The 64,885-nt window shown below is 31.0% G+C and overlaps 1 protein-coding gene across 1 annotated transcript; it reads left to right on the forward strand.

Annotated features, from left to right (window-relative positions):
• The first annotated feature begins 4,858 nt into the window (after nt 1–4,858).
• LOC137929539 (uncharacterized) lies at nt 4,859–38,437 on the forward strand. Its single transcript, XM_068772538.1, has 10 exons — nt 4,859–5,198; nt 29,557–29,786; nt 31,591–34,507; nt 34,775–35,013; nt 35,125–35,201; nt 35,496–35,859; nt 35,931–36,061; nt 36,135–36,284; nt 36,841–36,998; nt 37,071–38,437. Exons 2-10 carry the CDS (start codon nt 29,711–29,713, stop codon nt 37,192–37,194), a joined length of 4,236 nt encoding a protein of 1,411 aa, XP_068628639.1. The 5' UTR covers nt 4,859–5,198; nt 29,557–29,710; the 3' UTR covers nt 37,195–38,437.
• Nucleotides 38,438–64,885: the final 26,448 nt, after the last annotated feature.

Here is a 64,885-nt window from a genome sequence, read left to right on the forward strand (position 1 = left end):
TTGTTAATGCTCTTTTTAACGACACCTTACTTAATCTTTGACTTATTTATACTATAAAATGACATAATAACATTTCAGTATCCTATTTTGGCTATCGCTTCTGCAACCGTCGACCTTTGGAAAGATTCTCGAGTGAGGACCACGAACTGGTAGACGCAGCAGGAGTTAGATCACCACGAGGTAAACTGATGATATGTTCAGGATCACGGAAACTCGATGATAAGATGATACATATTTCCCAGAAGCGTCTATCAGCTGACATGATAACCCTATTTTGCTATATATTATCTCTTCTATATAAACCGGAAAGACAATCGAAACCTGGAACAACAGGGGACTACCACCCTCTGCCATGACGACATCGATGTAAGGTAGAGGAGGATCTATATTACATAAAATATATTACATAAAAGGCATCATTTATTACTGCTATCATAAAAATAATCATAATATTTACTTAATATTCCTTTAACCTTTTTAATTAAACCCGAGGTTGCGCTTTGAGTTATTTTAGGACTTTATCCAAATAGCAGATATAAACTTGAAACTAGGTTTTATTTAAGTTTTACTGTTTTATTTAACTTCGGATAAGATTGTTAACCTTAGTAAAAAATTAAAAAACAAAGTTTTTTTATTTTATCTTTTAGACGTAATTTAATTAACATTTTGATCTTATATTCTTAAGTATAATAATCTCTATACATAATATTTTCGATTAAAATACGGCTGCGAATATCTCTATTATACTAATTAATAAACTCGTAATTGTATATTGTAATCAATAAAAGAAGTTATGTATGAGTATACATAAATATGATATGTATTAATACATACGTATCCTGCAAATTAATAATTTTTGGCAATAGTGTCAAATACATATTGTGCTTTAAATTTTACACACAAATCAACGTGACTTAAATTTCAATTATTTATAACTGTAATAGTAATTACTCAATAAGTTATTCTTAGTACAAACGTTTACCATAAATTTTAATAAAGAGTTTTTTTTACTAAAAATTTTATTTTAATTCCATGTAATGAACATTACCTTTGGTAAATAGTGCTCGAAATTTTATATATTATTATTGTTTATGTGTTATTATAATATAATGATAAAGTAGGTAAGGTAAGGTTTATTTTTGGCACAAAGATATACTTATTTTATTAAATTACTATAAATATACAAAATTCTTAAATTTGAAAAAATGTCAAAAATGTTACAATGCTTTAAATTTTTCTCAAAATTGTTATTTTTTTATACGTACATATTTTAACAGTACTTGAAAGTATTAAAAGGTGGACAAAATGCTTAAATACTTTCATTGATCTTTGGGTTGGATGAGCTAGAATAGCGAAACGCAAAATAAAAATCACTCAAAATCTACAGATATTAACTTTTATGTTATTTATTTGAGGTCTAAGGTAAGTTAGCGTTGTTACAATACTAGCTTATTACATAATTATAAAGAAAGCTGGATACAAATCTGTCTTAATTATTAACCAAGGAAAATGATTAGCTGCATAAATAATTATTTGTCTTAATTGTATACGTTGAATTGTCTCGATCTTTAGAAAGACGAAAAGGAATTTCTGTTGATAAATGCGGAAAAATATCTCACGTAACATCATGTACACTTAAATATAAAAATATACAAGGCGGCGGACAATAGTAGCATTTAGAAATATACTGTAAAAATTGGCCATTCAGCTGCGGTGGATACAGATGTATTGATTGCCAAACACAACCAGTGAAGGTTCGTGACCCGGAAACAATAAAAACTTTATGTGTTCGTACTGGAAGCCCTAACCCTCACATCCGTGCGATAGCGCTCCTTTTCTCGTTTTTTATCCGGCAAATTAAAGAAGATTATGCAAACAGCGCCAACCAGCGTGCCTACAATGTCACCTTCTTATCTAAATGGATAAAGAAAAAATATTAATTTAAACTACTCTGCCTTTGATTTAATTTTCGTTTAATTAAATTTAAGGTCAAAATTAACTTATTTTATGGCACTGTTACAGTTCCTCATATAATAAACACGTATGAGACACAATTTAGAATCCCTGAGGATATAGCAGTGACGTCTTCTAAAATGTACTTATTACTATTTTCGAGAACGTGTAGTACTAATAGGTTCAGTGAGAAACAAATATACCTAGGGACCAAACAACTAACGTAAATAAGTACAACCTGGTCAAAGAAATAGCTAGGAATAAATTCATAGTTAATTTCTATGTGTTGGAAGTTTAAACCGAAGGCATAACAGCAAAATCTTTATAAATAACGTGTTAAAGGATTTAGGCTTGTCAAGAGTGAACATCAGCTCATTCTGGAATGAGCTTCGCTTTAAAATAACAGTAAGATCATTTAAAGTTTGTTAAGTTAGGGAGTCTGGTTGGTGAAGGTGAACGCCTATGTATTACAAGAAGAGTTTTCTTAAACCTACTAAGCTGTTCGTCAGTCCCAAGATCCGTACTCTGCCCACCCCGCTACACCTTGATAAACCCGATACCAGCTCGGCGATTATTTTAAGTTACGTCTTATAAAATAAATTATTGCATTTTAATATTTATATTTATCTCCAGCTAGAAACACGCGACAATGACCCACTATTCAAAAACACATTAAATAGTTAATATTCATTATAATAATGTTATACTCGTGACTGGTACATAATTTAAAAGTTGGTACTATGGTAGTCACAAACAGAGATATCCTTTTCCTCCATTTATATGCGCAATAAATTCAAATGAAGTTTCTGACACACTGATCACGCACATGTCAGATACAATCAGGAATCTAGTTCTAAAGTCAAAATTATATAATAATATTAGTCTGTTGTGATTGACGTTTATATAATTGCATCCATGATGGACATTTTCATTTGTACAATACCTGTCACCCGCATAGCGAAATGTTCACCAAATTCTAGAATCGACGCATAAAATTTAGTAAACAATGTGTAGTGATGAATAGTTTACATACATAAATACTAAATAGTAAGTCTTCTACTATTGAGTATTTATGAACATATCATAATATTTTCTCTAAAAAAATTGTTTAACCAGGTTTAACCAGGGCCCTGCAAATTTACGTATTGCATTTATACGTTAATTTTAACCTTTTAAAATAGATTAGGCAAAATTAAAGTAATTGAAAAAATTAAAAATTTACACGCAAACATCGAGATCCGTTTTAAACTCGATAATCTTACGATCTATACCTTGGCTTTGCGTTATGCGCAGTTTCCGCTTCCACTAGCGCAAGAATATCAACGTAGCGGAAGTAAGTGGCCTTATTATATCAAGTGTGTAGGCCACATAACAATGTGCAATCAAAAAAACGTTGTTAACAATGTGTTATTGAAGAAAAAAAATGCGTCGGAAAAACGTTACCAAATAAAATAATGAGCTACGTCTTTTATTTTACCCCAAATTGACACGGACTCAATGTACCGATACCACAGCACAAATTTTAACGAGTGACTCGCAAAAAATCGGTTTATAAGCAACAATCACATTATCCAGTGTTCGTAACGTAACAATTTTCTGGTTGTAAAAGAAATATTACATCATTACCTATAATTTGCTCCGATTGCTGAGGAAGCAGCATATGTTGATGTAATTTTAAAATTTGTTGTTCTAAAAGTGTCAACATTATTAAAGAAAGGATTCTTGTTACAGCGGATCGAAGTGATTCACTAAAAAGGTATTTTAGACGAATAGAGAAATTGTTGTAATCGGAAACCTTAGTAACTTAAAATATTTACTGAAACCGCTAAACAAATAATGTTCCCGTGACATGATCACTATACTTTTAAATACACATAAAACACATTTAACAAAGTTACAATAGAAGTGTGCGGAAAATTAAAACGATAATAAAATGTAATAAAAAATTCAATTAGAAATGTAAAAAATATTGGTGAATAAAGGAAACGTCATTCCTAATTTAAAATTTGTTCTTGCTTAATTATTTAAATATATAGATCACAACACACCAAAAAGGTTACAATTTATCAACAAGGTCGTTGTAAATGAAACAAGATTATTAATGTTTTATTTTTTAAATCTAAAATCAATAAATAAATATTCTACCATGTAAAAATAGGAGTAATATTCCGACACCTTTAATGTTTTCTTGAAATCATTTATTCTTTGCGTTTACATATGTGAATTACCTTTTTACTTTAACTTGAAGAGCGATCATTGTTAACTTACAAAATTTAAAAGTTAGTTTTTTTTTAAGAATCAATTATATTATGATAATACAATTTCTATCACGTCGACTATATTCAACTTTAGTTTTCTTAGCACACAGTTGCTCAATGTCGTGATTACTCACGCAAAGGTATGTAGCAGCAGTCATTCGTCAATGACTTCCCTTACTTAATGTACTAGTAATAATATAAAAAATAAGAACTTAGAAACCCGTTGCAAGTGTGTGTTTAATAATATTTGCAATGTCTACCGAAAGCATTATATATTAGACCTATCTACTTAGAAGGAATTTAAGCTATATTTATTATCCTTAAAAGGATGCACTTGACAGGATAATTGTCGTGTTGTTAATTGTGCAAAACAATTGGGTGTTTACATTTGCGCTCGCTCGCATTTTTGTGCAACGATGAAATAGATAATTCACAATGACGACGCACGGTCTTAAGTTGAAACTATCAAGTCTCGAATTCGGGTTTTCCTGCGAAGCTGCGTATCTCCGTCTTTCTTACACACATATGACTGTTAAGTGGTTAGTCCGGCATCTTGCTCTAACTTGCGGAGGCTTGCGCGGAAAGAGAATGTGGGTAACGAACGACCTTTTGCCGTTACGGGCAAGCAGTGCGGCCCGTGCGTTCACCGGGAGAGGTTCGATTGTTCGCAGCGACACTACATCGTCTCGACCACCTGACAACCTGAAAAATTACGTAAATATTGCAACACTCACGCATTGATTATAAAACGTTTGTGTCCGTTTCTATGTTACGGCACTGTTCTCCATTCACGGATTTATGTTGCGGCTGTGCGAACTGAGCGAACACAGTGTGCCGTTTCGTGGTTTATTTGAATTGTGTTTCTCTTATTTAGTCCCGGTGAATATTTATACTATCTTCTAATTTTGTTCTGTGAAATATTTTTGAGCAAGCCGATCGTCTTTGTGTTGTGGTTTCGGGTTGATTGGATTGTCACTCAAGTTATAGGTAAGTTTCATATTTTTTGCTAGTAAACAATATATACGAGTTAAAACATAAATTAAGTAAGCTTTGAGTTTTAATACCATTTCATCTTATATAAAGAGATTATAACTAATTAGTAAACTGGATTGGAGATTTGCCAACGTGTATTGGCATTGATTAAGGTAAGTTAGGGCTCACAAGGCAGAAATATGCTCTCTTTTAAATTATTTCCGAAGTTTAACAACTTTTAATTAGCTCATATTTAATGCGCTACTTTTAATTGTGATTTTTTTTTTGTTAAATATTTTTTGCTTTAAAAATTAATTACACATAAGGCAATAATTAATTTTATATGCTCCTAATTTTACATAATAATTTCTGTTTTTGTGTAATATGAACTTTGGTACTATAAAAGTTATTATTACTCTTCATGATTATTTGTTTATTAAAGACACGCACAAAATCCCTCAGGATATAGCTATGAAAATAACGACTCCATTATTAGAACCGTGCAGCTGCCATCAATAATAATGTCTCCATTATATTATTTAAATATAAAACCATAGCGTATTTATTACTTTTTTAAATTATTTGTAATGGAGTAAAAGTTTGTCAATAGTATTATTGGAAATGAAGGTTAAATGTAATTTTAATTTAAATCCATTTTAAAAAAATAGCACGTCATTGTATCATTTACTTACGTATTTTTAATAATATTGCTCTCCTATTTGTCCATTTTTTTATTGATTTATTTTGTTCATTAATAATACACATGTGTACATCATGAGAAGAATAGCTAAAGAGCCTAATCACGTTATGTTACCTAAAATGGAATCATTTAACTTAAGGACTACGGGCGTTAGTATCGAGCCCTGATCTGAGAAAAGCCTAACAAACTAAACTATCTAACAAACTCAGAAGGGATGTTTTTTGTGGTCACTTTTACGATTTCCTTATCATATTAGTACAGAAATTCCTTTACAAGCTTTATTATCAGTTTATCATATGTACTGTGAACGGATTTTATTAAAAGTTTTTGTTTATTCAATTTTAAAATCTATTACATGATAACTTAGACTAAACGTGAAAGTATATTGTAAAACCGTGCATAGCTGCCCACGACTTTTGTATGTTTTACATTAGGCCCGCGGAAAACTTTTCTGCTCTGATCATTATGGGATCATATTTTCCGATTCATCATCTATTATTATTATTAGCTATCGCGCTCTCGTAGACCACCTTTAGCAATTAAAAAACATATATTTATAAATCCAAAAATCAGCATTCATTATTTGCTATACAACGAAATTCGGCAATCCTTTACTCTCCATCTAGAATACTTTCGTCTCATTGGCTGGTTCACAGTCGCTTACCTAGCCGTGAATAGGGCTATTTATCTAAAAGATCGAATCAGAGATAAACTTATGCGTAGAAGAAAGAAAGTTACCGACATAGCCCATCGGAATAGCAAGTTTGAGTAGCAGGAGGCTGGTTACATAGCATATCGGACAGACAGCCGCTGGGGTCCACGGTTCCAGAATGGAGACCCGGAACATCCACCCACAAGGTAGACAGACATCCTGCTCGTTCCAACCGGTGTTGAAGATTTATATTCAGCATAAATTGTACGGCTGAGGTTATGAATTATAATGACGTTACAATCAATACAAAAGATATAAACGGTAGTTCCAAAATATTAAAGTATTAAAAAAATATACTCTTTATGTCAATCCTCTTACTATACTACTAATCGGTTTTGAAACTAACACCACTGTGTCTATATTAAATCCTGCAATATAATAATTTTTTATTAAATCGAAAACCGCGAAAATATTTTAAAAATATGTATTTGCGTGTTAAATACAATAATAAAATAACCTTGTTCACTATGTATGCTAATTATGAATTAAAATAGTTTTGTGTACTATGTGTTAAGTCCGATGTTACACAGTTAATAATTGCGATACGATACGTGTTGCTTAGTGTTCTCCTGTGCGATGAGTCAGTCGGCAGTAACTGTACTCGAGGTCATTTTACAGTATCCGCCTTCGCCCGAAACTAACAGATTATCCATGCGAGTTTTCGAAGCTTACGCAACTTTAACATAGAGACTTATTCAAATAGCACAGCCTTGGCTTCGAAAATCAGTATAAATTAAGAATACTTGTGTACGTCTTACTCATGTAATTCGGAATATATTACTTATCCCCGAACACTTTCAAGCTTTCCTTAAATCTAAGCATTATACATAAATAATGATTCAAAGGATTAATAATAAATTTGATTTTAAGCTTCATGAGAAATTAGTTTCGAAAGGATTATCAAAGTTAGTTATACTTTAAACTAAAATGAAGGTGTTACCTAAACGTAAAACTTGTTTTCCATTTTGTCGTAATTATCTCTTGTTTTGTACAGTATTGAATAATACGTTGGGTAATGAAGAACACCGTGTACTTACGTCGAATACGTAACAGGACGTAGTCAACTAATCAATTAAACGTAAATTGCCGACGAGAATGGATTCACGATTTCACCACAAATACGATACGCCACAAAAGTCACGGATAATTCGAAGTACATCGGAACCAATTAGACGGTAAATAGGTCCACCACAATAGAATATTATAAAGAATCTAATGCATCATATTTCTTGTCACGTATTAGGTTACCGTTCCTTTGTTACGTGAGCCACTTTCAGCGAGTGAATAGGACCGAAGGATTCTGATGTGCGTGGAATATGATTAATTATTTTGTAGTCATAAGTATGAACTTTGGGTCGCGGATCGATTGCAGCTGCTTTACAAAATCTGTTTTAAGAATGTAACTTATAAAAGCAGCGAGTAAGTACAATTCTACGTTCCTAATACAGTCCAACACTTAATTGAGTTTTGATTTATAGTAAGTTTTAATTTTATTATCTCCCCTCTAAGGAGAAAAAAATTCTACACTCACTTTTTTTCTTCTCCGTAGCTTGCTCATGACTGAAGGTCGTGGCCAGGCAGGTAAGTTTCTGCTGCCATTTTTATCCAGACTGTTTTATTTAGTGAAAGTTTTAGGAAGCCATGCACGGCAGTGTTGCACGCTTATAAATTTGCACCAGTCCAGCGAGTAGGTGACCGTCCTCTGGTTCTTTTACCCTCCACATTGCTGATAATTATTAACTTCTCCAGTTTATTATACGAAAGTAATTGAATATTCTACGTAAGCAGATTTTGAATAGTAGGGTCTTTATTCTTTTCTGTTTAAGGAAAGACGAATTTGTGGGGCACTGTCCACGGGGTTATTAACATACGGCGCCAACACAACATTTTGAATACGACCATTTTTTTGCCTTATGTCAGACTCAAGTGTCCAGGTTTCGCGGGCGTATAGAAATATGGAGTAGACGAGGTCATGCGTGAATTAAAATTCGGTGCTTCTGTAGATCCTCTGTTTCTGCATACTTTCTCCAACCTTTTCATCGTAACTTAAGCCATTTGCACTCTCCGTATTACCTCAGCATCACAATCTTCACTAGATGTTAAATGTGACCCGATGTAAATAAATTGATTGGCTGATTCCAGGTCTTGCTGCTCGTATGTTCGCTTGTACATATAGTTTACACAAACTTTAAGTACATATATATAATATATAGATATATAGAGTATATAGTACTAATAATTACAAATTAAAAATATTTAACTCTCTCTTTTAAAATAAACGTTTTAGATTGCTAATATATGTGCTAAATAAAAATGTAGGTTCTTCTTTTAGTATTATAATGATTATATTTAGGGGACTTCCCTAGAGCCGCCGCTCCCATAAAAAGTTCAATAGAGAGCGCTATTGACACCGTCACATATGGATATAGCTTTTTATGTACTTGAATATTAACAATATCTTTATTTTGAAATATAGCTCTTACTGTTGGAATGTTCTTAGTATTAAATTATTTTAAGTACCTGCATAGTTTCGGAATTCATTTTAAGTTTTTCTCTTATAAAATCCTCACACAATGACATTGGCTGTATTCCAAGAAATCGTGCCAAGGTTCAAAAACACGGCACGAGTTTTTGTCCGGGATATAATGCTATCATTCTCTTTGAGATAAGGCAATAAATGCCACTTGAAAGCAAAGCTCATTTATTTACAAGAAACACTGCAGTGAACTCTTTTTAATTTTCTCCGTAACAAAATATTGCTCGCGTTACATGGTATATAACCAAATTTCAAAAATACTTTTATTCTTTATAGTCAGTTTTGTTATTTTAAATATTGTCTTAATTTAATATTTTCTTATAAGAGTTAATTACAAACAACGCTGATAGCAGCCAAAAGAAGATCTACAATTAAACTTTTTCAGTTATTACTTAGTATAGTTAAGTTGCGATCAAATCTTTTTAAATTTATAAACAATTAAAGCGGAAAGAGTTTTCTTGACTAAAGAAGAATCACGCTTTCACCGATACTACAAAGACAGTCCGTTGCGGCTGCGTTTCTTTCGCGAAAGAATGAAAGAAAGAAAAACGTTACTCTTAAAACGAAGTGAAAATTTAGAAATAATATTTTGCACTTAAACTAACTTAAGATTTAAAAGATATGTTACATGCCAGTGTCATTCTTTGTCGAAGACTTCAGTACTAGTTTTCAGAAACTATCTTAATTAAAAAAGTACTCTAGTCAAATATGTTGCATGAACGAATAATGCACGTTCGAAAGAGAATTTCGTGTTACACCATAACCATTAACACTTCGCACATCAAAATTGTTTTGAACCTAAATTTGATCTAGTTTTCAGGGTGCAATGTATATGGCAACTATTTAGGAATTAAGCATGTTAAACGGATGCAGTATTCATTTAATGGAATAATAATACTGTAGTTATATTGATCTGTTATTTTTTAATATTATTATGATTATGGATCTATTGATAAATTGGTCAGTTTGATGTAGTATAATAAATCGCTTAATAAAATATTATGTTAAAATTTACAATTTTCCCAATAATTTAAATTTATGGATGACAACAAAATCTTTCGAAATTTTATGATCCGACGAATTTCTGCGTGGGAAAGCAACACCTGCGCTGGCGGATTTCTAATGTAAACACCGATAGATGACAATGAAATGCTTTCTAACCTGTTTGCTTTCACCTTCGACAAATTCTTGGTAGCGTCTAAAATTAGCTGCGGTAGTTTATTTTTAATCCGTGAAGCATAAAAATAGCTTAACATTTTAAATCATCCATCTCCGCGGGTGCATTCTTTGTGTTATATAACATTTCCATTACCCATAAACCAATTCTTGCATGACCTAGTATTATAAACCCAAAAGCCACGTGATATTTAATTCCCACTGCGCTATCTAAATAAGTTCCATGTCTCAACGAAATTGTGACCGAAAGTTAATCACAACGTCCAATAATGAATCGTTCACGAATCAGATATATTTATATGTAACCCTAGATGAAATTAACATATCCTCGAAATTAGCTATCATGTAAAGTGAATACAAAGCATAACATCGCAAAGAGTAGGAATAGAACAACTATAAAAAATAAACATCACGTAAATTAATGCAGGATAATTATAAATTTACCGTAAAAACTTTAGCACAATATATGAAAATCATATTAATAAACTCTTAATGGTCAAAAAACTAATAAGATGAATCAAATTAACTTTTGAAATGTTACATGTGATCGGAGGCATAAGTTATTTTCTTTTTCTTTCACAATAATAAGTTTTTGTCTATGAAAGAGACACCTAATTTCTCGGACCACGCGAATATTTCACAAAATGGCCGTCCAAGGCTGACGCGAACTGGCGTCATCGAGGCGCGTGGAATGTGACCGCGCGGGAATAAAATTTGTAGATATACGCAAACAATTTGCGGGGTTTTATTCCAAATCTTTTCTCTGAGAAAGATAGCAAGATGAAAAATAAATATAAAATATATGTTTATTTTTAAAAGTATCAGAAGTAATAGAGCAAATAAAAGAACTGTATCTGTGATACAATAATTTGTCTTGTTATATTATTAGATATTTTCAATATTTATGCAACATACATGAAATATTTTTTATCTTCAGTTAATTTAAACATTAAAAATTTTATGAAATTATGTACTTACTAAAAACTTTTAAAAAAAAATTAGATAAAGTAGAATAACATTGTGTGATTAATTTTACCAGAGAGGTAAATAATTTCAACTTCTTTAGCAATTTTTAATATGGTTATAGATAATCAAAGCTTTATTATTCTAATTTAACAATAATTATCTATGAACCAAGGTTTTCTACGTAGCTTGAAGAATTGCTTGTCTGAAATGGCAACCGATGGCCGTTGGAGCAGAAAGGGTTCTGAGTGGCGGCTAAGAGCCGGAGGACGCGACGTGGATAGGCCTCCCACTTGGTGGACCGACGATTTAGTTAAAGTCGCTGGATGTAGGTAGCGTAAGACGTTGTCGACATCGTGACGACCTTTGAGAGAGACCTATGCCTTGCAGTGAGCGCCTCGCAACTGTAAAAATGAAATAAGAGTTAATTACAGTACCAAACATATAGTTTGATCTTTTTTTTATTAATTACACGCTTGCTGTTTACGTGCTGATCTTACGTGACCATGTAACTTATGATTGCAAAACGCATTAACCGTTTATGTATATTGGTTTATTGTCCTCATTTCAATAAAGGAATTAATAGCAAGTCATAAAAGCTTTACTTAACTACAATCACATAAGAATGTAATTTATAATGCACGATCGTAAAAGCAAATGGAATTTTACACTCATATTTTATATAAAGAGTAAGAGAATGTAGATTATACTAATATTTGCAAACTGGGTTATTTTGATTACGTAGTAACTATTTCTTTATGATACAATCAGTTTTTAAATTTATACTACTATTATACTATTGTACAAGTTCAGCAAAGCACAAGTTAAGACGAAGTGTAAAAATGCTAAAAGGTAGCGCCTGATCTAAACCTACAGTGCCCTAATAATGTACAGGCAGATTGATTCTGGGTGTCGAATCTTTAAATTAGTGAATATATAGCGTTATTGTCAGCAAAAAGCTATAAAGTTATTATACCTTTTTTGTATAATCCTTTATAAAGTGATCACTCTGAAACATGATACATGAATTATTTTTTTACATAGAAATACAACAAGTCAATAACTTCTGGCAGTACAAAGTGTACATAGCAAGATAGTAAACATTAATTAATTTTAATATGTTGTAATCCGAACTTCGAAAAAAAATCTCCTGTAATATCATTACATTTCTTATTGTTTAGGAAACTAATAATTTGGAGAGGTGAACCATACATTAATTGATAGCAAATAATATATGCGTTCATCGGTTTAAAGTTTTTTAATCTTTAACCAATTACTCTGTGTATGTACAAAAGATAACATCATGTTTTAAGCCGACAACAAATTTGAAACTGCTTTTATTGAGTTTGCGTCAGACATTAACATCGTTTAAAATATATCTCGAAAACGAACTGAATGATAAAAAGGAATTAATATAAAAAATCACAATAATAAGTTAAACCATTGTTCGCAACTACATTTTCTCACTGCATACATCTTCAGCAAAGTTTCAACACGATGTCATATCATCATTATGCAGTTCGCATAGCGCAGGTACATGTCGAATATGCAAATGATGACGTTGATGTCTCAACCGGCACCGGCAACCGCAAGAGCAGGGAATTTGTTAAAAGTTACCGTGTTGTTACAGCGGTCAATCGTTGATTCTGAAGAAGCAATGTGATGAATATAAATTTAATTGCTGAATAACTGTCTTGACGTTTAATATTTCATTATCTATAGAAAAATATTAAGTAATTTGGGAATCATAGTTACTGGAATGTTAGTATAGAAAAAAATGTATGATGACGACTAAAATTAATTTGATTGGATATTAATATTCTTCGAATTTCATTCCTACATTTAATAATAAAAAATGTCGATAGAATACAAAAATAGATAAAAAACGAAGCACGCTTAAGCTGGGTTTTAGTTTTTTAAATAATTAAATTGCTGTTCATTCTAAAAAGACGTTTTCATAACTCTTTTAGTATATATTACTCCTAATTAAAACCAAAATCGTTTTTTTTGCTGGGTATAAAGGTCGTTTATTTACTTATGCGCAGTTATTAATAATATATTTTCGTTCGATTCGCAGGATACAGTCTTATATATTAAATTTTGTACATTAATTACATAAGAATACCGCTGCTCTCAGCAGCGTGTACTACGTAACGTAATACTACGCTGCAATCGCCAACCCGGCTGCCAAACGAGGCGATTATGCTATAGGATATACCATGTACATTTGGGGAAAGCCTATACATTGCAGTGGGCGTCTGGGGGCTACAACGACAGCTACGTGGAATATATTCTTAGGGTTTAATATTTAAATCCAAAATCATACAAATATATTGACTTCAATTAAAGAACGTTTTTATATTTCGACTTTTTAACAAACAAAAATGATCCGTTTATTTGTGTTAAAGTTTGAGCGGAGTTTTATTACCTTAAACAATTTTAAAACAAATTTACTTACTACTGTATTATGAATATTGAAAAAGTGACCACAAAAAAAACCTGTCCGAGTTTGTGGTAGGCTTTTCTTAGACCATGCGTTCGGAACATTCGTAACTTTAAATTGAAAGATTCCTTATAGGAGAGTTTAATCTCATTCCAGTTTCTATCAAATTGGGCTCTTCTGATATTATTCTCATTAATGATATTATTATCCTATGTGGATAACGAGACGAATAAATGACATTTAGAGCTTTGGTCTCATGATAAATACATATAATCTAAAGATAATCGTAACTGGTCAACCTAATGAATTTATTTATCTGTAACAATTCTTTAAAAACCTTAATTAATTTCACAGAAAATCATAATAATAGCAATAACATTTATGGAAAATATAATTGAAAATATTTCAATAAAATAAATATGTACATGACAAAAACCAGGTCTTATCACGGGATCTCATATTTTTAATATGTGATATATTCATTAAAAAGAGATAAAATCTTTATACATTTTTAATTAATTAAAAACTATTCATAAGTAGCTACTCCTCACGTTACTACTTACTAGAGATTGTACGAACGAACGAACGATTGAACGAAATCAAAATATTCGACGCACTAGCATAGGCGACCACTAAACTGCTGCGTAAAAAAATGCTGTGTCGAATTTACATACACTTCGAATAAAATTATAAACATAGAGCTTGATGCAATCCAAAAATACAGCTGAACAAGGCTATAACAATTCGTAGTATTTATTTTAAATATGAAGAAAAAACCCTGATTCTTTTAAATGCTGTTAAAGGCCTAGTGATTTCTCAATAAGATCCATTAGGCTTTAAGACAAATAGGCGAAATTAGTTAAGCAAATAACCTTCGATGATATCTTTATACTAATGTATACAATTAATTAATGTCATAATAATATTATTTCAACAACGAGGTTCCTATGTTCAAAAATTTAATTTTGAATTAACACACATAAAGGAATAATGCCCTCTCCCAACTTAACAAGTCTTACAGCTGCCAATATTTTTGATTGTCATATTTCAGCTGTACACATATCATAGCAAAATAAGGAAATGCTCAAAGGAAAGTAACTTTATATTGTAGAACTTTTCCTTCACTTCATCTGTCCGGGGTTGTGCTCCCTTTCACAATATATAAAATATCTTATTTTGTACTTTTTACGTCAATCCACTGACACTCGTTTGTAGGAAGTAGGAACGATATTGGAATCCTGACGTTACTTTACTTATATAAGAATGGTATTTAAAAGGTTTTTATTCACTATTGAGCTGAGCTTAATAACGTTACATTATATATTTTTTACCATTCTGTTTTCATAAATATGTATAAAGTGTGTTCGAACATTAACATCAAGCCGAAATTATGTAAAAGAACCCGTAGCAGCAACTCTTAAAAAAATAAAAATATATCACTCATATTTTTAAAGTAGGACGTATAATAATTTTTGCTTGTTAAATACTTTAAAATTTAACAAAATGTTTTCTGTGAAAAATTAATATGAATCGTTTACAGAAAGTCTACTGTCGGTAACATGGAAGTGATAAAGAAATAACACAAAATTTATGTTATAAGAATCACAGAACGCTTAAAATCTATTTACTTTTAAAAATGATAACGAATTTAATAACACGTCACAATGATTTTTAATTAATTTTTAGGCGCTAGCCATTGCCTTTTTTGTCCTGTGGTTCGGGGTAAAAACCTTACTTGTATTCTCCCTTGCGATAAAAAATAATATTATGGGTTATGGCCTGACTCCTACCGATAAGAACCATATAGTTTTCATTGGCCTTGCTTTTTGACAAATTACAGGAATGTATGTATTCGCATATTACCGTAGTTTCATCCGCGGGGGACTAGTGCTTCGACATACGTACTACGCATTACCCTGAAAACACTGTCAATTTCTGGTCATAGCAGTAAAATAACTGTATGGTAAAGAGTTGCCACCACCTACCTTCTCAGCCGATGACTTTGATTTATGGGATACTTGTTTTTATATATATTTAAAAGTAGTAAAAACATTTTCATATCATAACTTAAATTAAACAACTACATATGTTGCACACTAAATTTAAGTAAAAATATTTTTTGTACGTATTACTTTAGTATCCACTTTGTAATGCCCTTATTTTTTTTTCATGTGCTCTTTGAGCGCATAAAAAAACTAGGGATTTGGATAGTACTTAATTTCGTTTTTGTTAAAAAATAACCATCTTAATTTATAATAATTTGTATATAATATGTTAATACATACATATTATTGAAATTTGAATCATCCTACAAATTTTTCACATTTATCTTTTTTTTAAATTTGCTTAGAATATTAAATTACGAATCCACTCAGGCGGCGATCGGCCAAGGTTACAATTTTAAAATCTGTTCAAAGATCCAGACATTAAATCAGGTAGTATTTAGTCTTTTCTTATTACACCTCTTTTTGTTTGGATTATAAAACATGTTTTGCTTCTCAACGTATCTCTTCAACCTTGTTAATTACAGCAACTCGAACATTAAAAGTTATCATAGTATCTTTTAATTATTTTTATTACAAAACAAAATACATATGAACACTAACATTTTTGTTATTTATTTTTTGGATTGTAATGCGTAGACAAACAGTTTCTTCTTGTTAACTTAGTGAGAGCGGTATTTTGTGAATCGCAAATATGTTATGTAGTAATGCATGTTTGTATAAGGTACTCACAGGTTTTCTCTTGTTAAGTGGTTACTAAATTTTGACGTTGATCTTGATGATGTAATCTGTAGATCCGATGTTAATAATGAACATCAAGGTGCATTGATTGTCATTAACTGGATAAGCTGTTGACTTGACAAATTACGAATTTGTAATAACGCCCGTGTTAAGACACCTTATAGTTCACAAATAATTGACTATTCGACAAAAATCTAGGTTATTAACTAATACCAAATATATTCAGTAAATATAATGTTCTTCAACTTTTAGTTTAGTCAGATAAAGTATCAGGAATCGCAACGAAAATACCATACATGAAAGTGATTAATATATTTTAAAAAATATATATTTGTATGCTATAGTTTTAGTAAACATTACCTATTGAATTACTAAGTAATTAATTGACAGACATTTTCTTAAAACTAATTAGATGTCATGCATAAACAGCGTGCTTGTTTGACAATCGACTTTTGCGAAACACCAGTCAGACAACTTTATCTTATTTATTATTCGATCAATGGCGCGGATCAAATCGTATTTCAAATTGTTTCTATTTACGAAATATTTCGAGTATTTTAATATTTATAATAAACGCAGATCTTTCATTTTATATAGAAATTAATGACGTACAGACGTTCCGGATCAAAGAACATATATATTTATAGGCGGTGGGAATAGGACGCCATCTTGTTAAAAAATATGTATTGGGTGACTCATCGATTTAAATTTTACTTATGAATTTGAAACAACTTTAGTGTAATTCTATTAACTTAGTCACTGATGCTTTTATATGAAATATGAATTTTAATAGCCTGCGTATATATTTGCTCTGATAATAGGGCAATTATGTTATATTCATACGCAAGGTAAACACGTACTTTGATATTTGATATTCAGTCCCCACCGAATGTAAATCAATACAATATTTTCATTATATTATTGCTGTAATGATAAAAATATAAATATAAGTTAACAAGGTTTTATTACTTAAGGTGCAATAATTCTTACAGAAATATAATTAGACTAGAACGTTTACAAACATTTTTAAAGTTTGGCGAAGTAAAATAAGAATGTGAAATGTTATAGTTTAAATTAAAACTGAGGTCCAATGTGTTGCAATTATACGAAATTTACATTTGTAAGGAAATTAATTATTTCATTAGCATAAGAGAAGGTTATTTTGTATGTTCTTATCCAAAAAATGTTTAATATAATTAGAACAAATAATCCGTACAAAACTTTTATATGATTTTTATTTAGTTTTACTATCAAATAAGTATTTGAATGAAATTGTTTTCGATATTTTTATAGATGACTGTAGGTTAGATAAATGAAGTGAAATGTATATGGTAATTTTAATTAAAATTAAAGTTTTACTTATTATAATAATATAAATTTGTATGATACAAGCAGCGAACTAATTTTAGAAATATAACTTTTTATGTCTTTTTGTTCAAAAGTAGTATAAAGAAATATATAAACATCTAGTTAAACTATAATAGTTGTATACATTCTTTGAACTGGTTGAATGTAGGATATCAACGCGCACTGAATATCTGCAACGTCGCAGTTGGCAAACAAGTTTAGGATCACGACCAAGTAAGGTATGTGAGCGGCGGCTGTTTCTGTGGTAAGGCGTGGTGCGTCGAGGTCGCCTGGTGCTATGAAATCGAAAGTATAAACCAATGAACAGCGTGCGCTAGCAGTCAATGCAAAGAGCTGATCTAGTTGTCTTAACGCACGTGATCACTGTCAGGCATTAAGAAAAAAACGCTCTTAAAAATTATGTTTATTATTAAAGTAGGACAATAGCTTTTACTAAACATAAACATACAGTCTAAATAAATAATAAGGAATCGCATAACGTATAGTGCGCAAAACTCAAAAACTAGTCTACAAATTAGACAAATTCTATTGGTTTCTAAGGAGAGAAAAAAAGTGTGGGAAATACTGTAGTAAAAAACAACTTCCTTTTGCTATACAAACCGTAGAGCCTATGAAAACAATTTTTAATTGTAAAATATTTCATGCCAAATAAAAATAAAAAAGGCATGTGATATTAACAAATTTTTTTTTCTTTTAGGTAATCGATGTGTTCGGATATTTTACAATTTACTATTCTTTTTCATTGCGACTGGCCAATAACTTTGGACTGTACGAAGTCTGTGGATGAAACTAGTTCTCGAGGTACAAAGAAACTTACGAACATTTGTAATATTTTTTAATATATCTGAAAAAAATTGTTGCTAGCATTTATGTCTAGTGCATGGCCAAATTTTCATCTTATTTAGACGCGTGATTACGTAGAGTCACATCCAGGACAAATGCAGACTTCTTCTTCCGTAAAGTATTAGCATATTTAAATAAACGGTTAACCTGCCATGGATTTACAAAATAATTGTCAGAATGTTATAGAAGAGAGTACGTATTATTTACTGCCATGTTGAATCTGTATTTTCAAAAGTATCATACTTTTAAAACTACTGTTATTAACCTCTCATTATTAAGATATATTAAAATTCCATAAATTGCTGCCAATAGGTCTTTTGTCAGTAATCAATGTTATTCATTCGTTTGTTTAATAAACAATATAAAATTTTCAAAACACGCGAACATATTACCCGAATGATGTTATTATTATATGAAAACTTGATACATTTTTGGTACATTGCACATCACTGTTCTTATAATTATTAATATTCGTTCTCGTCCATTAGTACAATAAGGTGTCACCTGCATACGGCCGAGGAGATCAAGTGATATTTATAAAGAATTCTGGCGTGTATAATTTGCGCGTCATGTTGTTCACGTAAACCGGTATTTTAATATGATATTACAATTTTTTTAACCCGGACGCGAGGATGATACGGGCTTGAGTAATCTGCAGGCTTTAATCATTTGCATAGAGATGAGCAATAAATTAAAGTAACAAAATATTTATACCGCCATTTTGAATCGAGTCTCAGAACGTTGTGCTTAAAATTATTTTATCTCACTACTTTAAAAGCATGAGAGATATAAAGTTACTGAATCATGCTTAAAATGTTTTTGACAACAGCAGTACATTCTGATCAACTTGTTTTCTTGTTAACTTAATTATCTGGAGTAATAAACCCACTTATTAGATGAAGTTCGTATTATGGTTAAGGGCGATTAATGAAATTAAATAGTTTAATATTTTATTAATAGAACTGTAAATGATAATACGTCAAATTATTTATATTGCATATAATTTGCTTGTAAAGTATTCAACACCTAAACAATTTAACATTGAGTTTTAGGTGATGTTATTCTTCCACTTAAATATTTAGTACTAAGTGTCATGCAATGCCTTTCAATAACCTTTCGCACTACACATACACAGCATGCGTTAATAAATTTGTTTATACAATGCCGTATTTCCGAAAATGGTTTAACTCTGAGAGCGGCGTAAGAATATCCGTATTATTTAATGCTGTCAAAAGTACGCAGGAAGGCCGCCGCGAGTGAAAGTATATATCAAGAAAGGTAGGGGGGATGTGGAGATAAAAAGAGGGGGAGAACAAGGTTGCTAACCGGCTGCTCCGACCTTAAACGCGCCAAACAAACTCGTTGAGTAATAAGTAATAGAAATTGCGCTAATAAACCTTATAGATGTTAGACTAATGTGCTTAGTTATTACATCTCCTAGATGTTGGCTGAGTTTTATGTTCTGTATACCAAACAATAAGGTCTAGACTTGATTGCCAGCTCGAATATTTCACTGTATTAATCCATTTTCATAACTAATATTTAGCAAAATTTACTACTTAACGATAACTTTTTTTAATAATCAGTAAAGCGGTTTAAGAAATAAACTTTTAAAACATATAATTGAGTAATTGAGGCCGACCATCGGCCATCTTGAGAAGTAGTAGCCTATCGGTAGTGGACTGAGGGTTGGGTTCATTCGGTCAGTTTTGTTATATATATATATATATATATATATATATATATATATATATATATATATATATATATATATACTAGCTAATCCCGCAAACGTTGTTTTGCAAAAAAAATATTTTTAATTTTCAATTTAAAAATAAGGGTTGATCGTAGAGGGGTGAAAATTTAGGGTTGTATGTATTTTTGTATGTTGTATCATAAAAAAAAATAAAAACAAAAAATTTCGTTAAAAAAATAAAAAAAAATTTTTAAGGGTGAACAACCCTTATCACTTAGGGGTATAAAAATAGATAGTAGCCGATTCTCAGACCTACTAAATACGCATATAAAATTTGGTAAAAATCGGTCAAGCCGTTTCAGAGGAGTTCAAGTTCGAACACCGTGACACGAGAATTTTATATATTAGATATATATATATAATTCAATCACTTATTGCATTAATTATGAAGGATTGCTACTGCCCACAAAAAATTTCCAGATTTTAACTTTTATTGGTGGCAACGTCCTCTGCGTATCATAATATTACACAAAGAGGAGGATCCGTGATAGATACATTATAAGTATGTATATAAACATGCATAATGGCACAGTTTAAACAGGTACAAAGCTTAAACAGTCATGAAATTTTTTAACACAAATATTTCTATCATCAAGAATGCATATTTTATTACAAGTTAACCTGTTTCGGAGCGGAAGAAACGTAATAAATATTTATTGATACGCAACATTCATAGTTCACATATGTTAATAGGAACCTAAAAATATTGTTATCGAAGGAAAGGATTACATATGTGGTTGTTTACCTTACCGACGACAAAAATATTTGTTTTCAGACAACATGTGCTGTTTTTCCAACTTATATTTGGAGAAAAATAAAACAATATTATTTTCATTGTCCATTTGTTCTGGATTGCAGGGTTGTTTAGGAAAAGAATTATTTCCAATTTCTTTTTGCAGATTTATTTAGTATTAAAGATTTGCACAGTAACATGCTAAATCACATAACATTCACTTTTCTCTGATAAGAAATATCTTGAATGTATTTTACGTAACAAAATTTAGAAAGTGCAGTAATGTGACGACAACGTCCGGGAGTCGTAGGTCGCAAGTTCGGGTCCTTTTCAAGCGAAATTGTTGTTTCTTCAAACAGTTTGTGACTTGTATAGATGTAACTTTTCATATCTTCTAATGTGGGAATTAAAAGAAAAACATATAAAATTGACCCCGATAAGTAACAAGAGTTTCGCGGACAATTTAGCAGACTATGGATCTTAATAGAAATTAATTACACTAAAGATGTTTTTACTAATTAAATAAGAACGACATAGATTTAAAGTGTGAAGAGTTATAGGTGTAAAACCTTTATAGGATTGAATGTATTTTGCTGTAAATTAATATACAGTTCCTGCTATCCTAAAATCAAGAGTCATGCAAATAATAAATAACGTAATGATAAAATAATAACAAAACGCATTTTCAAATTTCAAATTACTACATATTAAAAGAATCGTTATTTACCACATGTTGCTGGTAACTTTGTACTTACACAAGTGACTAGTCTGTCGCATTCTAAAAGAAAAAGATAACTTAATTTAACTTATCAGAGCAAGCACTTTATTCAGGGTGTGTGGAAACATTTGTAAAAGCTTTAAAGCTGTTTGCTGTCAAATAAGCTAAACATTCACCCTTTTACATAACTTTCACTTTAACCAATCACACTGACAAAAAAATGAAAATGAAAATTTAATTGTTTACTTTAATTATTTATCGATTTATAGATTTATTGCTATATTATGTGATGTAACTATTGCTTTCAAATAATAAAAGACCGAAACATCTTAAGTCTGATACATAGTATACAAACTTTAAAGTTCACGTAATGGTAAAAAATAGGATTAAGTAATAAATATTTCCAATTTTAATTTTTAATTTTTTTAAAGAAAATATTTTGTACAGCCCAAAAAAATATTTGACGTACCTTTCAAAATACATTAATATTTTATATAATAACATAACATAATTTATGGAAAAGATATTACAAGAGAGATCGAAAAAAAATATTTATTACTTAATTATTAATGGCTCCACGACGAGGAAAGTGGACGCTCGAAAGCTGATAACATAAGACAAAATACTAATCAAAAAACGTATGTTCAAACGATATGAAACACTTAGCCCCAGCTTGAGTCGATTTCGGAACAACTTTTTTCTTTTTGCTTTCAATAAGTAGATTAAAGCAATTTATGATATTACTTAAGCCGCGATAGAATTTTTATACGCTCCAATTGCTCATGCCTTTGTTAACTGGAACGAAGAGACATTATGTACAATGAATTCTTTCATGTAATTTTATTAATAAATTAATACGTTTATGTACCGTTTCAATTTTCAAATTTTCTTCTACATATGTATACAAAAGATTATTAATTTTTAAGATCAAGTGCTATTTCATACATATCTAAGAAAACAAAAAGTTCAATTATTTTCATTGTGATTTGTCGTCATTCCTCATCGCGATGTATAAAATTCAACAAGATAAAAAAAACTACTATTTTTAGTTTTATATTTCATTTTGATTACTTTAATATAAAATATTTTTGATCATTTCAGAGTTTTTTAAGTTTTATTTACGAAAAATGGTAGAGGTGGCTAGAAGTAGAGAATTATACTTATTTACCTACATATTTATTTAAATTACTCTCCACTGAGGATAATTTACAGCGATGACTTATGTAAATCAAAACAACAATCAAATTCAGCTCCTCTAAAATGGCATCCTTCAACTGAAAGCTACGAGGGTTCCAAACGCATCTTGATCTAAGTTTCTGAGTCGGGAGATAGTTTCTCTGGAGACATCAATATCGTGTCTTGATTTTCCGAAAGACGCCTCTTTCGTTTAAATAACATAGAACCGCCAATGCACATAAACGTTTTAGAAAAATATTCTAAACAAATCAGTACATCCGTGAACCATTATCAGTGATAGGATACATACTCGTTGGAGACAACCTCGATTCTCTTTGGGCTCACATTATGAACCTTTACCACTCGCAGAGACGAATGGTGTCCCAATTGTGGAAAGTTATACACTTCTCAGTTATAGCTTAATAACATATCAATATAAGCTAAAGACAGAATTAAAATGAATAACGAAAATGATATATGTCATATCATGAAAATTTAATGAAAATATGTTGTGAAGTTGTAAATATTAATTAATTATTGAAAATGTAAATACGCGATGCGCTCATCGGTAACTTATGTATCATTTATGATAGCTCCTAGAGGAATACAACCTCCACCTGATTACTAAAAGCGAATACTCACTTTTGTTAGTTAATAATGATAAAGAATCAAATCACTTTTTTCAGTTATTCTTAACGAGAAAATCAGCATTTATTTTACACAGATCCGCGATTCCTTCTAAACCTATTACCATAAAATTTAAAATCAATAGATAGTATAATGAAATTTTACGCTAAATTAATCTTTTATCTTAACAAAACATCAAATTGTAATTTATTTATAATAATAATTTTGACTGTAAATAAATACAAGCTTCAGTAAAATTAAATATTCCATATCCAATATAATTTTATTATAACAATTATATGTATAATAACAGCCTTTTGTGCATTCATGTAGTAATAACACGGGGAATACTCCAATGTCACAAAGCTAACATTACTATTAGTTCATGAATTATTTAGTGAAATTGGATGGTTTATAACCTCCTAATTAGTTAATTATGACGCAATATGCGTTCGCTATAAACATACACGTTGTGATCCTTTAATTATCATTACTAAATTATTTCATAAAAAAATTAAAACATTTGTGTCAGAAAAGTAAGATTTTTTTATTTTGTGACATCGTAAAACATCGATGTTTCTTTAACAACCTAGATACCTTTTTGGGTCATTTGTGTTTACTGTCTTTATTTTACTTGGTTGGAGATTATAAAGTTTATGTATAATAATTAAAATCAGGTTTATAATTCTGATAAAAGTCAATGTTTACACGGTTTTATGTTAAAATAAGTTTTCAATGAATTTCTCAAAAAAATAGGAATCTCTTATATTGACACGTCTTCCCTTCATGGTTAAGAACTAATCAAATTGTCAGAGAATAAAAAAAAAAACATTAGCAATAAAACAATTCGACACACCCCACAATAAAAGTTTATAGTCGTTGTATCGATAGTGTTGAGTGCTTGCTTTTCGAAGGTTCATATAAGAAGGCCGGTCAACGCTAACTATTTATGTCTTTTAGTCACGACAAATTGATCATTGACGAGGCGTGCTGTGTTTATCACTGTACTTTTATAAAGTGTCAAATGGACCTTCGCATAGTTATTAGTACAACAGACACCTTGAGATACGTAGGCCTTCAAGGTAACCATTATGACAAAAAATCCAATATACAAAAAACCGTTTAGTAGATTGACACACAATCAACTGTAGTGTTTAGATTTGGTTATTAAAATTATAAAGACTTACTTAAAAGTACGTTACTTATTCGGACTAATGCAATTCATTAACGAAATGTCATATAATCATTCATTATTTCACCAAGAGGATGTCCACAGCAGAACATAAGTCATCCTCGTAGATTTCCAATAAAATCAGTAAAAAAGGGTCTGCGTTTAACGTCTTCCGACGACTTCTACAAGGACATCTGTCCTACTTTGGGGTGGACAATCTACACTACGACGCTTATACGTGATCTCCACTTCAAATCCTCAAGGCCCCAGAGGTTATCCGTTCTACACGTTATGTAGCTAGCTAACTGCCACTTCTACTTGCAAATCTGCTGGGCTAAGTCAATTACTTTCTTTTGTCTACGCATCTCCTCATTCTTGACTCGACCTTGTAAAGAAATCATGAAATCATCAACATAACCTTCTCTATGTCTCGGAGAGTAACTGAGAGCCTGCAAATGTGGCTCGAATTATGAGGCAATATTTCATTGAGGTGAGTCAATATACGTTGTCAATGTACCCTTCATGTTAAGACACCGAAGGATATTGGCAGAAAAGATGTTTCGCAGTTTCCCGAACACAGTGTTGGGCAGTCCCAGACGAGTTGAACTCGACATGTTTGACCTCTTGTTTAAACTCTTATTGAATATGTAAATTATATGAAGAAATGTTAAATCCTTGAGATAACAAGAAGAAAAAGTCTTGGATAAATAATATTCTTTAATGAAAATAAATCACGAAACCTGCCTCGTTGTTTTAACTGGAGAAAAATAAGGAGCGATATTCTTATCTTACCTCTTATTCTGATTACTAATCTTGTCTAGTCAGAAACGGATTTTGTGAAGGTGATAATAAGTGGATATAATTTTTTTTAAAATTGATCTTTATACCAATGGCTGTTTATTCATACTTTCGTAATACAAATAGAAAGAAAAATATTCAGCGGTCAATAACAAATCACAAAAGTAATCGAAATTGAATGTTAATTGATGTGACGCAAACTTATGGGTTCGTACATGACAATACATCGACCGTGAGAATGTTTCATAACCTCCACAATAGGGGCAATTTAAATCTGCCTGAGACACGCTTAGGCTTACGTTATTTACTTGTATGAGACTGGGCACGTTGTGCAACATTCTTACTAAAGCAATTAAGCGCGAAAATATGTGCAATGCCAGTAATTACAACCTATAACATGCATAGCTAAGACTAGTGTTTATCGACTTAGTAAATCTTACTGAGGGAGATATATAGGCTTTAACAATAGAATCCCAGATAATATTCACAAGCCTACAGTTGTTAGATTAAAAAAAATATTAAAGAACATTTGTGTGCTGTGGGTTACTTACTACATTGTAAATGACTACATGGATAATAACAATCCTTGGAAATTATTTATTCGTCTCCAAACTATTTTAATGTTCATTAAATATATACTTTGTTGATCTTTAAAATATTGTATAGTTTCGCCGTTATTTTCGTTTGTTCTTTTCAGGTCTAAGATATTTATCCCGTAAACAGGGAGTAGGTTCATCTTGATATCAATAAGAGATAATAAAAATTTTTGAAAAAATCTTTAGGTAGGATTATTCTTACCTAAAGATTTTTTTATGAAAATTTGATAAAAAACGTTCGACAAATATTTAATGTATGTATTTAATTTTAAACTCTAAAAGTATTGATATAATCGTTTCATATTAATGAAAATCAATAAACGCGTTCTTATAATCAAGACATATACTTAATGATACATAATACATATATTAATTTACACATACATTATCTTAGCAAAGTGATATAACCGTAATTATTAGCGGACTGTAGTTATTTCCTCAATTTCAACTCGGTGAATTTTAAAAAATTTCCTAATTCTAAATTCGGTCATCGTAATAGAAAAAGGTCACAATATAATTATAACGTTTCATTGAACATTTAACATGTACATGAACTAAAAAACTGTAAATGTAATTTATATTTAACAGACACTATTTAATACAAATTTTAATCGTGTCAAAGTTATTGCAAAGGCAATCATATAAAAGAAGAATTCATTTGAAGAACAACACACCAATTTTTTTTCTTGTACATAGTAATAGCTCTAATCTTATCTTATATAATTAAAAAGAAAATTCTAAAATAAATCTTTGAGGTAGAAGATGAGTATTTAAACTTAATCTGGTGAAACTATAGCATGTAGTTACCCTAACTGAGGCTTCATAGGAAACACTCGAGTTTTGCTACCTTAACAGACCGCTCTTACCCCTGGAATTCTCGGAATCTACAACTGTCACTTGAGCATCAGTGTAACCCAGTTAAAAAAAGTTTTAAATTATAAAAGAAACAAGTTAATATATATTTTATTAAATAAAATATTATTATCATTAAAATAGAAAGAAATCATTGATTACAGCGTGTTTAATAAAACTAAATAATCAAGATTACGCGCTGAAATTTAAATGTTGATATCCCGCAGGTGGAAGTAACATATGTATATCCATCAATACCGGAGTGCGTATACGAGAAACTGCCCATCGAGCCGTAACGAGCCGCTTTCACGTGGCGAACGCGCAGCCGCTGCCGACGGTATCTACGTGACGCAGCGAACGCGTCGCTTTACGTTTCACTACGTTTTGTATTCAGCCGCGATGCTCTCTTAAAAAAGGCATGCTATAATTATCTTTGATGCATTGTCTACAAACCGCTGCATTATAAGTGATAACACTGTCAAAAATGTGCCAGGGAGAAGTATTCTTCGTATTCTAAATACAAATCGAGATTTTTATTAAAGGTCATCTAATTAATGACATCAAAACAAACCAGATACAGACTGATCAATCAAATAGGTTTTACTGCAATTTAACACTTAAATACACTTGTAGATATTTAGATATACATTTGTAGATGTCGGAAATATTATTCTTTTGTAAAGGTTTAACAATTCTACAACTGTAAAGCATTTAAACCTATATTCAAAAATCACGTATATACCAAATTGTCGAAACACTACGAAAAGCGTTATCTCTCTGCAAAACTAAACGCAGTAATTCTTCGCTATAAGTCTTAGTCTTCTGCCTAATGTGCCAAAACAAATGCTTGGTACGGTACCACATAAAAATGCACAACGGTGGTTTAAAAGATTGCGACATATTCTTGTTGGACACCAGTTCAGTCCTCGACTCATGCCCACTTCGTTTGAATTATAATTTACCATTGTTGCATGAATCTAAAGGAAAATATCTATAGAAATCTATCATTTATTTGAATTACATACCCAAAAAATATAAAAATAACATCGACCAGTTTCCATCACAGTGGAATAAAGCCCTCGTTTACCCATAAGGAAGCCCGCGTTGAGAAAATTAGAAATTAATAAAATAAAAAGGAAAGATTGGTTTTTTCTACATTATCACTTATGATACCCAAAACGCCGACATGATGGTCGGATCTACTAAACTAAAATCATTTTTGTAACCGTCACTAAGATTCACACCCGCCTTAACACCCCAATAATGATAGTTTACTAGTAAGAAAAACAATTAACAATACAGGTGATTGTCGTTCGCTTGTAAACAAGCAAAGGAAATACAGCAGTGGTTATTTATTACTCATTTTCTAAATATGCATTAGAGGAATAATAACAACAGAAGTCATGTTATTGAAATGTCAATGAACAATTCCGTTAATTAGATAATGCAATCACAAGTCGGATAAATTACACTTACAATATCAATGTACAAATAAAGGCTCATGAAGTATACATGAGATTAATATATATTTATTTTATTTAAATTTTTAGATATATATATATATACTCGTATATATACATATATATATATATATATATATATTTATATATACATGATGATGTACATATATATATATATAACATGTAGCGATTCATAACATTGTGTAGAAAGTTAAAGAGGTATTGTTTATTTGCCAGATAAAAATTGAAAGACACAAAGCGAAGAGTAACCTATCCACAGTCTCCGTTGATTTACTTAAGAATAAAATTTTCCTTTTAACTTTACCTGTGTACTTTATAATTGGAATATCAAAAAGCAATTAATACTTTGAGTTGCCTTCGCATTACATCTGTAATTGAATTTCATTGCGATTGGTCGACTAAATGTTTCCATTCTTGCCACGTACGCCGCCAAGTTAAATACTTTACCACTTATACCGGCTTACTCGTTATATGTTCAGAATTCTTATATGGAATCTCATCGAAGATATCAAAATTCAGAAGCCGTACCGCTTCGGACTTTCTTTATTCTTTATCGATAAATTATTATAATACAGGCAGTGCTGACTATTGTTAACTTATTTATCACGGGAAAAATTTTTCAAACTACAACACGAGAATAAATAATAAAGTTGATATTTATTGTACATTATTAATACTTGAAATTTTCGTTTTACAAAAAACTTTTTTTTACCGTCAAGCGCAGCGATAGACGTTCAACCACAAAGTGAAAAGATGACCTTGCTGAGGTTGCCGGAAAACACTAGAAACAGGTCACTTCCAGTCGGTTTTATTGCAAATATATGGGATAGACTTATATTCAGCAGTGGATGCCCTGCGATTGAAATTAGGATGATAATAATTTTTTTTTATTAAATTACTTTAGTTTTCAGAGTATTGTTCTTAAATTTTGGACCTCTATTTCCTTTAATATTAACAAAAATATTTTTCGATTGTTCCAGATGTGACATTACAGCGGAACAAGCAGACATAATCCATGATAACTCCAACAACAGTACCATGACATTACTGAAGAAACAGAAAGCTATTTAAATGTTGCAGGTTGGTAAGAAGTGAAAGGAATATAAATGAAACGGTGAAAATTATTTATTCAAAATGGGAAGACGACGTTGGAGGATTGTTACTATTGCAGCGTTTCTGCTTTTTATAATTAAGGATACACAGTGCCAAGGTAAGGCCTATATAATGCTCGCGTACATGATCCTTGCCAAATTTAGCAGTAATTTTATTGATATGCTATTTCCCACAAATCACACATTTCATTACCAAAAAAACGTTTCATTTTTCATCGTGATCACTTCAGCCGTAAGACGTCCATTTCTATAACACAAGTCTTCGCTATAGTTATGCTTAATGTTACTTTAAATAAGCGAAATTCTGTTTAAAAATTTTCATGGCTTGTTTAAAAATTAAAGCCCAGATTTATTCATCTGCGATTAAATAACAACAATTAAAGCCTTTATAAACAGGCAGTAATATATTTAAAATAAAAGTATAATAAAATAACAGTTTGCTGAAGTGGGCGAACAAGCCTGGGGGTTGTCGCCCACGTGTGCCGACTAACCGGCGCTCTATTTATTATTCAAAGCTAAGTTACGAACAGCGACCACTCGCTATAGCCATTAAGGTTTATTCGCATGCCACCTGCGCAATTGGGGACCTTTTCACTACCATTTCTTTCATTTTTGTTCTTTAGAAAAAGTAACGAACAGTTAAGATATTTTCTGCGATTTAAAAATTCAATTATTGATAAATTATAAAATTGTTATAGATAGTTGGCATGCTAATAGCATTTTATTTCTTTAAATAAGATTTAATTTCTCATTAAAAGGTGTTTATTAGTTTTAAAAATCTTAATTGTATATAACTCGATAAAAAGCATTAATGTTATTAAAAAGGTTAAAAGGAACATGAATATAATTTGAATTCTAAGTGCAATTACCTTTAGGTATTTGTTTTATATATCATTGTCTAAAGTGACTAGGTTTTACTACTAAATATATCATCGTGATTACTAATAAATTTGATTGATTCATTAAAGTCCTTCACGGGTTTTTCCTAGTTTTTGTTCTTGAATATTGGAATCTGATTTTAGCAGAAACGTGTAATTTATTATTGTTTCAAGGTCTCTATAAAGTGACTTCCGAGTGTTAAATGTTACAATAATATTTTTTGCACATCGCAATTATAAACAAAATATTTTATATGAATTCAAAACATCTTATTTCGTAGCTAATAATAACTATTACAACTTTTGCAGTTAATAGCTTTTATTTTGTTCTTTTACCTTCTGTCTAAAACTCAAAACTTATGTTGACAATGTTTTTATGAAGTTGCTAAACTTGTCACGCTATGTACGTTGCTGCTGTTCTACTTTTAAACATGAATTCGTAATGGTCAGTAAACATTGAAATAAATTAAATTCACGTTAGAATTAAGTAAAAGACTTAGTAAACTACATTTTGTGAGAGAATCATTGCTGAAAAAATTATTTGATCACATTAAACAGCAATAAAACCAACGATTTTAATAAACAAAGACAATTAACAATACTCGTATGCTTACGGTAAAGTCAGTTAAATAACACTTAAAAAACCGTTTCAACAACTACACGTAGAGAATAGTTAAATCAAATTTTAATTATAATATAATAACAGAAACAAAATTTAGTGTAAAGAGATAGAAGCGCTTTTAAATATATTATAAAGATTATGAAGTGTTTAGTACTTTTATAATTCCTAAAAGGTATTATTAATAGTAAATTGAAATTCTACATACGTAGTAGCAATTTTTTCTTAGAAAATTTGTATTAAAAAAATAAGTCATTACTACAATATGTACTACAAAGCACATGTTGTACCACTTGTTATAGATTTGTATTAAAAGTACATAAGATTATTTTTGCATATATTAAATTCACTTTTAACCGAGTATTATATTTAGTGTAGCGTACTAATTAAATTTAATTTTTGCAGACGAAAACGACTTTTATTATACACCAGTGGAAAGAAATTTTGCTCAAGTTCAGCCATCACTATTTCCAAATACAAGGCCAGCATCCTTTTACGATCAAGGAGATAGTTATAAAGTATCAACTTATTCCCAACAACCTTTATTTAATAGCGGCCAAGTGCGTTTCCCAAATCCTAGTTATAATCAAAACCCGTCCCCCTTTCAGTTACCAACAGGAAGAAGTCAATCGGGTACTCAATATTATGTGAATCAGCCAGAGTTCAGTCCATCACAACGCCAAAGGTTTAGACCTTCACTACCCTATAATTTTCAAATTGTGCATCCTGCATCAACTAAAAGACCTGATATCAGTCAAATACATTCCGTGGCTTATCAAAATGATCCTTCAAAACAAGAAACCTTTTTGGGACAAATAACAATAAACAATCCTGATATTGATTACCTGCAAAATAATAGATTCAAAGCCCTTCCTTTCGATGGAAATAGTTTAAAAAGCAACGGGCAAAGTGGACATATTCCACATGATGAGGCGGTTGAAAACGATAACCAAGATCTATTTGATCAGCATAGAGTCACTACATACAATCCAAATAATTTTATGTCAAAGCAAAAAAATAATGTGAAATCGAACAGCTCGCGATATTCACATTTTAATTCACCTGTGACAGCTAGTAAAACCAATTTCTTACTTTCTGACAACAATAAGTACGTCCTGGGTAATCAATCCAAAACAATTAAAAATGTACCTTTTCACGGCACCTCTTCCACTGAATACAAATCACTATTAGATATTGAGCCATTACTGGAAGAGGACATAGGTGACCTGACTTCGTTTAGAGAATTAATGAAGAAGACTCAAAACTCTTTTGATGTACAAGTAATAAAAGCAAACAATGTTTCTGATGTTGAAACTCCTAATGACAGCAAAGCAGATGCTAGTTTTATGAACGCTGGTAACATGTCTACAGATAAAACGCCATCTTCGAATATTTTTCACAACAAAACAACTTTATCCACTAGTACCGAAAGAGATTCAAGTGCAGACATTCCTAATGATGATGAAAATGAAGAACTTGAGGATGAAGAAGAATATGTTGAATACTATGACGAGCCAGAAAATTCAGAAGTTAAAACTTCTACTACTCCCATTCCTTTTTCTGCGACTGAACCGGTTACTGACATATACGACGAATATGATGCAACTGAAGCTGAACCAGAAAAAGATAATGAAGAAGTTGTGACAAATACTACAAATACATTCGACGTTCTTGTAATGAAACCTGTAAATAAAATGGTAAAAGACGACAACTTCAAAGAATTTGTTGATACTACAGTAATTGATCAAGCAGACCCTGAATCCAATAATTCGACGGCTCCAAATATTAAAGTTTATTCCAGTGAAGATATATCATCGGTCGAAACGCCTTCAATTTTAGGTCAAGAAGTTGTTTCAGTTGTGACTACAAAAAGTGTAGTTAATGGAACTATATCCATTCCAGAAGTAACATTAAGACCAAGTACTTCTACACCTGTACAAAAAACTTCTTCGAGTCACTTAAATGATCAAAATAGTGATGAATTGCCACCGGTTACTACAGAAAATTGGATAGTTGTTGCCTCAGTACAAACGAGTCGCAGTGTTTCAGGGGCTCGGTTTTTGCCATTCCCTACTGTAGAACAAGAGGAGAAAAAACAGGTACTTACGGATGAGAAAGAGGACGAAGAAAATGTAACAAGCTCTAATACACATGATCAAACGAGTATTATCAACAGTTCATCGTCAACTGAGAATATAAATGATAAATTGGATAGCATTCAATCAGAACTATCTAGCAGTGTTTTATCTGGAAACTTAAATAGCGACAATAAAAATATTGAACTTATTACAGAATCTACAACCGAACAAATGAATACTACTTCTAAAAGTACGACTTATTCTACTACTCCTACTTTACCTAACATATTTACATTAAAAAGTACTCAGTTTACCGCAATAACTGAAAGATCATCTCCGGAACCATTACCAGTGATGATTAAGAAATTTACTCCTCGTGTAACATCTTCAACAACGCCCAAACCTCGAAAAAAACCTTCTTTAGTTACTATTATGGATGACCTCTCCGGATTTTTACCTCCGGGCTATAAACCAAAACCTTCATTCAAAGATAAGCGTACCAGCACAACAACCACAACTACTACAACGACCACTACAACAACTACGACTGCTCCTGTTCCGATCACTTCTTCGCACATTCCCACTATAAGTGGAACACAAGCACGATCGTCTGGAATAAGTTCCAAGAATAAAGTTATTATACTTGATGATAAATCTTTGCTACCTAAAGAATATAGACCGAAGGATAAACTTCAAGAAGATTTAATAAAGAAAATACAAAAAGACGATATTAATAAATTTTTGCCACCGGGCTACAAACCTCCAGTTTCAGAGTCACCACAACCTAAAGGAACTGATATTTTGGATAAAGTCCAAAAAGTGGATATCTCTGCCTTCTTACCTAAAGGTTTTAAAATCAATAATACATCTAGTACCACAACTACTGAAAGTCCAAAAACTAAAATAAAATTACCAGCTAACGCTGTTCCTGTAGATATATCCGCACTTTTACCTCCTAATTATAAATTGAATACAAGTGAAACAACAACCAGTGATAATATAATAAATAAATTAAAAATCGCTGACATTTCTAACTTACTACCACCCGGATTCAATCAAAATACTTCTGATGAAACTCCGGAATCAAGTACAATTAGTACGAGTACAAAAGCGACCGGTGGAATAAAATTAGTATTTCCTTCAAGACCAGGTGGAAAATCTGCTCGAAAAACTACTCCAAAATCAAGTCTGGACATGGGACCACCTCCAGTAACGCCCAATATTCAAAAAGGCTGGCCGACCAGGTACCACAAACCATATTAAAATAATCAAAATATAATAAATTAAAAAAATTAGACAATCAAAATCATATTTTATTTTGTCACTATATTACCACAACTTAGCAATAATAATTAATATGTGTACTTAAAAATAGGGAAAAAAAGTTAATTAAATATGTACAAGCACGAAATTACCAGTCGATTTAATAAAGAAATATTATTGAGTCATTCTCAGTAACTAATTGTATGATAATCCAAGAAACCTGTTTTATGTATTGGAATTTTTTTTAGAGCCACTACCGAATTTACTGGCTGGCCGTCACCATCCACAACACCTTTTTCGATTGAAAAACTATTAGAGGCACAAAGGAATGCTACAGCTACAACTCCGTATAACGTTTTAAATACCGAACCAACGACTAGGAGAACGACGACTACAACGACGACGACAGTAGCACCACCTCCACCAACAACGCCGGGTGTATGTCGACATGAATGCGATATAGCAGCTACTATTAAAATTGTCGCTGGTACAGTATACTTACGATTAAAAGTTATCACTTTATTGAATTGAATTATAAATAGTATACTCCTTAAATATTCTTACTATATTACATTATATGTTTTATATTATATTTTAGGTGCTAAGTGGGTCCCTGAGTTATTAGATCATCATACAAAGGAATGGCAAAAACTAGCGAAAGAAGTAAAGGAAGAGGTAAATACTTTTGCATATATAATACTTCAACCCTATTTATTTTTAACTCTAGTAATAAATTATTAAATGTACATAAGTCATTTCGATAATCTATAGTAAACTTAGATCGTCTAATTTTTTATCACCGCCTTCCATTGCTCGAAATAAATAACTTTATTATTCATTAAAATGTTTCTATTATTTCAATAGAACTTTTTTAAGTAACAATAATTAAATGTATTAACTACTTTACATATAAAACTGCAGATATATTGCATGTTCATAAATTTATAAAAGTTTTTTTTCTTATTTTAGTTAAATTCGGTCTATAAAAAATCAGACCTTTTGCGTAAATGGTACAAAGGTGTTCGTATTGATGGCTTCACCCAGGGTTCTGTCCTCGTAGATTATTTTATAGAGTTAAACGACGTAGAAGAAAAAGTTGACACATTACAACTAAAGAGATTATTCCATAAATCTCTCAATGAAGCAAAAGCAGGGTCTGTAATAGAAGAAGTTGTAAATGACAAATTTGATCCCGATGTAATGCTAGGTGATCAACCTGATGAAGAAAAAATGAGTAAAAGTAATGAAAAAATGACAAAGACTATTGATAAATCAGTTGGAAAGTTAGAGATGGGAAAATTTGTGATGGATCCAGCATATACAGAATTTATAGGTAATATACTTTAAATAAACTTTTTGAAACATTTTCTTTCTAGCGCTAACTGATTATAAACCTATTTACAGTGTTGCCAAAACGAGAAGAGCCAACAATAGTAGAACCCGATGAAGAAGCGTTCTTACCTCAATGGGGAATTGCGGTTATTGTCATAGCAATGGCTTCACTTCTGTTCGTTATTATTTTTGGTGTAACAGTCGTAAGTGTACTTTGTAAACTTTAAATAAAAATTACTAATAAGTAAATAACTAAATATTTCGACTTTATTATAGCTTGTTAATCGCCAAAAAAGTGCAAAGGCAAAACAACCAATACCTTTAAGTGAAGACATGTTACGGGAATTAGACAAGAGTCATATGGGAGGCTTTGAAGATACACACCAAATGAAGGAACGCGATTTACCGTACCTTCCTTCTGGAAAGGTAAGTTAATTATGTTGTCAATAATAAAACTACGATTTTTTTTTGATACATACCTGTGTATAAAATAATATATAAACTAAAATTGTGAATACTTTTGTATTCGCTAGATAATGGCAAAATACAAACTGAGTAAACCATGAAATCAAAAATTACGAAAAACAACCTTGACAATTTTTCCATTCGTTTACAGACATTATTTTAAACTGTGTTGGCAACTACGGTTAATATCTAAAACTGTTCTATATTTGATTTAATAAAATTAGTTTTATTTACTATCTTATAAACTTTGTGACGGATGAAAAGACTTTCAAAACAAAACTAAACATTTTGTCAAATTCTCTGTCACATAACATATCTATAATGCTTTTCAGGACAAGGATCTTTTTTCCAGCGTTTTCTTTAATTTTGATACATCTATCACTTTTGTATTATATTTTTCTCATTACTGGTATAAATAGAAACAATTTCAGATTAACTTTCTTTTTTAAATTTTTAATTGCGCAATACTCTGAAATTCAAAGAACCTACTAGATTAGATTGCATTTCATGTTTCCAGAGAATGTCAACAGCGTTCATAGAGCAACTTGCTTACCCAAACCCTGGTGATTCTTGGAGGTCTGAGTGGACACCTCAGTTGCATAAATACATGCAACATTACACGCCGGATTCTGGACGTGGTTCGCAGTTATATGGTACAACTGGGAATGGTTATGGGTTAGTATAAAACTTATAAATAATTATACAAAATAACAGTTAAGATTTTTATTTGATGTAAATATTTGACAGATACGGAGGTTCTCAGCTATATGGACAAACCGGTGGCGGTGGATCGCAAGTATACGGGTACACTGGCGAGTATCCTCGTTCACACTACTCGCGCCGTCGTTCCGACTACGATAGCAACTTCTAGAAATGTTTACACGATTTCGAATACTCACTAACTCAAACTTGACTCTATTGACAATACCATCCCTTCAACTTTCAAGTGTAGGGCTTAGTGAAACGTATAGATCTACCATATCTTCTAGAATTTGATTTGTTCATTAGCTACCGAACATCAGGTTGTGAAATCAATAATTTTATGACGATTTTGTCAGGAGACGCGATAATTTTGTCGATACGACATCAGAATTTACTCGATTTCTACATTTTAGGTAGATTTACGATTTTACATAGTGTAATATGGTATTTTGAGTAGCTTTTAGTCCGGCCTATTTAGGACTACGTATAGTGCCAATCGTGATACTTATTTTGCTTTCGACATTTTTTACAATTGTAATTGTTTCCAGTGCTTATTCGAAATGAATGTCGTAATGTCCCTTGTGATAGACAAAAATAAATAATTAGTAACAAACAAAGTATTACATAAAAGCCAATTGTAATGATATATACTACGTCATAAATTAATATTATTCGTCATTAAAATACGACTGATTGCGGGTGTAAATAAATTAATACAAATCCTCACCATAATTACATTATACTTGCGGTGAGGATATATTTCTGTAGATAAGTCTCTGCATACCTATATTTGCTCAGAACCAGTAGATTTGATAGAAGGCAGTGTGTGTGCATGAAATGCGTAATTGTGCCAAATATTAAAGCATAGATGTGTGTAAATATGGTGAAATCGTACATTTTTTGGATGTTCATAATATAATTATGTGAATATGAGTGACTTACTGCCAATAACGTGTCACTTTATAACATATAGGAAATCGTTTAGTGCTACGTTGTTTTGGATTAATATACTATATTTGTAATCCAAAATTTAACAACGTAGTTGGAAATTGCAACGCGTGTGGAATGGTATTGTATTGTATTAAGAACTGTTTTATGAAATATCGTCAATTTAAACTAGTATAAATAAGATGAGCAAAAAATATTATCTGATTATTTACATTAATTTTACAATAGATGAATGTTATTTAAAACATTTTCTTTGACTTGTACTAATTTTATTGATAGAACTAAATTCATTTCGAAGTAGACATGTATTGTAAATTCCTATTGTTGAATGTATCTACCGACTAATATAGTTTTAAATATGAATGCATGACACTTGTATATACAATTTTTGTACATCTAGATCTATAATTTAATTGTAATCATACTTGACAAATAAATCTTTAAGATCCCTAATTTAGATTACACTATATGCCTAAGTTTGTTGTTTTATTTTATTCCCTGTCAAATAACATGTTTTTAGAAGGTTTCTTAAGGTTCATATTTATCTCTTTTTCAATAAAACATTGATTTAACTTATACGTTATATATCATGTACATGTGTTTTCGGAAATAACTTATTGTTAAAGATAAATGACTAAAACTGGATCCTTTTTTCATATCACAATCGGATCTTATTCACAATACCATTGTTAACATAAAACTATTAGTAGTAGGTATGAATGATTCTGGTTGGCTATTAATGTGTTGCGATTCACGAGATATTTAGGCTTAAATATTTAAAATACTTGCCTATACGGCACTAAAGAAAATTCTGTAAAAAACATGAGCTAATTTTTTTGGCTACTGCTATTGGGGACCTATCGTATAAGTCTTTTCTTGGGTTCAAAGGGACAGTTTTTCTTAATCAATTATTCCCATTTTTTACTCTCTTCTTATGTCCTTATTAATATATTTCACTCATTCTTCTTTTATTCTATTATCTATCTATTTTTTTATCTTTCACATCTTGCATCCCATCCTTCACCGTTCCTTCTGGATTGGTGCTTTACAATTTAAATTAATTGACTTTAATTTACATTTTATTATATTCTAAACAATCTTTACTTATCAATGAGGCAATGTTCCCTTCTTCTATTCTTTTCTGCAACCTAAACTCGCATTCAACTCAAACGCGCCAAATGTGGGACAGCCGGTGATCACTCTAATCTAATTTTGCTATAGCAATATGTTATAGACAAATTTAGTTTTTTTATTATTCGCTATATAATACTACAGTCTAGGAGCATGTTTTAGCTAACTCAACACTACTTTACTTCGTAATATTAGGTACTTCGCTAAATAAAAATAAAATACCAGAGTCAAAGTAGATATATATGGGGTTCTATAGTACAGACTACGGATTGGCAAGCGCTGCGTGGAAGTTTGCCCACGAGGTAGACAGACGACTTCGTTTCGGTCGCTTAGACGGTAGATGTTGACCGCTTGCAGTCTGCCCTTTTAAAAATCTATATGCGAGTCCTTTATCCAGCAATGGATGCCCTACAGCTAAAAAAAGTGATAACAAAACATAAATTTAATGTTTAAGTTAAATGTTTTTGTCACAAATTGAAATGAGGAATTTATAACACAATATATAAACATTTAAATTATAACCAAAATGCCATCTCTAAGTTCATATTTGAGAATTAGGATAGGAACAAGGTGAATATGTGTATATTTTATCTTTGGTGATGCAAAATGAATGAAAAATTCAAAATAGCCCGTAAAAAGCTCAGGATTACCCGTTTTTAATTGAACATGGCTTAACGGTAACAGTTGGAAGAGTCGGAGAAATATAAAACCATTTATATTATTTAATTTTGTCAAAACATTCTTCATTGATTTTCTTATAGATTTGTGGTACCTGAAACTTCTGAAGGTTTCTTATAAAAGCACCCAATTTGATATTTAGATTTGGTTTATTTTGTAGCTAATTCTATGAAATTAAGACTTTCAGTGGTTACAGCTTCATGTGATTTTTTGATCCGCTATGATTTTAGGTGGTACAAAAGCATTGATTTTAAAATCTCAAAACATCAAACCTTAAAATTTTGAAAGACCTTAAAAGACATGACATTTTACATGTCATGTACTATTTCGGGTCCAGATGAAGGAATATTATATAAACATCGTATTCTCTGACAAAAAACTAGATTCCGAGGGAGTGAACATTATATAGCAAACTTTGCGGAAGCGTTGCTAGAGTTTCTTTTGCCGCTTCTCCTTTCTGAATGGGTGTTAATAGCAAGGCAATAGTAACCGATGAAGTTGACGTTCGATTCTCTCGCCCTTGAGTTGGAAAGCAGAACGAGGTTTGAGTCAAACCCAGGTCATCTCTCGGTGGCTACTCCGCCATAGAACGCTTTTCTAAGCAATCTAAGAGCTCGTGGGCCTGCCAACTTGGAGCTAATCAACCTATAAAAGTCTTAAACTAAGAATCACTAGTACCGTACCAAAAATCACAAAATAATTAAACACAAAACAAATATTTTAATAACGGACATTAATTTTACATAAAGATTTATATTACGCAACATATATTATTGTAATTTTATAAAACAGAAAAATTTTAAAATAAACAGTTACTTTAAGAAGTTTCCGTGTTAGTGATATGTGAACAAAGCGTGTTTATTATTACTTTTAAGATGTTTGTTTATTTATCACCTGTTTATTTTTACATCTGCATCCTCGTCCGATAGAAGAAACATAATTCTTTAATTTTTCTTCGTAATCTTTATGAATATATATTTTTACCTATTGTCTTATTATAATTTGATAGTCCTATGAGCGTCTCCCGAAACGCTATGATAAATGAGAGAATGGACAATTTTTATTTATAAGAATATATCTCTTATGTGTATTTAATACTTAAACATAGCATTGCTAACCCTCTGATGCAAATATAAACAAATTTAATAATGATGCAAATCATTATAAATTTTGTTTATAGTAATTAGTGTAAATTACATTTAATTCTTACATATTATATTTTTTACAAACATACATGTAAATTGGGATATGTACGTATAATTTGTATTTATAAACATATTCCGCAGTCCTAAGAATTGATGGGATGTAAATGGGTGTCTCGTTCAATGTTACACGACTGTATTTAATTATATGAGCTATAATTACTAAATATGTAATGTAAAAGAGCACTTCCTCGGCCTCTAAAATAAGATATTATGTAGCATCTGTTATTTATTCCTATTTATTTTTAATTAATGTCTATGAAAATTATGTATGTTTGTAAGTATATATTTATATAAGTATGTTTGTTTAATAACGTGTGTATTAGTATTAACGTACACCTTAAACTGCTCTCTCCTTCATGTGTCTCATCTCCATCCAAAGGTTATCTGGTAGAGATCACCTGGAGGGGTAACGCCGCCTCTTGTATCTCTATATGAATTGTTACTTTTTTCCTAGTTATTGTCTATGGTGTACAAAAGTGTAATTAAGTAAATAAATATGTATTTGTTAAAGAATTTGAAAAACTATAAAGTTATTGCCTAGGTAAACATGTATGGAAATAGTAACCTTTAATATCTATCTTTAATCGTTCTCACTAGATTATAAAATATTGTGCATGTCATTATAACATGTAACCTAAACAAAATATTAAGTACATTACACAAGCTGTATTACTGGTTAGCAGCGGCCTAGATAGGAGAGCATTTGCAATTCCGATGCGTGCTCCAAAACATTTACACTTCAAACACGAAAAAAAATCAATGTTTTTTTCTGTTATCAAATTGATTGCTAAAAATTTTTTTTCATTAATCTGTCGCAACAATAAACAAACTTTGATATAAATTACTCGTGCGATCTTCGCCTATTTAAATATTGAAATAAAATAGTTTAGATAGTAAAAACTGTTTTAACCTGAGTAGTTTTTTAGAGAATAATGTCAAGCTAATAATATCTCGTTGAAGAAAGTTAAAAATCATATTTCACATTAAATGATTGACAGGTTATTCCTCTATAAAAACTTGCACGTGGAATTTCAATATGACATTCAAAATAGTGTTAACTAATTAACCAAAAAAATGTTTTACACACTATCGCTCTCCAAACCATGAGTTATGTAATATATTCCAAACATGTGATTAATTACGGTACACACAATACACCAGAATTTGACAAAAACATGCGCATGTGTAACGGCTATTTGTATGGACATCGGATCCGGGCTTGTGAAGCATAGACAATGAAGAAATAATCAAAACAAAGAGAGTCCACAAATTTGAACAGTTAATTTTCCATTTTAATAAACAAGATGCATTTAGGTTTTAAAGTCTTTTTAATACATTGTACATTTAAATTAAAATACATTCAAATATCTTACTATAAAATAGTTAATTCTATTACTTTGTTAATAGAGTTAAATTTAATAATATAATCAATAAGTAATTACTTTTTTATGTTTTAATAATAATACGATGTTTTTTTTTAATTCTGACAACTTTTTAAAAAAAAAACGTATTTAATTTAATAAAATGCTTATTTCTTTAATTTAAAAGTTCTGTTAAGCAGTAAGTACAGTTTAAAACAGAATATCTGGTAGTAAATAATCATTTCCGTAGCCAAATAATATTAAATAACATAAGAATAATTATGATAAATTACTCAGCTACATCAGCCTACATCTTACAAACCCGCGGAATTCGTAAATTCCAAAAAGCCAAACATGAGCATCTGTAACAAAAAGAAGTAATAAAGATAAATAGTATGTAAATAATAGCAACCGACCAAGTTAAGGTTCTGCTCTTTTTTGGGTAAAAATGCTAGCGGCTTCTAAATGACAGCCCTAGCTGAAATCCTTTGCGCTAGGTCATGGCATGGAAAGTCCGCCCAAGCGATCTATGACGCTTGACGGCTCCCAATCAAAGAGTAGTGACACGAACTGAGTCTTTAAGGATCTCAAATAATGAACTTTGCTTTTGGGTGCATAAATTATTAATTTATAAAGGTATTACTTATTAACAACTTATTAGAAAACAATAACAATACAAAACTGCCTAGATATTACGACAAAGCGTTAAAAAGCTCTGTAGTAAATAGTGTATTATAATAAATTTAATACGCCAAATTTCTTCATTCTTTTTTACATAATAACGTTAATAAATTTGTGAATTAAAAGATTAACACTTAGTTAATCCAATTTTATCGAGATAATTAAAACGGATTTCCACATTCGTTCGTTTTTTTAATAAATAGACTTGGACGATCGTAAATCAGAAGGAAAAGGTAATCAAGCTCTCAGATTGCTAATTGGGATAATGGTTCACTAAATGAAAGCTTCGAGCTTCTCAACATTGTACTGAATGATTAAATTGCTAGTTACAAATAAATGTATTTATCAGTTTCTGTCGCCTTATTTTCTGGAAGTAGTAGTTCCTTATTTTTTTCTGAATTACATGCTTTTCCTTAATCTTAATAACATATTTCTCTGGCTTCGCTAAGTACAATCGGACTTATTAATTTTCATGAAAAACGGTGTTATTGCATAACAAATGCAAAGTTTACATCATATATTCACTAAAACTTTGAAGAGTTTCATGCTATTAACAAAATAAAAAAAACTAAATTTACAAAGGTAAACAAAAAAACTCTCCTCCATTACACGGAAGAGTATACGGTGTAAAGAAATGCAGTGATGCAGAATTATCTTTTAAGTAAATATTACACAATATATAGATGATTTTATTCTTAGCTCATTTATGCGTTTAATGAATGATACAAGCGATTAAAACTTCCTATTAATTTTTATCTGCCTAATATCCTAAGTTCTATTACTCGTGAAACTGGAATCTACAAACATTATTTAAGAGTATACAAACAAAAATACAATGTTACAAAAACATTATTTATTTATCTCGTAACAAATATATGTGCATATACAGTATTAGTTTTCTTCTTTTCACTAAAGGCCATTTAATAGTTTACCGCTCCGAAAAATATTAATTCGTAATTCAATTGCAATTTTTACAGTCTTAATCTTTTATAACAGAAAATGTCGAACAGTAATTGAGTAATGGTAAGTAATATTACCTAATCTCACAGTGCTGACTCGGAACTTTCAGCATCATTATTAGTTACGCAAAGTAGTACAACTTAATTTCGTTAATAACAGAAAACGCGAATAAATTTGAGAACTTGAGTAATGCTAGTGTACTTAGGTTTGAGGAAAATCTACCGAAGAAACCTATCTAAGCGACCTCTATAACTAAGTTAGTAGGTGAAAACTTGTAATTAAATAAAAAAAATTGTAATTAAAATTATATCTTAATTATTGTTAGATAGGGCGACGTTAGTATAACGTACTGTCCCCCTAGTATTCATAAATGCTCGCATAGAAGCGCTAAATGTAAATATAAAATCATCTATGTCAGGATAATAGCCTTGGTAGAGTTTTTACAAAGAGCGATATCGGCTTTGCCGATATTACTAGCCTATGTTAGTAATCCTACTAAAAGCCTAGCAATATTTTGAGAGATTTGAACGCTCCCGTCGTTTGATCAATAACTCTATCTATAATGCTAGTACGTTATTTACACCTCAACAATTAATTTTAAACAATCATTTTACAATCCGTTCACTCCAAAAAAATATTTCATCTATTTACTTTTTATTCAAGAATAATAAAGAAGTCTTATAAGAAGTAAGTTTATTCGTTTATGGATCTCAAGTTTTACTATGTTTTAAGAAAAGTCTATGATTCCTTTCTTTATCAAAGGACCAAGAATGAATTAAAAACATTGTTTGCGCACAACTTAGGTTATAATCACACACAATATATTTAATAAACTAGAACTCCTTATTTCGGAAATATGTATCATTATTTTCTCTCAGCTGTACTCAATTAATAAATTAATGAATATCACAGTAACAGCTTATTTGCAATGCTTTTAACGTAGCCACAATTCTGTGATTCGCAATACAAACTATGTGCATGTCTATTATGCTACGTGGCGTGAGAAGTATATTCTTCTTTTCAATTTAAAACAACTACGGAATAATAACAAAGATGTGTCTTCGGTTCGTTGAAAACAAGTATTATTCTGAAAGTTTAAGAATAATTTATCTAAAACAGCGAGGCCGCTTTTCAATCACAAAGCGATTCAAACAACTGCATAGTTTATGCAACTCTTTGTTACCCACTCCATCGTAATAGAGGAAACTGTGTCCCGTTACCCAGATTTTTGATTAAAAACGGTTAAAATGGGTTGCTATATAATTATGATCATTATTTCAGCCGGTAAACGCCAACTGCAATTCACACGATTTCTTTAAAGATCACCACTAAGACCGAACTTACGCTGCCTGCTTCCAGCGACTTTCCGTGAATTTTGGTTTTCATATGAATAATATATATTAGCATAACATTTACTTATAAAATCTTCGATAATTAATTTACCTTAAATGTACTACTAAACTTAGTGGTTAGTTACTAAATTTACTAGTTACATACATTATAACGTGGCATGTTAGCGTCATATACGTCCTAATTAAAATTTTGACAAAAAAAGATATAAACGCGAGAAATGTCATATAAATTGCAATACACTAAAAAATTGTTGAACACTTGGCGGGGCGCGGTACATCTCAAGTGGCGTAGTGGCGTGAAATCGTGGAAGCGTGCTATCGGTTCAGTTCGGTTCATCGGTTCTTTGCTTTTATAACAAACATTCCAATGCGCCCGCGCACCAGCCACAATTGCTGCTCGGGAGAAGGACCCTGCCCTCGGTCGCGTTCACTAGCTAGGTGACGTCTCACGCACCGACGCACTCTCTTTGTGTCGGTTGCGTTCACCAGCTTTGTGATGTCTCACGCGTCGGGACAAATTCAAATTTACGTTATAAATTCTCGTCTCGGTTTTTCAACTTCATTCTCGGAGCATCTTTAAAATCACGCTACAATCTTTATATCGCCTCGCACCCCAAGTAGTAAGTGTTAAACAAATTTTTTAAAAACAATAATATTAAGTAGCGTTTAAGTATAAGTTAGAGATCAACATTGTGTCTGTGTTCTATCCTTATGTATTTCCTATAATTATTTTTTATTTCTTCTCTTTTGTTTTACAGTGCTTTAAATTTTGTAACTTCGTTCTGACGGTAAACAATCACATCAACTGCTTTCGGCTTTTTCCCATCCTTCGTCGCAAGCCATTTCGGAGTTTACTGTCAGCGGAGCAAATTGTACATATATTTATAATTGTATAATATAACTGTAACATCTATTCATAGGTGCGAGTTTTATACTTAAAATGACCTTCAGTCATTGAGGTTGAATCTATTCGTACCTCGTACCAGCACGGAGACATCCTGTCTATTACCGGCGCTCCTCGTTTTGACCCGCATCCCGCCTGACTGGTCCTGGGAGGTCTTGTGGCTGCTTATCAAAACCATCAGAGGAGTATCGATTTGCGGTGTAAAATCAGGCCAGGCCTTCTACCCACTACTATTTTAATTTTAGATATTTTTTTCTATCGCTACAAAATATCAATGGTAATAGAATAATGAAGAAGCCAATTGCCTAAAACATAATAAAATTAGTGGTTCATGAATGCTAAAATAACATATAAAGTTTTCTCTAACTGATACTTATGCGTAAATAATATTCATTATCTTTTATTTACTTTAAGTAATAAGTTACAGTACTAAAAGATATAGTTTGACATACATGACTGAAAAGAATAAAAATTTAAATAAATATATTATTAACCTCTCATTCTCTTGCTACATTATATACAAAAAAAAACAATAAAAAAACTTAAAGGGCCACAACATTACTTGAGTTTTGACAAACTATGATAAACCAGAATAATCAAAGGATATCATAACAGAAATTTGTACAGTAAAATAATAACTCTAAAATCCCAAATCTCTCAAAATGTCACTTTATTTAAATTAAGAAATATAAAAGAACTTTTATAGTACTTTTAACTATTTCTGAATCAAAAACAATGTTTTAATTAGAGAAAATTAAAATGATGTTTTAATTAGACGTATCAAAGGCAAACCACAGGCATATGTAAACACGTACAAAGCCATAATCCACGGAAACGTAGTCGAAGCTGAGAATATAAGCTCTTTTGTAGTAAAACCCGCAGAATCTCTTCGGACAGTAAGATGCAAGTAACCGCGTTCACCCATAAAGCTCACAGCTTCTCAGTGGATATGTTTCTGAAATAAAACAGACGGTAACGCAAGCTTTGCTAAAACAATTCCATTTTCCTTAATTCAATTACAATATTTTTCACTTAAGATGGATGAACGTTTTAACATACTATATTTTTGTTTAAGTTTTTGTAATTAGATTATATAAAAAGAATTATATGTTAATTAAAATTTCTCTTATGGAAAACTATTTAGAATACAGTTAGAACTATTGCTCACATCTATTAAGCATTGTCAAAAGAATTTAATTCATTCATATTTCTTATTCCTTTATTTATTTTATTATCTACATTGGATAATTTACAAGAATCTATAATCAGAGTGAACTGCCCCATAAAGCTACTAGAGTTCCAAATGCGTTCTGATCTGAGAAGTGCCAACTATAAACCAAGGCAGTTTTTCTGTAAACACTTTCACAATATCCATAATACAGTAGTAGAAATCCTTTACACTATCATATGATTTTTGCTTAATAAACTTGTTAAATTGATTACGTCATGATCCAAAGACTTATAAAAAAAAATTAAATTAGGAAGTAGGAAAATGGTAAAAAAGTAAAACATAGAAAAAATGTTAAATTGAAAACAAAACATTAGAAGAAATAAAATTAAATGTGATACTAACTGTTATAATATTTACAAATTTAATTAGTAAAAATGGTTCAAGCACTAAATAAATTATGATGAAAAAAATAAGAGACCCAATATGATATGTGAGTAGTGAGGTTAAGGATAGAAAGTGAAGAAAAAAGAGGAAACTAAAAATGGAGGAGTGCTTTAATCGTGTGAAGTATATTAAAAGGCCGAATGAATGATCTTAAAAAGACTGAAAGAGGAGTAAAGACATACAAAAGTATATGAAATAATTATTTAAAAATTGTACGTTCCCTGTCCCTTAACGAGATAGGGGAGAACGAGAGCCCTTAATAAGAGGGGGCCTTTACAAAAACCAGAGTCTTTACACCGGAGCGTATTGTAATACCGTACACAGTTGCCTACAAAAGACTTACTTTAATAATAATATAATATAATTAGATCAAAATTGCTAATTTAATTAATAAAATAAGTTAATTGAGTATTCATAATATTTTACTACCAGTGTATTCTGAGCTACTTTGGCTATAAACTTCGGAGACAACAAGAGGCTCAATAAGCTGGTCGTCGTAGGAAAAGTAGAGACAGGGACGAAGATTACGATCACAAAACAGAAAAGCAGGTAATAGAGACCCGAGGAGGCAAGTGTTCGAATCCTCGATCAAGGCTTTCATGAACGGAGTGAACATCAACTAAAGAGATAAACGACGAAGAGGAAGATTTTTTCAATATATTAAGTTACAAATATTATTAAAATATTATATTTAACTGGTAAACACCATAAATATTTGAGCATGAACGTCTATATAAGAGCACGTAATATTAAGTTGTAATGGAATATTCCACAATTTTTGGTTCCATTTAATGAAATAAAATGAGCGTATCAAAGTTATTGCGATCCGCCAGCCCTTCAAAGAGAAAAAATTGATATATAATTTCCTAACAGCAAAGTCGTTACCAATCTTTTATGTCATCTCGGCTATAGGATACACGGAGAAAAACGATATTAAAAATACATTCCAAGTTAAGGGTCATACACATATCTCTACCGAAGTAATTCCTTTAGCAATTGATATTCAGTTTATTTACATTACAATCAATAAATGTAAAAATAAATTTGTAGTATGTAGTTAGGAACAAACGATAAAAACGGCGCACCTATTACATTTTTTTAATTTTCTTTAGGCCTCAAAAAAGGTTCCAATGAAAGACAAAAAAATTGTAGAAAAATAGGAAAAACTACATTTTACCTATCTCAGCTATTTCACATCAATCAAAACCAATAAAAAGACTTGTGAGGATGTAATCGAACAAAAATTGTAGTGTGCTATAAAACATAACAATGTAAAGATAATAACATTGTTCTTGAAATCTTGCAGTGTAAGAATTTAAAAAAAAACCTATTTTCGACTTATAACCATTGTTTACTTAGCCATTAAACACAAAAGTTAAAGCTAGTGAGGGCAGCTGTTATAGTATGTAATATTAACACATCTTATGAGCACATCTTGTTTAACTTTGTCGAATGTTAGTCGTTGGCAATTATAGTTTGAGTTTGAGGTGGCCAAGTGCTGAATACGCTTATCCAGGATCTTAATACAGTAACTAAGCTTGAGAGTATGGTGACCTTGGTTTAACCAATTATATTATTTATTTCACCGGAATTTGTGTTAGGTGGTTATTAAGTGCACGGGTTCCTGAAGGTTCCTCAGCTTGGGCTGGGAATTCTCAGCAATGAATTCTGAGCATAAGGTCCAACCCCCGGCTCAATCGTAATTGTTCGTGTACAATTTTCATAGTTTTATACATATATAATGACTCAATATATTTAGTATGACTTAAACTTTTTTGACATAATGGTATTTGAAGTCAATAGTCAGGCGCTGTCGTTTAACGCGGGTATACGTACAAAAGGACATCAGTCGGTTGGGTTGAGAATTAATTAATGTAAAAGTATCGAAGTTCTGTTCATTTATCCCAGTTCATATATCCAAGCGAGATAATATGTTAAGGTAAAAATATTTTTTAAAACAAATTTAATTTTACGAATATTTTTAAAAGTGGTCGTTAACGTTATAATACCACTTTTTAGTGTTAGAAAAAGTGGTAGACTAGTGTTTCCCAACGTGGGGCTCACGTCATTCGATAACGAACTCAACACCAATTTAACCCATTCGCTTTAACATTAAAAAAAAAACTTGTCTTTATTACATAAGGCAGCGTAAGAATTTTAGAAAGGCTAAGGTGGGGCATGACATATAAAAGGTTGAAAAATGGTGTGGTAGAGATTATGGGGAATGTTACATCTGGGTATCTTTTTACTGAATTTATTAGTAAAAAATAAATCGATATGGTTTTGGCGACGGATTCCGGATGATTCGCAGCACGTAAAGCTTGGCCTAGCGGTGGCTAGGCCAAGCCGTACGTGTTACGTGAGAAGACGGTCCCAAAGTTTTTAAAAAGGGCATCCAAGAAAATCATAAATACCCAGCATAGCCCAATCGTTGCCCCCGCAAGTTAGGTTAAGTTGTAAGTTTTAACTAAGCTAATTGATGATTTGGTGTTCATGTATGTAATTTACTAAAGAAAAACTCTCTACAAAAATATATAGAGCATCAAAAAAATTCAACGCACTGCCGCACCATAATATACTCACAGAAATCGAGATCAATCTTTATCAGACAAAAAACCTAGCAATAGCCGATCTATTCCATTTGATTGATTTAGTGGTTCATTTGTCAATGTCATTTCTTTTAACCTAGTGTAATGCATGATTGCGTATTATGTAAGGAATGAAATGTTTATTTAGTTTATAATACTTTCATTTTAATCACAACATCAGAAAGTAATTATAAAAATTCAAGATATTTCAGAAACAAATTATTATAATTTTATTTTATTATTCTCACTAAGCAATTCTCAATCATTGTGATATAGGCTAACGTCGGCTTTAATAAAAAGGTACTTTGTAAGATCAAAAGCTCATTCTCATCATTTTGTGCCGAGTAAATGTACCCAGTTCGCTTTTACGTTTCACGCATACTTTTCAAAGATTGATGACTGGCTCACTACAGAGATTTAACATGTTTATATAACAACAACTTTGTGTGTGTTAAAAGCTGGTCTGTAATTATTAATAGATAAAAACATACGTCACCACGGCGCCTGTCTGTACTATCAAACTATGTTTCTGTACGAATCTATTCGTTACCTGTTACAATTTAAAATTACTCCGTCCGCTCCCGCTTATTAAAAATTAAGACCTATAATTATGATTAAACGCACCTAGCCCGAAGGTAGCGATGAATGTATTAAAAATAGTCTATTTGCCTATGAATTCATATTTAAAATATTTCAAAATAAACATCATTCGGATTATATATTTTTCGGAATATAAATCAGCAAACAATAGTCAAACATTTAAAATCTTTATTTTAATCCCTTACTTACCATGTGTTTATTTACAGCAATTATTAATACAATGAATGTAAAATGAAAATAAAGCTCATTCTTATAAAATGTCAACTACAATATCTCCACGAAAACGGCTTGTTTCATCCGAATAGGTTAGGTAAAAGCCTCGGCATGCTTCACTCGTTTTCTTAAGCGTGTTCTCTGCAGCCTACATTCAACATTAAGCAAAGTTATGTTACTTTTTGTGGCTTGTTTATTTTCTACTGTTTTGTTAAACGTTGCTTTGATGCTAAACTTGATAGCAAACCCTCAAACCCTTTCAATTATTATCTTCACTTTTTAATATTTATTTATAAATCCATTGTGGTTGCACCCACCCTATGAGGCGCTGGCAAGATATTTTTAACAAATTTATTTTATATTGCCTATTATGCATTAGGAAATATTATAATATAAACACTCACATAAATTTAGCCTATTTTACTTTTTAAATACTAATAATTTAGTTAATATTCTGATCATTTTTTAACCCTTGTTTTAATTTCACACGCGAAATTGTATGTTTACAATTTAAAAATACGATTCGCGAATTAATTTATTTTCGAAGTAATGCGTATGCAGATACAGTTATTAAAGATTTCGTATATCAATCTTAAGTAAAAAAAAAAAAAAACAATTTACTATTACTATATAAATAACAATTCGATCATTTCGATCAACTTCTTGTAACAGTCATTTAAAAAATCTAAATTATGTAAAGTCTAATATAAGCATTAAATAGTATATCCAATGTTATAATATTCGACAAAAGTACATGCACATTTAAACAAAGGTTTAAAGAAATCATTATTTGTTGAATAACGTAAGTGGTATCATTATCCTTTTCACTGCTACAAGGTACTTCTTTTTGGTGCAGTCTTGTACGTGTCTACTGATGGCGACATTTCTGCTCACGAATTTCGCACCTGTGCGCCCCGAAATTTTTTATACTGTAAAAATCGTAAAAGTTAATATATGTATATCATAAAAATGTACATGATTGGTGAATTGTAGTGATATGAAATTTAACATGCAGTATCTACCGTAATTCTCTTACAAAGAAAGCTCAGGCCTAATTCGAACACTCAAAAGAATTAAGTAATCAAATAATCCTACTCTCTTAGACCGTTCTCTGATTAATAAGGGTCGTATTCTTTTTAGAGATTTTTTTTGTTCACATCTCCGGATGTGCGCCCTCAAGACGTCGAAAGATACTTCTAACCGATCTTACTAGAAATCAATGGCTATCACATACTTCAATGGCCGTCTTACCACTGAAATGATTAATGACGGTGATGATGATGATTTTACGAAGCTCAACACGAAGAGCGTGAGTCATTTTAAAAATATTTTTAAATAATGTTGTCACGGAATAACTTATAAATTTTGTACAATTAGACAGACCTATTCCTTCTACTATCAGGAACTAATTAAAAATTTTAAAAAGGCTTGTTGTTGAAAATTTATTTGATCGACAGTGAATCCTGTTTTTTCTTATAATTTTTAATTCTTCCAATATCACATATTTAACACTTTTATTTAAAGTCCATGTTTCTGCTCCATTTGCCAAGTGAGGATAGAAGTTTAAGACATTCCCGTACGCCTACGCTAATTTAAGATACAGTACTATAAACTTTACGTAAACCTTCCTTGTTAAAAGCACTCCTTGGGATCGTTTTCTTTTATTGCTCGTTGTGAACACCGAAAGAAAGCATTGCAGTTGTCACGAATGTTACAACATCGAACTTATAATAATATCTCGGGTGCTTGCTTAACGAACGGCTATAATACAGAATAATCCTTGTTCAGCACAATGCCACTATGAGTGGCTGATTTAAAGGAACTTCTGACTTTTTCATACTATTTTTAAAACACTAGATATTCCTTAAGAAATTTAACTTGAACATCGCATAGCGTCAACTTTTACAATTTAATAAAAATCACTGATTAAAAATGATCTGTCATCATCATCATTTGCAATTCGACTTTGTAAAGAAATCCCGAACACAGGCACAACTATCCATTGCTGGAGTTTTCACTTTTTAATTAAATAAGTTGAACAGCCATAGTGCTTAAAATAATAAATCTTTCTTGTGATTTTAGATTAGTTATAACAAGTCATTGTCCTCAGATAATTATAAAAAAGATATATGTAGCAGTAAAAATAAATTTGCGCCACTGTATCCAGCTTATTCAAGTATTTATGAGATTCTTTGATCCCACAGTAACTTTATTTACCGATTAATAATTATTACAGTACAAAATCGCAAAATGTTTAAATTTGGAATTACACCCGGAAACAATTATAAAACAAATACACCTCACGGTGATCATAGCCATGGTCCAGGGGAAATACTTGGGCTACGATAAAGCTCTATTTTATATCACCAACATCACTGCCAGCATAAAAATTAATGTTATACTTAAAGTATCGTGATTACGTGGTAATTAGTTAAAAAGTGAAAAGACACTGTTTCTTGAAATATGTCTAACAATCATTTCTTTAGATTACTGTTCTATTTTTGATTATGAACAGTATAAAATAGATGAATAACTTTACAAATGGCTTAAGTTATCCTTTAATTTCGGGTTTAATAGAAAATTATTCAAACATTCTCTTTGAGAAATGTAGAATATTTACAGAGTTAAATGTTAGTTTAGGAAACGTAAAAGAGAATGCAAAATTACTGTTATATATTTGTACATTTTATGTTTTATGCTTTGATTTAGTACTTGGATATAAAGTTCAGAAATTGAAAACTCAGTCATCGGTCTTACGCTTTCCACGACCTCATGCAATCGGTTTACTTAGTGAGATACCTACCCACGCCGAGGCTGCCGGCTCATGGTAGCCAATCGAGAACCTTATTTCCAGCAATGATTGCACCAAGTATATGACACGCCCACTGCCACTTTAGACGAGCAGTTACACCAGGTATGTCGATAACCTTATTCAATCGGTTCAAATTTTCAAATTGTATTTGTTTTCACTAATGAAATAATGTAAGAAAACAAGTGTTCCCATTTTATTTTACAGAAAATAAGTACTTCTTGGCGCGCAAACCTGATAACCTCTGAGGCGGAAGATGGGCAAGTGAAATATAGGACATTCACCCACAAGGTGGACAGACGACCTTTTAAGGTTCTTGGAAAACGCTGGATGCAGCTTCCAACCGATCATATTAGGAAACTATGGATGAGGACTATGTCCGGTAGCAGATGTCCCACGGCTGAAATGATAACAATGATTGAATGAATGAAATGATTGTTTGCCGCATGCGCATTTATCAGCGGGCTGGCGGGCGGTGCACTTTGCTGCACGACTACCACTGCATGTGCGGAAGTGGCTAAATATTGGTCATTTTCTTACTTAGGATGGACTTCTGTAAAATAACGCCTGATTCCATTAAATCCATTAAATATGATAACAATGATGACGTAATTTTCATTTCATACAAACCTGATTAGTGACTAAATAAGTGACATTTATTTCTTCAAGTTAACAAGAATACGTCTCTTTGTATCAATGATTTTTTTTTTGTTTTTGGAAGCTCTCTTTTTTACCAAGTCATGTCTGTAATTCAAATCCAACAGAACTTTTAAATCTGGTTTGTTGGCACAGCCGTTCCAAACCATACAGAATAAATTCTCTCCAAATTAAAACGAAAAAAAAGAGAACGCTATCCTTAAGGTCGTATAAAAAAAGTAAATGAGTTTTAACTTTTTATTTCAAATACTGTTTTCCTAACCAAATAATTATCAAAATATATATTTGGAACAGTTAATAATAAAATGGAATAATATTCAATCATTTTTTTACACGTTAGGAATGTATTTGAAATTTTCCTCTCGCAGTCAGTTTATTGATTCCTTGATAATGACACCTCATTAATACGTTTCCGTTTCGTTACGCTTCGATATTTAGGATTCTTTTATGTTTGATAAATTAAATTCATTTATTTTTCTTTACAAATGAGAAATCCCGCAAAGTGAATAAACCAAGTTTCAACCGTTACATGAACTTAATTAAAAAAAAACCCTAAGCAGAACAGACAAGTGCAGCGTAAAAACCTTTATAGAAGAAGCGAGCTCTTTATTATATAACCTGATGTAGAACACGTGTTACTTGCATTTCAAAAGGAATTAATTCATTATTTTTCTATGCCTTTTCAATTCCGTGCTATGTAAAGATTTTTTCAGCGTCAAAAGTATAAAGATACAACTTAAATTAAAATAATTTCTGCATAATTTCTGCATAAAATATTTGTTTTCATTACTAAATACTTTTTGGCTGATGCAAATAAGCAACAGAGAACGCATACCAGGAAACGCAACGTAGGACAGCTACACGCAAGTCGGACAGATGGACTTAATGAAATCGTAGAAAGAAGCTTTATTGTAAGTCTAAAGGGGAGGCTTCAACTCAACTGTGAACATAATGATCATGAAAATAAGAATATTTTAACATAAAATGCAATTGTTGCATCTTTGCCATATACGAGAAACATTTATGGAAAACAGAAGCTGAGAAGAAGAAAATATAATAATAAATTACTTTCGGCAGGCTTAAAAAAAACAACATTTAGTGCGTGTTGCGCGTATTGATACATATATTCTGTATTATTAGTACACAAATTACAATTTACAATAGGATAATATACTACCTTAAACTTGTTTTGATTAAAATGCATGCCAAGTCATCAGAAGGAGCAATGAATATTGTCGCCAGTACCAGTGTTGTCTACGATAGCTCTCTCTGAATGCTGTATAGGTCATCATCCAATGAAGTTTCAAAGACAGACGCAATAATTAATCTCACCTATTAATGCGAGTAGCGCAAGACCTGTCAACGTAATGATGTTTGAGGAAAACCTTTTCCTTGTGATAGGATGATAATTCATTACATTACAAAATGATGGAGCAATTTCGGATTTCTTAAAAAAAATACAAAATAATTCTAGAATCTTCGAAATTTTAACCTATGGTTTTCTGCAAAAAAAACCGTTTACTCTTTTTTTTCAAGTCCCCAGTCCACTCGTGCAGTTTTAAAATTAAAAAACAATTTTTGACTATACACGAAAGAAAAGATGTTGCTCATGTGACGATGTTAAATTTTACTAAATAAGCGTATTGCATATTGGATATATCCTAGAGACTTGAGATATTAGCTACGTTGAAAATCAATTAACCTGCGCTATTAGAGCTTGTCGTAATTGATTTACACGCTCGCGAGAATTTGTCGTAAGTACATGCTATTAAGAAGCCTAATTTTGACAGGAAAATAGGTAAGAAATTTACAAAATATTCTGCAAAATGCTAAATTGCCTTAATAAAATTAAACTAAATTTCCCTATTAAAGTTGCCTTTTTAAGTCTCGATCTGTCTGCCGAAATAAGTCGAAGAATTACCATATTCTGAAGACTAACAGCTATATTAAATATTAATTAAATAACATAGATATAGGAAAGCCATTTTAAAGTTTTCACAAACATTATAACTGTCAGTATAAAACTATGTTGTTTATATTATGAATGTACAATTCTATATTATAGTATTATCTACATATGCCAAATTGCCAAAAGTTACAAAAAAAAATAGTTAAGGCTACTTAAGACTTAAAATTCTTTTTTAATATTATTAAATGATAAGAATTTTTAATAATCTATGAAACGTATCTAAGTTATATCTCATAATTCTCATGTTAACACCTAACTAAAATAGAAAAAAAAACTTTGTTTCGTGTCTTTAGGTGAGAAACGGTAGTTATCAAACAAGTCTAAGTTAAATCCTCGCGAGAAACAGTTTTACAATTATGTATAGTTCTAAAAATGTGGTACTGATGTTTCTTGTTGTTATTTAAACGTAACACGACATCCGTATAAATTAATTAAGGATTCGTGCAGATATTTTAGTTATTTTTTTTTTGTTATTTTCATCCGCATCTGAGTAACTTTTGTTAAGGCTAAATTGTAAACACATAGATGAATTTAAAAACATACATACATAACATTTTTATGTTATTTACTGTGACTGTTTCATTTTCGTTATGATCACTTGTACTGCTCATTTATAGCGTGGGACGTTTGAAACACGAAATACAGAGAAATAGCAATAAGAGCCTCGGAAGCAATTAGATGACTCCCATATGAAAAATCGTTATTTTTTATATATTACTTCTAATTTCGTAGAAGCAAATGTACAATAAAGTGATAAGAACAGAGTATGCTTTCCTACCTTCAAAACAATACAACAACTTTAGAGCGTAGAAAATATAGTAATTTTTATTCCCTGTGGATTGTCTTAATCTTAATCACTAGCATGGGCACATTCAGACGTATCATACATTTCGTAGCCCTGTGATTATTACAGCTACGGCTTGAACTATCGTTACGAAGCCACTATTGAATTGTAGCCGCTTAATATTTACTTTATTAATAATACTTACATTATTACGTTTTATATGAAAAAAAATCTTGGGCTTCATGATAGACCTTTTTTTATTCTTTAACCTTCCAGTACATTCAGTAATCATTAATGAACACAATCATTTTTTAAATCATAAATATATAAATATCATAAATATATAAACAAGAATTTATATTTCCACGAAAAAAAAATGTTTTTTTCTTTATATTTCGGCTTACGGCCAGGATGACCGAATAAAATATTACTTGTATTTATCTAACCTACTAACAAGAAATAAACATTTTTCTACCGTATTGATATTTGTGATACCCAATCTTCTCGACAAACATTCTTGAAAAAAATGACGTGTTATTTGTTTATGCTGTTGTACCAAATTAAATAAACATTAAAAAAATATTAATTTATACATTTAAGGCTCTTTGAAAATAGTCTATGAATTTATTATTACTAAAAATTAAATTGGTAAGAATTTAAACATCCATTATTATATTATATATATGAATGGTATTATAAGTAAAATAGATCTTTACATGGTACACTTTAATATTGTTCATTCTAAAATCCGGGAAAAGCCGGGTACAAATTGACGGGTTATTTGTGGTCACTTTTGCAATATGCTTTATGCAGTAGTAGAGAAATTCATTTTCAAGTTTTATTATTAGTTAGTAATAAATTACTAACTAATAATAAAACTTGAAAAATTGGAATTTATAAATATACTTAAAAGTATATTTACAAATTCCAATTTTTTTTAAACTTAGGGAGTTCATCGTAGTGCTACTCAAACCGCAGTACCACGCCTTAGGTATGTGCGCGGCGTGACGGGGGGAGTGTTTTTATAAAGCTAGCTCTGTTTCTATTTTTAAAAGAATTTACATTAAAGATAAAAATAATATAAATGACATAAATTAGTCAATAAAATGCATTTCTGTAGGTGACAAAAATTATTTCGAGTATTATTAATGAAAATTGAATTTATTTTTAAAATTATGTATATAAATCAGTTAAAAACAGAAAGTCTCCCTTAACATACATTTTCACGGTAATTTATTCTGAATACTTTTGGGAAACCCTAATTGTTCTTTGTTTCGGGTATAAAGGTAACGCTCGAAACAAGTTTTACGTATCCCCTAAAACTGTTTTAGGACATTATGTGCCCAAATATGTGCATAAAACGTCGGATCCAGTGATAGTGGTAACCAAATGTACCATTAACACCGACCCCATAAAAACTTTTGTACTATTTAACTTTATTTACGTTTTATGGCACAAATAAAAAGAAACATGTAGAGAATAAAAAAGCTTCATTTTTTAAATGAAGGACTTAAAGTAAAACGTGTTCCTCTGTGGATTACATAATAATTTTAGAATTCATTTATTTGAATGTTATAAATATTACAATTGTGTAAAATAAATAAGTTTGATATTCGACATATAATTAATACCTGTGCACATTGTTCTTGAACTAGACTGACATTTGATCCTCGTAGGCATTTTGAGGGCCTTTGAGACCCAAATGGCCTTGACTAGCGACCACGGCCAGATAGACGCGGCGTAGGCCGCCACTACATAGAACGACCACGTAGTCAAAATGGCGGAAGTCACTGGATACGGGCAACGCAAGACCGGTTATCGTTGATATTTTAAAGGATGGTCTATGCCTTGTAGTCGGCATCTATCGGCTGGAATAATAATTTTTGGCATTTTATAAATTTATTGAAAATGTTTTAAAATCAATGTTTTCATTTATTACTTATTGAAGCTTAGGTGAACAATCGGTGCGAATACATATCAAACATTCTACTAAGCCCTGAGATACTATAAATCACGAGGTCGTCCTTTTTCTTTGTAAGCAGCGGTGACGTAACGTAATTTAAATCCAGTATACCCTTTTCATGATCAAGCCTGCAACTAATGATCGTAAACCTCAGACTTACTATCCCAGAATTAAGATTTTACTTTAGCCAATATCATATACTATAATCCGTACTATATAACAAAACGTTTATTTGTTTACTTATCAGCATTATTCTAGATAACATATTAATATTCTTAGTGACATTTTAAAAAGAAATAAATGAGTAAATTTTTCCTTCCTTAAGTTACTTTTATGACTCAATATTTCAAAAACCTTTCCCAAGGCGTGCAACATTTGTCTCCGTTACATTAACTTTTCAAATTTTTCAGCTCTGTTTGAAAACTAGTAACGTAAAAAGACTGAAACGTTAACAATAATTCTAGATAAAATAGTTTAAAAACCAAAATTCATCGTCTTGAACCAAAATATAATTATTATTAATTCTCTGTCTTCAGAAACCATTAAGAGTTAAAACTTTTAAGTATAAATAATGTTTTTTAAACTTTTAATCAAAGACCTGTTTCAAAATAAACAATATGCAATTAAAATTATTCTTTGAGCTGAAGCTTAATGGCTCCTATTCAGCAGCGAGCAAATACTCGAATTTAAATTGAGGTCAACAGTTTTTAGATAATATTCTTTGCGATCAGCCCCTTCTTAAAATTATGAGTATGATTTTATTTCGTTCTTTTCATTTTAAGCTATCAAAAAACCCCTTGTTAAAACAGAATCATTAAATTAAACTCGTGTATCTGAAAGTGTCTATGAATTTTTATATCGATCATAATATTTTATAAATGATTGGAATGCGACCATTAAATTCTCTTAATTATAAGTTATCTCTGCGACACAGAAAATACATTTATTCGCTACAGAGGGAACTGCATCAATGTGCACTAAGGCGTAATGCGTCGTTATCGGACTTTTTTAACTCACAGCACGTACACGGTGGAGTACTATTTAACAGAGGTATTCTGAACTGACTTCCAATTTTAGATTTAGAACTAGCAATATACGAGCTATATATAAATCTTTTATTTTTACTCCACATTGCAATTGTTTATAAGTACTTACGTGTACTAACATGAATGTTCTCACTCTTATGCTAACGTGCTTAGTTAGAAGACCAACATGCCACTTTTTCCAATTCATTTTGTTATAAATATTAAAATGTAATATTTGCTGATAGCATAAATTAAAGGATCTCCAGTGCCCGTAACACAAGTTAACAATTGTCACAGGGGGCTACTATTTGTTTTATCCGACCACTGTTATGTGAATACGTTCTCTACAGTGCATAAATTTATTTGTAATTCTAGTTTTTGTTTTTAGAGTGTGAAATGTGAAAATATTTTTAAAAATATTAAGAATATCATATCATATGTATCTAAAAAATTAGTAAACAATATATGTTCGCGAGTTGACAAATTTAAAACTAATAAAAGGTTGTTTTGAATTATTTATCGCTTAGATGGTAAGTTAGAAAACAAAGGCGTAGAGCGTGTCCTTGGAAATTCAAACAAACACTCTGCATAGTAGACGAAATGCAAACGTTACGGGGTGTGTGTTTACGGCCTCTAGAAGCTTTGTTAAAATATTTAGAAAAACAGTGTCTTTGCACTTTAGTTAGTCATTGAGTTGAAATAAAAAGCCATCACTAACCTCTTTCAATTTAAATGATGTCCTTTCGCATTCTTTTAAATCTTTTTCATTCTATTTTGAGTAAAATATTTGTTAAACTTTTTTTCTTTTTTACTATTATCATTACTAATAGATACATAGAATCAAGGCCTTGCATCAAATTGGAAAATATTAGGAACTAATTACTTCAGTGAAGGAGCGAACATAAACTATGTTAAAAGAGGATATAAGAAGCAGATGATATAAAAACAATAATTGAGAAGTATAATCTAAATATGTGTATATATTTAAGAGATTTCTATCTATATATTAACCATAATATGACATCATAATTTCTCTGGAACCATTAGGCTTAAGGACTTGAAATTAGTAGGAATATTTTTTGCCGAGTAGAAATTTAAAAACATCTAATTATTTTCAATAAGTAGAGAATATACAAGAAGATTCTTATTACATGAACTTCACACATAATAAAAAGAAGTATATTTTTATTATTAGATTGATATAGTGATTGAATTTGTTTAATAATTGCAAATTTGTTGAAAGCTAATATTTCACATATTTCTTGCTATTATTTTATTCAATATATGATTCATACAGATATTGTAGAATATATAAGTTAAATACAATTGAGTTCAACCAATCCCACTAAATGTATTTCTTTTATAAAATTTAAGAAAAATCTTACGTTAATAAATTGTTAACGTGTAAGCTCTTAAAAGACCTGTCAAGAACAGGCATATTCCTGGTAATTACCTAATGGGTCTGCGTGAATAATACATACTTACCGTGTATCATATTTAATATTTTTGAAGTTATGGCTTAATTTAAATAATACATTAAAACTTACATTAATTTAAATATTTAACATTGTGATACTTATTTGTTTTTGTGTATAAGGCATTTTTGTACTAATCAAAACATCTTCCGCAAGTGTAGCCAAAAACATAATAAAGATATTACCAACATCATCATTTTAGCGGTAAGTTCACTGCTGAACGCAGGCCTAGCCCATTGAGTTCCAATAGAACCGGTTGACATTGTTTTGTATCCAGCGTCTTTTGATGAACTTAACAAGGATTTTTATCCACCTCATGGGTGAATGTTGTACGCTGATCATTCCAGTCCATGGTCTCCGTTTCTAACTCTTCGTACGCCCATTGCCGCTTCTTCTTGCCAATCCACTGAATATGGCGGTTACTTTGTAAAGATCTCCTCATTCTTGACAATAGCTCACTGAGCAAATGTGAGATTGCCAATAAAGCCCGAAGTAAGAGAGCACGTTTAACTGCCGTAAATCATAACTTATTCAAGTATATAAAGGATCAATTTGCTTGCGATACTATCCAAATCAGGTTTTGTACGTTTAAATTATTGAAAGTTATTGTAGCCGTTGTCAATAGCCATCTTACTGACACGACGTGCATAAACATTAGAAAAATATATTTAAAAATACGAATACAACTTAAGATTCTTTCTTCCGATTTTAATATCAAAGCCGCTTTTTAAAAAAATGTTTTTTTTTTTATAATTGAAAAGTTACAGACCTAAAGTTATAACAAGCGGGTGTACTTCATGCGTGTACAACATATAAGTGGAGCCCGCATAAAATGTTCATAATGGGTCTCCTTTGATCTTACAAAAGCACTTCATTAAAATCGACCTGTCTTAAAAAAATTTAAGATATTTTTATCTTTATTTTTATTTTTAAGTTTGACCATGATGTATTGTAATGAATATATAAACATTATTTGAAAACATTTTGATCTAACTAAGGTTCAGTCAAAGAAATTTATTTCCATGCGATTTTAAGTTGTTAATTATAATTTCGTATTGAAAAAGTTTACCTTTTTTATAAACGGATGTTAAATCGTTAATATATTTCATAGTGGGTATTTCTCTAGTGTTATTTTAGCACTTCACACATTGCTCAGAAAAAGTTAGAAAGCTTAAATCGTGATTTAATAAATTGATATAAAACTTCCTGTTATCACACAATTGGAAATTTGTTTTTTTTTTGTCCTCAATCTCGCATTCGTTAATGTTCAAAAAAGAGATACTGTCTAAATTCTTTAGGACTTTAAGATAAAGTGTCTTAAGGCTTACTTTTGGGGTAATTAAATTCAACACACTTTTAACTGATACAAGCGCTTAAACATAATTTGAAACAACGGATAGTTTCAAAGTCACCTAGTTTTATTGCCATAAACATTTTATATATCTACGTATCGTTTGTGAAGATAGATGTGAAATGTTACGGCATGTCTACGGTATGCATGATCGGAATGCCTATAAAGGATCAACCACAGTATCATGTTACGCTCGAAGGCTTTTATTCGATACAAAACATTCCTCTATTTTACTGTTCTAGATATAGAAAATTTTTCGCATGATTTTTATCTATTTTAAATAAATTGATGAACATGTATGTTAAGCTTCTTGCACAAGACTGTGATTTTATAACACTGGATAGTATTTACCTTGTACATCTGAAACAATTTAATCGCGAAATAGGATACCTAATATGTGTAATTCGATAAAGCTTGTAATTGAAATACAATTGCTTAAGTTATAACATGTCTTGTAAAAATACTTAGAAAAAATAACCTAAAATATAACTTGTCAGTTGGTTATAACTGAAAGTAAAAATCGTTTTATATCAAAACTGGAAACCAAAACATCATCAGCATTTCAGCCGTAGGAGGATAAGTACTGGACATATCCCATAGATTTCCAATAAGGCCATTTGGTCCGCATGCAGCGTCTTCCGACGACATCAACGAGGTCATCTGTCCATCTTGCGGGTTAAAGACCTAGGCAACGCTTGCCGGAATTTTAAGGCCCAAATCTTCATATGTTTTACGCGCCATTTGACCTGCCTGCCCACTGATACTTCAACTTACCAATCCGCTGGGCATTGACGGACACTTTCATTCGTTTATAATGTGTTAATTTCTGATTTGATCACATACATAAATGCCAAGCATAACCCTTTCTGTGGTTCGTTGAGCAATAGTTGAGATTGACAAAACTGGATTGTAATTACTCACAATCTTTGATGATTTAAGATTACCTTACATTTATTTTGCGACACAAACGAACAGCGGATAAAAATATTAAGATAAAAGTTAATTTTTATTTTATAGCTTCAGAAGACCTCGCAACATTGTGCTAGCTGAAGTAATACTGAGGAACCCTAAGGTCGTTAAAATATAACAAAGTTTAAAACTCCAAAGCAACCCTGGTAATTCCGTATTAATGTTGTTAGGCATAAGCAGAAGTTCGTTAGTAAGGGTTTAAGTTCGCCAGTTAGAGGAAACTTAGCGCATATAAACTCAGAACAGTATGCAAACCATGCGCAACATTCAAAGCTATAGCTGTTTGAATGCAAATGAGAACCGAAATGAACTTTTGCGTGTTACTAGTATTCAGTACATAATAGATATTTTAGAAGTGAAAAAATTAAATAAACAGTTTTCAGTTCACATAGCAATTAAAAAAAATTAACACTTCATTAAAGATTTTTTTTCTAGGAAATTTTATCTCGTTCAAAAGAGTTGTTATAATTAGTAAGAATATTTACCTTCTCATTTTATGTAATATAAACCTTCCAGGAAACTACACTTTCAGGCACAGTAGTTAGACATTAAGTTACGAGTACTTGAAATACGGACGGTGTTTTCGGCATGAAAAATATTTTTCTCATAATTTCTGTGCACA

Source organism: Battus philenor, unplaced genomic scaffold (assembly GCF_028537555.1).
Source record: "Battus philenor isolate CCGP_79_NKW_IND1 unplaced genomic scaffold, ilBatPhil1.0.hap1 SCAF_5, whole genome shotgun sequence".
In the NCBI taxonomy this organism is placed as follows: Eukaryota; Metazoa; Arthropoda; class Insecta; order Lepidoptera; family Papilionidae; genus Battus; species Battus philenor.

Bases quoted from the DNA above. Each gene is read 5' to 3' on its own strand.
- LOC137929539 (XM_068772538.1), top strand. From the start codon at position 29,711: ATGGGAAGACGACGTTGGAGGATTGTTACTATTGCAGCGTTTCTGCTT. The intron at 29,787-31,590 runs GTAAGGCCTATA...TAATTTTTGCAG, and splicing joins TAAGGATACACAGTGCCAAG to ACGAAAACGACTTTTATTAT. The intron at 36,285-36,840 runs GTAAGTTAATTA...TCATGTTTCCAG, and splicing joins CGTACCTTCCTTCTGGAAAG to AGAATGTCAACAGCGTTCAT.